Consider the following 71,547-nt stretch of genomic DNA (forward strand, 5'->3'; position numbering starts at 1 on the left):
CCATAGTCAACCTCCACCAATCCTTCGCCCCGAGCCTCAAAAGGTTCAGAGCACACCTCACCCTCTGGTCCGCAGGGCATGAACACGTGAAGAAACAACCCTCCACAACTGGCAGCCATCTCATAGCAATGATCGGATCCTGAACTCCATCAAAGGTAGGGGGCTTCGTGTTATCGAAATCCCAATACTGAAAGCCCCGACTGGCTCCCCCTCCTGCCGCTGCTACAACTGCTGCAGCTGCCGCGACAGCCGTCTCAACAATGGCTACATAGCGCTCATCAAGGTATTCAACCATGGCGGTCTTGATAGACCCAAACATCTCCAGAATCTGACCCCGGACAGATCTCGATCACCTCCTCCCGGATGATCTCACCGACACGATCCACTGACAATGCTGGCCTATCCTGGCTGCCAGCTCCCGATCCTATCTCGAATCCGCTCTCAAGACGTCTCGTAACCACCATTCTGGTAACACACCAGAAAGGTCTCTGATAACCCATATAATGAAAAAGAGCCAATTCCCAACCAAACCCTAGGGGTTGTGACTTCCTTGCTACGCGTATGGGTCCTGTGCTTTCAGTAGTACGGGCCCATACTACCTTCCACACCTACCCATATTTGTCTCAAGTATCATCACAACACCCTAACAATATACATAAACATAGCGAGCGCTTAATCCTCACTCCTAGAGGAATGCTAAATATCTCATAACTGGCCTCCCGGCCTCATACAACCCACCCATCCATGAAACTTCCACCAACCCTGCAGCACGAGTGTATGCTAGCCATACATAACGCTGGACCCCATAGACTTTTGAATATTTGATCCTACCCTAAGCCCTAATCAATAAGAATGGAACATAAGGCCAATTCAAACATTCTCAGGCTATAAGATCTTAATTATATACAGCCGTGATGCATACACAAGTAACTACAGTAATGATGTCAATCTCATATAAGGAAACCCTAGGCTAGCAGGCATCATGTAATCAGGAAATTCTATCATGCAATTCCTGAAGATCCCTAGCCTAGTACTAGCATGTTGTTCTAACATATCACATAATCAAATAACTGTATGGTATTTTGGGGTCTACTTACTGGCTCTGGCTGATCGTACACCCTGCATCCTCCTTTACTTATTTTGAAAACCATTTAAAAATTCATTTTAAAATCCTTTCCTTGATTTGAGACTGGATTCACACGAGTGTTCCTCCAATTCACTCAAACCAAGGCTCTAATACCAACTTGTAACACTCATAAAAATTGCACTGATTTAAAACTTTTTAATTCATTCAAAAGCCATTCAGTTCATACATCTTGTTTTCAAAATAGTTTGAACATCAGAGTATCCCCAGAACCATATCACATAAATCATAAAACGTGCGGAGCGGTACGATCACGCCTTCGCCTTGCCACGATCTCCTGAAGTGCCTGAAACATAACACTACAACTGTAAGCCCGAAAGCTTAGTGAGTTACCCCCAAAATACCAACCACCTATAACCATACACATATCATATCACAATACAGAACAGTCATGCATATCGAGTCTACATTGTGACTGGTCCACCCGCACCGGGCCTTCAGTCCACCTTGTCCACTCTCCGAGTCTAGCCATGTATATCGAGTCTACAGTGTGATTGGTCCGCCCGCAAGACACTAAGAGCTCCAAACAAGCTATAACAAAGGTTTAAGACAAGGATCCTCTCAAACAAACCCAAAGGATGATGCTTTATGCTCTCATAGCTCAAAACTAACCTAGATCCGAAGTTGCAACCTCAGATCTAGCCTCTAAACCCGAAATGGATCTCAAACAAGCTAAGGAACCCCAAATCAACCACCATAGATGAATCTAAAAAGGAAATAGCTTAGGATAAAGGCCTCTTACCTCTGAGATGTGCCCAAACTAATGTAGATTCTAGATCTACACAAGCCCCTTGATGCTAGCCTCTAATTCCTCAAGCTTCTTACACCAAAATCTTCTTCCAAGCTCCAATCTCCTCAATCAATGGTGTTTCACATGAACTAGGGTTTGCTGGAACTCTCAGGAAGGTTAGGGGGCGAAATGAGGACATAAAGTCCTTTAAATAGGGTGCAAACCCTTTAATTTAGGGTTTCTCTTCCCAGCACCGACTCGTCGAGTCCAGCTGCCGACTCGGCGAGTCGGGTCACTTATCACGTGCCCAGCACCCGCTCCGACTCGACGAGTTAAGGCTTCTACTCGCCGAGTCTACTCTTTATTTACACAAGGCACCCCTGAACTCTAGCTTCTGAACCTGGGATGTTACATATCAATATTTGGTGATTATCCTTGCCAAAATAGAAGATAATTGTCAAAATTTAGATAATCATTTGTTTTATTAGATAAAGGTTGATTATTTGTAATTTAGATTTGAATTATCTTGTGAAAATAAAATCAAAGGTCAAATTAGATAATCATAAATTAATTGTTTAATTTTAATTTATTTGCAAATTGATCTTGTGTGTTTTGAATAGTTTCAAAACTTGCCCTCAAGTTTTAGAATTTAAAATTTTGAGTAAAAGTTTAATTTTAAAAGATTTGAATTCTAAACCCAAATGTTTTGATAAAGTTCAAAACTTGTCCTCAAGTTTTGGAATTTAATTTTTGATTAATAGTTTAATTATGTAAATATTTAAATTCTAAAACCCTAGTATTTTTTTTTGAAAAAGTTCAAATTACACCCTTATGGTTTTATTAATTAATTAAGGTGTATAATTAAAAGAGATTTAATAAACCCATAAAGTTTTGGTTTACATTTAAATAAATTAAAAGTGTAATTTATTAAATTAGACCACCTAATATTTAAATAAATTACATCCTTATGGTTTGCATGTACACCATAGGAATGATGTAGAGCTCAAAATCCATTAATCACGTCGTGCTCTTCCTGTACTGTCAAAAAGACCTACAATAGTTAAACTTAAAACCACAAGTATAAAGCTTAGTGAGTTTTGAATATACCACATTCCAAACATAATGTAACAGGTCTGTTTCAACCCAAGTGAATATATTAGCCAAATCATAGTCTTACAATCACTTCCTTCTATGGCCAAATCATGGTATTTCTTGCTATGGGACAAATCATAGTTTTTCATACAAATGTCACAGGCCAAATCGTGATCTTTCATACAACATCCATGAAAGAGTCATAAAGACAACAAGAATCAAACATCCTACATAGTATTGTGAGAAAACTCACATAAACTAAATAGTAGAAACTCAATAGAAACCTCAACAATAGAACAACTAAACCAAGCCACCTAATTCCAAACCAAGATTGGTCTTTAGATAAATACTCTATTCTACCAAAGTTTGACCAAAAAGTCAACGGTTGACGCACTGTGTCGTGGCCAACCCAATGACCACGTCATGGAAACAAGGAGACATAAATAGACCCAGTTGAAACCTGCCACCACGTCGCGACCCACTAGTCATCGCGTCGTGCTTAAACAACTTAGTAGATTAAACACTTATTCCTTAACCTCCAGAGCTCAAAACAGGGGTGTAGTCAATATAGGGCAAGAGTGGGCCTTGGCTCACCCACACAAATTTAAGGTTACATATATATTATGTACAATATATATATTTGTTAAATAAAAGGAATTAGGGTTGTGATATGGTATATTCCATTTAAAACTTGAAATTTATAGAAGAGAATACATTGTTGTCTATGTTAATTAGACTCAGTTTTATATTATTTTAATAATGTAAGGCAACACTGTGTGCAACTTAAAATAAAAAATTCAGTTAAGAATGCATATATAGTTACATTTTGTTATCGTTTGAAGAATTTTGCCACTTGCTCATATTTTGTATATTATTTGGCCTACCCTAAAACAAAATTCTGGCTACGCCACTGGCTCAGAAGCTCAAATCTAATTCTTCTAAGGGTCTTAATGGATAAAGTTTCCAACTTTATCCATTAGGACATCACAATAATCCAATATCTAAAATCCTAGGTCCATAAATGTCCCAAAACTCACTTCTCTTCCAGCATGGACATGGACTAAAGAGAGCTCATGCATGTTCTCTAAACTTGACCAAAATGTCAGATCTGAAATCCATTATGAATCTAAGATCATGAAGTTATTCATACTCCGAAGATCAAACCATTAAAGGGACCAAAACACCATTATGTCATAAATCCAAATATGAAATACAATAAATCTTGGAACTTTAGAAATCTTCAGTTTCTAAGATTCAAGGATCAATCTTGCATGAATGCATCACTCCAAAACCATAAAAATACTCAAAAACAGATGAGAGGGGAGGGGAGATGCTCAAACTATGAAGAATGAGGCTAGGGTTTTCTCCCAAGGGCTCTAGATGTGATGGAGGCTGAGAAAATGACCTAAAACACAGAACAATTCCTTTAAATACTGTGAAAAACCTAAATTTATGGGTTTGGCTGCCCAACCACTACGCCGCGGTGGCTTTCCCACCGTGTCGTAATTACGGGCTTTTGCTGATTCCTTCCAACTTTAAAAGATCATAAGTTCCTTATTTCAAATCCATTTTTGGTGATCTTTATATGCACACGAAGGTATTAACAAGCCCCACAGTTCTATCTGACTACTTTTGACTTAAGGCATACTGAAGTTAATTCATAAACACATGCAAAAGTCTCAAAATATTACTTTTTCCCATATTACCCTTTTTGGCTCGAAAACACAATTTAAGGGCTTAAATAACTTAACCAATTTTATCAACATCTAATAAGATCTAAAATTTTATTCCCTTGAAGCCTAAGACCTTTACTCCATCAAATTACGGTCCGCTATTTCAAAATTAGAAACATCACAAAAGTATATGTTACATGAGCCCTTCACCAAAGCACCTTGTAAACAACTTGATCTTCAAGCTTCACACCAAAAAATGAGACATAAGCCTTCAATGGAGATCACAATCTCAAAATAAGGGAGAGAGGGTTATGGTTTCTTTAGGGTCCATCTAAGGGTGAAGGATGGTGAATGAGCCAACCCTAGAGGCTTAAGTGCCTTTAAATGCCAATTAAACCCTAAAAACATGATGAACCCATCGGCCTGAGCTCACCATGACCATACAGGAGCGCCCCGTGCTCATTGGGCCAAAACGGGCCGAATTCCATTTAAATGTCCAGTCATTTTAAGGACCAAAACAATAATCCAAATAAAAGGTACATACCAGGAAATAGGATGTTACATATTTCTTCCCGAAAGACAACTCATAATACCCAATCTCAAAAACCATTTCTTATACATCGCTTCAAGGGCCTTTGATAACTTTGTCGCAAAAAAACATAATGTAGAAGTAAAGGATCCCCATAACATAAATTTTGGAACATAGTCTCGCAAGCTGGTCTGTCTTTGAGTTTTGCAAGAATAGCGAAACCGAGTTTGGGTTTGCAAATCAGTGTAATTGATGTATCAAAAATCTGGCCGTGCTACAAATATAAAACAAGTTAAAACCGTATTCCGAAACAAAAAACGATGAACATTCTGGACATGTTCTTTGCATTCCGGAGTACTCTTCGTGTTCCGGACAAGTTCATCGCATTCCAGAATGGTTTGTTTGTTTATTTGTTTTTTTTTAATACTAATTTATGACGTATAATACCCTAATATACATAATTAAACTAGTTTTATGTTGTTCCTAATGTAATGTCAACATGTAATGCTACCCCGGAACGAGTTTTGTGCATTCCGGAGATGTTTTTCGTATTTCGGACTAACTTACTAACAATAAAAATCTTTAAATCAAACTACTAAAATTGTGTTACATATCTTAAATCTGAAATGTGCACTAGTGGCCGGAATGAGTAGAGTGCATTTGTAAATTGAGATCTGGAATGTGTTAGAATATAATCCGAAAAATAATTTTCAAAATCGAACTCCTAAATAAACCGTTTTGGTTTGGAATGGACATTCCGGAGTTTTTTGATGTGCAGGTCTAGTTACTTACTCCGAAATGGACTCCAAAATGGCTCATCCCAGAAACAATGATTATTTTACAAAAAAAAATAATAATAATAATAGTAATAATAATAATAATAATAATAAACACACCAAAGACCAAGGAGTGATTAAATTATTGAATTTCCCTAATATAAAAGACAAAAAGAAAGAGGTAATACGGGCACATAAAAACATTTAACAAAACGCGACTAATAATAACCGTCTTAGGGACTAAGAGGGTGTTTGGTTTGTCTTTTTTTAGAGACAAAAGTCTTTTTTGGAAAAGTTACAAAAAGGCAGGATTTCCTAACTTTTCCAAAAAGTCATTTTTCCTTATATATCCAAAATCCAAAAGTAGTTTTTAAATATTTTTACCAAACATCTTTTACCTTTCAACTTTTCCAAAAATGACTTTTGCCTCTTAAAAAAACAAGTCAAACACCCCTAAAACTGATAAATTTCTGAATCATTATTACATCGACGATGTCGAATAATTTCTGAAACTAGAACCACACTTAAAAATGTATACCACAGGGCCAAAACTGTAATTTACTCTATATTCAATAATAGATTCACTCTCTATTTTTTTGGTATGGAGAGTGCAACTTTAATTAAGGGAAAATGTGAACCATCATCAATTCTCTCTCTCCCCGCTCTCTTTCTCTCTCTATATCCAAACAAATACATACAACTTCCTGTAAGTATATATACACATTTAAACGTTTATAATCCCAAGCTTCCACTTTTTTTCTTTCCCAAAACCTCTACGATAAAAGTCGATAAAGCTAACGTTTTTCTACCTGATTCTAGCATTTGCGTACATACCCACATAAATCTATAGACATTCTTATTGTTTTGACAAATTTATTCGTACAAAAGTAATTTGCGTGGGTTTTACTTGATTAAGAAACGCCGGCAAAGACCGGCATGAAGTTCCTGATCATTTTGTTGGTAGCGGCCGCAGCTGCCTCAGCGGTGAACGGCGGTGTCGGTGGGTTTTCATCCAGGGTTCTGACTTTGGAAAGGGCGTTTCCGGCGAACAAGACGGTTGAGCTTGAAGTCCTCATAACACGAGACCGCGTGAGACACGCCCGAATCTTGCAACGCTTCTCCGGCGGCATTGTCGACTTCAACGTCGTCGGCACCTCCGATCCTTACTACGGCGGGTAATTTAGTAATTATAATTTCATCAAAAACCCACAAAATTTTCTGTGTTTTTCTCTCATCTGCTGAATTTTTGTGGTTAATCTTTACAAAATGACTTCAATTCTATAATTTCTACACCCACCAAGTTTCAATTCTTCGTTCATATCTTTTTTTAGAAAATCTCAAGGGTCTGATTTAAATATTCATTATTGTCGGTGACCATGTTCTTTATGTATAAGGTGGTCTTGTTTGTCTGGAATTTCTTTTACAGGGTTATCTTTTTTTTATATTTTCTGGTATGACAATGAGTTTCCATAGATTCTTGGGTGTCTTATAAACTCTGTATTTCCTAATCATACTTTTAAAGAAACTTAAAATAGTATTAGATTATGACAGATATTAAACAACAAAAAATCTGTTACTGATTTATCATCTAATTTGTAGGCTGTATTTTACTAAAGTGAAATTGGGTTCTCCACCACAAGAGTTCAATGTTCAAATCGACACAGGAAGCGACATATTATGGGTTACATGCAATTCATGTAGCGATTGTCCTCAATCAAGTGGATTCGGTGTATGCTTCTTTAAATTCGATCAAATTAAATAAATCCCATATCTAATTTCACAATAAAAATCTTTCCTTTCTTGTTTATTGTTCGTTTTTTAGGTTCCACTAAATTTCTTTGATGCTGGAAGCTCATCAACGGCTTCTACAGTATCATGTTCAGACTCAATTTGCTCTTCTATAGTTCAAACTTCAGATGCTTCATGTTCTGATCAAACTAATGAATGTGGATATAGCTTTCAATATGGAGATGGAAGTGGAACATCTGGTCATTATGTAACCGATTTGTTGTTCTTTGACACAATTGTGGGCCCCTCCATAGTTGCTAACTCTTCAGCTTCCATTACATTCGGGTAAGTTTCTTGTCACTTCTCTACAAGTTTTCTTTCATTACAATATTTATGGTTAAAATGACTGAATTGGTAATGATGTGTGTCTAAATGACCATTTTACCCTTACATTTCAAAAAATCAGGTTTCAGAATATTCATTAATTTTAACTTGAGATAAGTGGAGAGGAAAAAAGAAGTTGTATACATAAGGCGTGTTTCTTTTCTAGACTGAATAAACCGTCTGAATGAGACTAAATGACCATTTTACCCTTACATTCCAAAAAAACATATTTCAAAATATTCATCAATTTTAACATGTGAGAGAAGTGGAGAAGAAAAAAAAAAGTTTTTGCTTTCGTTACAAATGTATGAATTGGTAATGATGTGTGTCTGAATGCGACTAAATGACCATTTTACCCTTACATTCCAAAAACCAAATTTCACAATACTCATCAATTAAGTAAGAAAACTTTTCAAAAAGAAACAACCCCATAATCAAATAATCTTGCTTAATTATGCAAACCATGTTTTTGAGAGAAGTTTATATGTTTTCTAATGATTCTATATGTGCTAAATGGTGTTTGGCAATAGGTGTAGCACCTATCAATCAGGTAGCTTAACTAAACCAGATAAAGCAATCGATGGAATTTTTGGATTTGGGCAAAATGGTCTTTCTATCATGTCACAATTATCTTCAAGAGGAATTACTCCAAAAGTCTTTTCACATTGCTTAAAGGGAGATGGATTGGGTGGTGGAAAGCTTGTTCTTGGTGAGATTTTGGCCCCGACTATGGTTTATAGTCCCCTTGTCCCATCACAGTACGTGTTATTGAAGGGTATTTTAGGAAATATCAAATTTTGCAACTTTTATTTTTGATTATACAATCAGAAAGAAACCACAAGAGAAGCGTAATTGTTAATTTCTTATCTTGTAATCTTATATTATCTTGATATTTCAGGCCTCATTACAATCTTGATCTACAAAGCATTTCGGTCAACGGTCAAATGTTGACCATTGACCCAACTGCTTTTGCCACATCAGATAACCATGGAACCATTGTTGATACAGGAACAACTTTGACTTACCTTGTTGCAGAAGCATTTGACCCTTTTGTCAATTCTGTAAGCTTTGACTTTTTCTTAAAATTTCTCAAATCAAAAAAAGCATTTGATTCTTGTGTTAAGTGTTTGTGTTTGTTTTTTCATCTTGAATTGAAGATAACTGCTGTTGTTTCACAATTAACAACACCTGTCATCTCAAAGGGCACTCAATGTTATTTAGTTACATCAAGGTACCTCCAAAAATGTCTGTTTTATCCTTTTTGACCTTTTGATCTTTTCATTTCATTTCAAGAACATTTAACTCATCTTTTTTTTTTTTTTAACTTATAAACAGCATAAATGGGATTTTTCCGGAAGTTTCCTTAAACTTTGCTGGTGGTGCTTCCATGATTCTTAAACCTGAGAACTACCTTGTACATGGGGATCCTGTTGTGAGTGTTCTTTAATTGTCTCAAAATTTACATTTTTTATAGAGTAAATTACACGAATGGTCCCTATGGTTTAGGGTAATTTGCACGTTTGGTCCCTAACTTATTTTTTTCACTCGGAAGGTCCCTAATGTTTGTTTTTGTTACGCGTTTGGTCCCTAACTTATTTTTTTCACTCGGAAGGTCCCTAATGTTTGTTTTTGTTACGCGTTTGGTCCCTGTCTTACCTAAAAAGACTATTTTGCCCTTGATTTTTTAATTTGTTTAAATAAACACACCCCCAACCCCACCCCCTCACCTTACCTTACCTACCCCACCATTTTTCCCTATTTAAATAATAGTCTTTTTAGGTAAGACAAGGACCAAGCGCGTAACGAAAACAAACAGTAGGGACTTTTCGCGTTAAAAAATAAGTTAGGGACCAAACGTGCAAATTACCCTAAACCATAGGGACCATTCGTGTAACAAAAAGTTTGACTTTTTTCATGTGTGGTTTCATAGGATGGAGGTACACCATGGTGCATTGGCTTTCAGAGAGTCCAGAATGGGGTGTCAATTCTTGGAGGTTAGTAAATGACAATTTTACCCTCAAGACTCCACTTATTGTTTTGACTTCTTGTATAAAGGTTTTAGTTTTCTGTTTATGACTCATTGAATACGTTTTTGCTGCAGATCTTGTTCTTAAAGATAAGATATTTGTGTATGATTTATCAAAGAAACGAATTGGATGGACTGATTATGATTGTAAGCATGATCTTGTTTCTCCCTTTTGTTGTTTTTTTTTCTTTCAGATATTATCGAATCATTTCTTAGTGTCTTCTTGGTATCCTTTTCATCAGGTTCAAGTGATGTAAATGTCTCAATAACTTCAAGTAAAGATGAATTTAGAAATGCAGGAGAGTTGAATGAGAACACTTCATCAAGAACCACAAGTGTTCTTCAAGTTCTACTGTTGTTCCATATACTATCAATGACACTTGGATCTTTACTCTGGTAGAAACCGATAGTTAATTACCATATAAAGTTATTCGACTGTTTTCAATCATTGTGCTTGTTTTTTTTTTCGTTGCAAATTGATCTTTATTCTGGTAGAAACGCAAAAAAGAACATTACATTTTGCAAGATTGATCGGTCTTTAACAAATTGTGAAAATGTAAATGAAAAAAAGATAAGGCTTTTTGGCACTTTTTGTTCATAATTGTTCATTCTTGCAAGATAGAATATTTTTTTTTGTAATTTCTTAAAGAAAATGATTTATTTACAAAGAGAAGTCAAGTACAATGGTTTAAAGAGGTGATGGACACTATGCTGATAATGGAAAGAAAGATGAAAACCATGACCTTGTTTGGAAAGTAAGCTTAGGCTCTTTTAGCTTTGAGTTAAGGAGGCGTAATTGTTTTATGTAGTTTTTAGAATTTGATGTTAAAAGATGTAGTTTCAATATTAGTGTGAAATGTAGCCTTGATGATGCAAAAAATCATGAATTGTCTGTTTTGGTGTGCATGCTAAAGGATTGGTTTGTCTTGTGCTAGATTTGTTTAGCGTTAATGTTTCTTCTTGAAGGATAATTGGACATGTAACCTTTAAGATATTGTTTGAAACTATTGTATAATATCAAAGTTAAATAGCGATTTTTTAGTTAGAGTCGTGTTTTGGACCTGTGTCTTTTCACTATATATGTGTATACAAAAAAGAGACTAAATGTGCATAATAGTCATAGTTTATTACCCTATAAAATCATTATCCTGAAACTTATTTTAAAGAATAGTTTTAAAAGTTATATGCAACCATATAACGATACCATGTTAAGAAAAAACCTTTTTTTCTTTAAACCTTTCGGACATTCAGGGAAATTTTAACGAATTTGAGGAATTTTTTAGGAAAGAAAAGTTGTATATTATTAGAAGATTAACCACAGACCTGATAAATGAACCTGATCATGTGAACTTCGTAAATTTATTGGGTCTTTGTTTCAATTTATTCACGGAATTAGCATCATTTTTTAAATAGCTCGACTTCTGATTGCATCAGATTTCTCATGTTTTCTTTTATGTCTCTCAGATTCTTCCTCTATGGTGATAATTAAGATCAAGGTTTATGTTCATTTGTAGGGCATCAATTGGGTTAGAATTTGCTTGAAAGAATTTCGTTATACCTTAGCAGGCACCTATCATCACTTGGTTTTCCTCGAATTACATAACTTTTAAGGTATATTGTGCCATCAAATCATCACAATTGCTTAAATATAAACAATTTTGATGATATTACACCATTCCCTTTCTACTTGAACTATTACAAATATTGTGTTTCTCATATGTTGAAACTCAATGAGCAATTGCAATAATTACATATTAGATGCTTGATTATCTGCGTATAAACTGTTTGGCAAATTGCCTCAATGAGATGTTGTTTGTTTATTGCACATTTTTCATTGTAACTACCAAGACCCAAATTTTATGGAACTCATAAATAATATATAAATTTTTCTTTGTTACCTCATATCATTAGCTATTTACCTAATTTTTTCACTCGACCTTCTTCCAAAGAGAAGCTGATGAAAATGGTAATTCAGGTGGCATTCATATAAATGTCCCTTTTAATCACTAAGCAGTTTAGAGATAAAATCATTTTATCATATTCAATCATGTAAGTTCTTTCTTTATTTATAACTTTTGTCTATTTTAGGTGTCTACATTAACATATCTCATTTTACATATTGTTATCAATTTTATATATCAGTATTATTCTTTTGTAGGGACAAATATAAAGATAGGGGCAATTACCTCAACCTCATACTATCTCCTTCTCCCTTGTGGCGATTTGCTGATTGTTTAAGTCAAATAGGTATAAAGATTTTGGAATTAATTTTAAATATCATAGCATGCTTCCTTTTTTAGGAAAGTAGTCTGAGGACTTGCTCCATTGTGATGATAATGCTTTCTTGAAGAAGTTGAAATCTGTGACTCTCGGGACTAATATGGATTCCATATTTTGACCTAGGTTATAAACATTCCTCAGAAATTCACAGAAAAAAATTATTTTTTATTTTGTAAATTTGGGCAATCTTGATGTTTGTAACACTTTTTGTTGTTTGCTTTGACTTTGACTAGGTTCATGCTCATTTCAACTTTGGACCTTTGTGTGCATCGACAAATTTCTTGCTGTATATGAATTCCATGTAAGTTTACTATTCATTTTCATCATGGTTTATGATTCAACACCAAGTTATTTAATTTTGTTAGAAATCTTTAAAACCTCAATTCAATGTGCATTGATTATACCGAATATAAATGCAATCTTGTATATGCTATTTAATGAAAAAAAAAAAAGACAAAGCTCGGATGATGCAATTGCTCGCACTAGCATGTTTATCGCTTGCTTCGAATGATGATCTATGTATTCTCTTCGGTTTCAATTTTTTAGTAATGTATTGTAAATATCCACGTTGAATCTATTGATTTCTAATTTACATATGATTTTGATTTTCTCATTTTCATCACCAGGATTTCATTCCATTCTTCATCTAAACCTTACGGTGATATGATGTTTCCCAGTTAAGGAATTTGTAAATCTACTCTATTCCATTACCCTAATTGGTTGATTAGTTCTCCCTTTCATTTTCAGATCAAAAAGATCATGGTGAACCTTCTATCGAAAGTATTTCATTAACTCTTCTTTCCCTATATTAGTTATTGAAAATGATTTTTATATTCACTTGGTATAATAAAGGTTTGCCGGGATCGGGTAACCAATACAAAATGGGAAAATGACTTATGAAGGTAACTAACTATTTCGATTGTCCACATATAGGTAATGTTCTTTTTTTTGTTCTTATTAATGAAACCAACTTGTTATTTATGTTCATATTTAGGTAATATGACCGGCTATTACCTGTTTTTGCCCGTTTTAACCGGTTGCATCAATTTTACTCAGTTAAAGCTAATTACGTGGATTCTTACGTGGCCATTACTCCCCTTTCTCATTTAATTAGGGTTCAATACGTTCAATTTCACCATAATCACCTCCCGATTTTAGATTCGATTCACCAAATTGAAGATTAGAGTTTGGAGTTGAAGTTACGTGTTGAAGTCGACTGTAAGATGGCGTCCCAATCATCTACAGGTAAGTATTTAACTGTAGATGTTCATTATAGTGGAGTATTTGCCCGAAATCCATTGAAATACTTAGACCTCGAAAAGATAACAGTGCGTGATGTCGATTTTGGAGGATTTACGTACAAAGAGTTTCTTTTGTGGCTTAGGAATTTAACCAATGGAAGTTGTGATAATGTGTACTACTATAGTATAAAGGAAACCTTGGGTGAGGGTATTATAAGAATCGACAGTGATGCTGATTATTGGGAGTTTGTTGAAGCTACTTATACTCCTGAAGCTGAGTTGGATGTCTACATTGACCAACAAAATGATCCAATCCTTGATTGGGCTGAAAATGAGGTGTTATCAGATGGTAATTGGTATGACTTGGATGACAACGAAGAAGAGGATGACAATGAAGAAGAGGATCGCAAGGAAGAAGAGGCTGGCAATTAACAACAATTTGAAGTGAGACTTTTACAAGATGCATATGCTGTAGACCTTGGTAAGAAAACATGTGGATGTAGAGGCTGGCAATTAACTGGTTACATGCATATGCTGCAATTTCAAACCTCAATAGAGATCCAGAGGACTATGTATCACCATGGCTGACCACAACAATGTTTTGTAATGCCTACATGTACACCATTAAGCCACTAAATGGTAGTGATATGTGGCCTGATGTGGATTACATCAAGCCATTGCCTCCCAAAAAGAGAAGGATGTCAGGAAGACCATCAACAAAAAGGAAAAGGGATCAGATTGAGAATGAACTAAAGGGCAATAAGCATACAGTCTCAAAAAGGGGAATTGTTATGAGATGCAGCATATGCAGAGAATCAGGGCATAATAAAGCAAAATGTCCTCAAAAACCAATTGGGGAATCATCTAATCCAAAGCCAAAGTCAAAAAATAAAAAAGCCAACAAAAAAGGTATTTCTCCTCCTTTACCTTTTGATTACAATATAACAGCTTCTAATTCTAACATTTGAATTATTTCATAACAGGTAAAGTGAAGGTTGAATTGAATCAAGAAGTTGATGTGGAAAGTGATAGTGACAGTGAAGTTCAAAGGGAGCCTGACAGTGAGGTGGAGTCTTATGAAGTTGATTTTGAAGAGGGTAATCATACATTTGAAGATGTAGACCAACCTGAGGTTGAAGCTGAAGAATAGGTTGAAGTTGGAGGGGTTGAAGAACAGGTTGAAACACTTGTTGAAGTTGAAGTTGAAGAAGGTGAATACCAGGCTGCAGTTGTAGATCAAGTAGAAGTTGAAGCTGAAGGACAGGGTGATGGTCAAAAAGGTGAAGAACTTGAACTTGAAGTTCAAGATCCAGTTGGACAAGATGACCAAGGACAGGCTGCAGTTCAAGATCCATTGGAAGAGGAGCATTTGATGGAAGTACCAGCATTTCAAGTTCTACAGGGAAAGAGAAGAAGGAAACCTTCAGAAAGAATCACAAAAATTCAAATAAGAAAGAAGTGGGAGGGGAAACAGGGGAGTAGTGGTGAAAATCCAATGGAATTGGAATAGAAATTGACAATTGGTTATTTTTTGGCATCATTGACTGGGAATCTTTTGTCTAGTAATATGTGTAACTTTTGGACTTGTGTCTAGTCATATGTGTTACTTTTGGAATCTTGTGTGTACCTTTTGGCAGTAATGCATGTGTAACTGTGTTAAATTCCAATGTTTTGTAAACAATGTTTCCTGGGAATCCAATGTTACATTCCCATGTTAGATTATATTACATCCCAATGTTTCAATGTATACCATTCCAATGTTTAATTATTTTTCATTCTAAAAATGTAACAAAAACATCAGAAGCAAAAACATGTAACAAAAGTTCCATCCATTCATTACATACATAAGCATACACAATAACAGGTGGACTACATCCATTCATTACCAATCAAGTTTCAATCATGAACTACATCATTCAACCCTAATACATCATGAACTACAATCAAATCAACATTTTCATATACAATACAAATAACAAAATCAGTGCCAATTTGTGAGTAAACAACTTCCACTTGACTTTGTCCAATTCCTGTCTATTAACCAAATTGATGTTGTTTTCTTGTTCGATCGTCATCCTACATATGCTGATTTCATTCTCCAAAGTGCAAATTTTCAAGATTAAATTACAGCTTTCTTCTGGTTTCCTCCAGTAAGGCTTTCTTCCATCTGTCCTCCCTTTATCCTCATCCAGCCATTGCCAGAATTTACAGCTTGGACTTTTTCCATTCTTGAAGAAAAATTAAAAAATGTTAAATTAAAGGATGAAGAAGAAGAAAGGGTATTCAACAAGATGAAGAAGAAGAAAGTTGCAACGTATTCAACAATACTGATTACCATCAAGTTTTGACAAACTCTAAATTTTCTTCCAGGGTTGTCAGGGGTTCTTGAAGTCTTCACACGAGATGGTAAGTTGCAATCACATGGATGATCAGCTTGAAATTCATCTTGTCGTTTTGAAGAATAAGATGAGGAAGAAGAAGCCATCGTCGATCTAGGGTTCAAAATCAGGGGTGTAATTGAATGACTTCTTATACTGTAAACGAAGAGAATATATGCACAATGCCACGTAGGTGCAAGGTATTCAAGTCACGTGCCAGATGGCTGCCACATAAGCAAAAACAGGTAATAGCCGGTCATATTACCTAAATATGAACATAAATAACAAGTTGGTTTCATTAATGAGAACAAAAAAAAGAACATTACCTATATGTGGACAATCGAAATAGTTGGTTACCTTCATAAGTCATTTTCCCATACAAAATTATCTCCCACTTTTTGTATTCACCCATTGTGGGAACTATTTTAAAGAAGAAAAAACCTTATGCATAAAGTACATTGGTGTATGAGATGTGTAGGTGTGTGCGTATGTGTCATTGTTGAATACAGTGGTTGTGGTTGCTGCAAAAGCAACAAGATGTATTTTTTTTATGTAATATGTATTCTTTTTCTTTTTTTTTCAGTACGTAACTTGCTATTCTTTTTATTTTATTGTGTTTTGATGGTTTTTATTTCTTTTATGAGTTATTTATTTTGGTGGATTTGTCATTTTATAATGTATAGTAACAGATTGCAAGAATTTTGATTGATGGTGATATTTTCTTGATAGGTTGTGCAAGTCCATGGATAATTGATGAATTTCTTATCAACATGATCATTTTTATGAATATGGAATTGGAAAAAGGTAAGGATGGTAGCAAATTAAGATAAATTTGTTGTTAGGATGATTTAAAGAAGAAATGACATAATGGGTATTTTATGTCAATAAATTAGAAGAGCATTGAGTTCCATGAATTCCATAAAAAGTTGGAAGTATTACTTCAAGAATAAATGGCATAATAGTGATTATTGGATCAAAAGTTTTGGTTCACAAAAACCAAAACCAATAAAAATCAATTTATTTTTTATACATTTGTCAATCTGTCCAACGGACGGGTATGACACTAGTTAACTATGGTTGTTGCCTATCATACAGAGTTTGGAAGAACTAGCAATTGCGTTGTCAGGTTGCCTAATCCGCTCTCCTTAACTATTTCATCAAGCATATAATTTAATCGGAGACAAGTTTGCAGTAACTCGGCCTCACCACCAGCCCTACCATTATTCCCCTTTCACCACTCGAACAACTAAACCGCTTGTCACTCCGTTCACCACCACCACCCCAGCCCTACTTCCCATGCCATCAAAACACCCCATCAACGTTCCCATTCGATGTTTAACACGTGACAAAAGTCAAATCCTATAGGAGCCAAGGTCTATGTTTTAGATGCCCGGAGAAGCATCACCCATGCTATCGCTGCAACCCACCCCCAATCCTTAAGTTGGAACCATATGAACCATATCTAGAAATTAGGCCTGTTGTCCTTCCTAAGCAACATGTCACTACTAAAACCAGTTACTCGCTTCACGATTCCACCTTTTAGTTCATTGCATTATCATCAGATGCATTAGTCTGTCTCTCCTTATTTTCATCTGACTTACCATAATTATTCTTGGTCACTTAGATACCATGCTCCTCATTTCAGACAATACTATGTCTGCAAAGCACCCCTATGTTCTTCATCTCAAACTAATTGGCCAAACTGCTTCCCAAGCTTGTTGATCTCCTGCATATCAAATCCATTGATCAACATGTCATCAATGTATAACAACATGATGATGTTTGAGGATTTGAATTTCTTCAAATAATAGCAATGATCCATCTCACATCCATTGTAACCACTCCTATATATGATGTTATCAAACTTCAAGTACCACTGCCTTAGAGCATTCCTTAAACCATATAGACTAGGTGTGTGTATGTTGAGGTTTGGTTAGTTATAAGTCAAAACCGACCCATAACCATTACAATGGGTTAATCCATTTTGGTAGCTATTGGTTATGGTTAATGATTTTAGTCGGTTAATGGTTAATATTGGTTAACCATTATGATAAAAGAATGATATCAAAACTGAGTGTGGATTGATATAAAAAGTGAAAATAAAAAAGTACGTAGTTACAAAAAGAAAAAAATACAAAAAAGAGACAATCATCCACAAACCAGCATCTTACGTTAAAAAATGAAAAAAAAATCATTAAAAATGCATTTTACATTAAAAAATGCAAAAAGTTAATTCATGCTTCATCCATGACCGAATCATTACATGCCTTTTTCCCTTTGCAATATAACCTGCAAAAGAAAAAGCATTTTAACATATTGTTAAAGGTTAAGTAGCAAAAAGTTATAAACTAAATAACTAATTAAATAGGGAAATTGTTACCATGCTCTAAATTCTCCAAATACACGAGCAACTCTTCTACTTATAGGTCATGAATGGGCATCTCTTGCAAGGATGACAGTGTAACACGTAGTCAATCTTATGTGCATATCAAAGTTTCGGTGGTGTGTGGTGTAAGAGAGCTTCTAAATTTGTCGATAACCCAACCACCGACACTAAACGTCAAATCGCTAGCATCGGTTGAAATTCGCATGCCCAAAACATGTTTTGCAATTTTTAGAGAATACAGGGTATTTACCCTAGTTGAGTTTCCACCAACCTTATACATCAAAATCACCCCCCTTAAATTTATTTTTTTGTTGTATAGACTATATATATATATATATATATATATATATATATATATATATATATATATATATTGTTAATACCTTTTCCCCGGTTATCCAAATATTTTGCATAGCTGTCATCCAAATCAAGATCTACAACACCACTAAACTACGTAGTAGTAGAAGATGAAGAACCACTTGCCTTTTTCTCATTATCTTTGTCCTCAATTTTCTTGTAGTGAGTAAATAACTCTCAAATTTCCTAGCACTCAGTGATTCACTTTATTGACTTTCTCATCATTGCAACCATAATCAACCCCAAACACTTATCAATATAGAACATCTTATTTCGGGGATCTAAGATTAATACAATATGTAACAAAAAATTCATTTTGTCCAGGTTCCCAATACTTATAATATTTGGATTTCATTCACAATGTTATTTTTTTATCATCTATGTTTAATCACATAATTGATATAGTTGCATACTTGATCTAGCATTGTAACACCCCGATTCCCAGGTATAAATTTTACAGCTTTATATTCATATTTAAAGGCCTACTCGACGAGTTGGATGCCCCAACTCGTCGTGTAGAAACAGATATGGTCGCGGGACTTAAAGGACCTACTCGATGAGTTGGAGTTGGAATGTGAAACCCTAATTTCTAGGGTTTTGCACTCTATTTAAAGGCTCATTAGCCACCCTCTGCCTCTCTTATCATCCCCCTCAACCTCAGAAAACCCTAATCGTGTATTACTCCTCATTTTGCGTGTGTAAAAGCTTGGAATGTGGTTTTTGTGAAAGAAACTTGAAGACTCAAGAGCTTGGATCAAGGAGAAGCTTGTAGATCCAGTACCTACTTCGTCTTGGCTTCCATTTGAAGGTAACAAGTCGTTACCTTGATCATTCTAGTGTTATATCTCCTTATTCAAGGGTTTAAGACCATTTTCGGCATATTTGTGGTTCATTTCTGGTATTGAGCATGATCTGAAGTTGTAACTTCATATCTGGACTCCTCTAAGCCCTCATAGTCATAAAGTTATTGAATTTATCAAGCTTTGGCCCTTCTCTTTGGCTTAAACCTCTTCCTTAGCTTGGTTTTGGCATTTAAGGCCTTGCATGCACGTAAAGTTTGCAACTTTACGTGGTAACTATGCCCAAGGAGGCTAGATCTACAATTTGGAGCCTTCGTTTTGCTTAAAAGCGTCTGAATAAGATAAAGACTGAAGGGACTCAACGAGTTGCATGGTCAACTCGACGAGTCGGATGAAGATTGCCCGTTTTTGGTTCTGCATGGACTCGGCGAGTCGGTGAGATGACTCGACGAGTTGGTTAGGGTATTGCCGACATTTTGGACACTGCATGGACTTGACGAGTTGTCTGGAAACTTGGCGAGTCAACTGGGTTTTTCACGATTCCTTGAGTTCGGAAGGAACTCGACGAGTCAGTGGATGTACTCGAGGAGTTGGGTCAACATGGACTGTTGACCTTGACTGTTGACTTTGACTGTGACCAAGGGTTGACCGGTTTGACTTCTGAAGGTACTTTGGTAATTTGGGTATTTATGGAAGTGGATCATTGGTGGTTGAAGGTGTTGGTGTTTGGAGCCGTGATTTGAGAGTTTGATATTTCAGTTCCGATCGACATTGTGAGCTGAGTTGTCCTCACTATACTAACAGGGCGAAGGCACCAATGCCGACCCTTTTCAGATTTGTATCCGGGTTTATTGCATGATGATATGCTTAGTGACCTGTTAGGTCGGTATCATGGTATATAGGATTATGCTATGTTAGTGATTTGTTAAGTCGGTATCCTGGTATATAGGATGATGTTATGATTAGTGGTCTATTAGATCGGTTTGACTGTTTGTATATGCTAGCATTGATATATATATATATATATATATATATATATATATATGTGTGTGTGTGTGTGTGTGTGTGTGTGTGTTGATTGTGTTTGGGGGTGGGTTGAGGCGGACCTACTTTGTGTTGTAGGCCAGCATACCCAGGGCGACCCGGATAAACTCCAGGTCCGAGATGACATATTAGTCAGGCCGAAGGCCCGGAGAACGATCCAGACATGCTGAAGGCCCAGGTGGGCGGACCAGACATGCTGAAGGTTCTGAGAGTGGGCCAGATAGACTGCAGGCCCGGTGAGGGCAACCCAGTGATTTGTAGACTCTATATGCATGCTGTTTATTTGCTATGATATGGTTATGTTCTATGGCGTTGGTATTTTAGGGGAACTCACTAAGTTTCGGGCTTACTGTTTTAGATTTTGTTTCAGGTACTTCGGATGATCGCGGGAAGGCGAAAGCATGATTGTGCACCTTCTCGTATTTTTATGATTTGATTTTTGGGATACTCTGATATGAAACTATTTTGAAAATATTTTGTAATAGATAATGGTTTCTGAATGTCTGAAATTTTTTTAAATTGACTTGAATTTTATGGATGTTACAAGCATCATGATGCTTGAAGGTTGAAGTCATCATCAGAAATTGAAAAATATTAATAAAAAAGATAATTAATTTATTATATCAAGTTGACAATTTAATATCTTAAATACCATTCTAAATGCTTTAATGCACACGTACAAAGAATAAAAATAACACAAGGACTATCACAATTCTTTAATGCACACCTAAAAAGATACCATAATTATTAATTACGCTATCATTATGCTATCATTATGTGTGTCGTTGTTTCTTTGCATATTGATGAATCGGTTATGGATGAATAGTGAAGGAACCATATGCATTTTTTAAGGTAAAATGCATTTTTTTTTCATTTTTTAAAGTAAGATGTTTGTTTGTGGATGATTATTATGCTATTTTGTATTTTTTTGCTTTTGTTAGTAACTTACTTTTTTAATTTCACTTTTTAGTTTTTATAGCAATGGAGTTTGTTTTTTTCTTCACATTTTATATCAATCCACTTGCAATTTTAATATTATTTTTTTTCATCATAATGGTTACTCGATATTAACCATTAACCAAAACATTTAACCGACTAAAACCATTAACCATAGCCATGAATAACCATAAAGAACGACTGCTAAAATACATTAACCAGTTGCAATGGTTATGACTTGACTTTTACCTATAACCGAACCAAACCATCCATACACACCCTATACTTAATATTATTGGAATAAACCATCCATACACACCCTATACTTAATATTATTGGAACACACAATGCTTTTGCTTTTTTATTTGATCACTCAAGATATATTAAGTGATCATTATACTTTCATAAATTGTACATATTACCCTTTCTACTTTAATCATATTTCATTTTTTTCTTTTAACTATAATTTAACTTTTTTTTATATTTACTAATTAATTATTTTAATTAAATATTGGATGACTTCTCATTATAAAATATAAGCTTGATACCATAATATTTTTAATGTTTTTATTTTATTTTGTAACTATAAAATAATATTTTTTGAATTTTATACGTAAAAAAATTAGGCCCAATATAGTTGCATTTATACGTTCATATTAAATATGATTTGTGTTTAAAGTTGGACTAGCTAAATGAATGATTTTTATAAAACATTTATATAAATGAAGATAATTTACCTAAATTTATAAAAAAGAACTTTTTAAATAAAGTTAACTATTGGAGTAATCATTTATTTCGAGGTCTAGACTAGTGGAAACGATGAAGTGACATTTATTTTAAATCGTAACATAGTTTAAACATTGGAATACTCATTATATATATATATATATATATATATATATATATATATATATATATATATATATATATATATATATATATATATATATATATAGAGAGAGAGAGAGAGAGAGAGAGAGAGATGACAGTTCCATTGGGATTTTGAAAAAAAAATGATATCTTGAGATTCAACATTAGTCACATATTTCTCATTTGTCGGTATAACGATCCAGCGTACCAGCGCGGCCAGGGATGGTTCCACTATGGTGCCCATAGTGGCACCGACAACCCCTTATTTTTTCGGATACAGTGTAAAAATTTTAGAATTTTTCGTTTTTTCTATATCTGTGCCACTACGTAAAAGGAAAAATATGCAACCGGCAACACCTACTACGATATATATATATATATATATATATATATATATATATATGTGTGTGTGTGTGTGTGTGTGTAACATCCTGTTTCGGATCGTCTGAGATTAGGGTTTGTGGGCTGCAACCCGGGCATGAGGAAGTCTTGTGGTTGCGACGAGTTGCTGGAAGCGTAGAGCATCTCGACACCTTTCCGAGGATATGAGATTCATTGGAAACGGAGTTATATCGAGGAAGAAATGGAAGTTTGAAGTTATGGCAGGATAAGTCCTTTAATTGAAAAAGGTGGCAGCGAAGTACGCTGGGCGTACGTGTGTATACGCTTAGCGTACTCATGTGCGTGATTTTTAGGCGGAGCCACCTAGTACGCTGGGCGTACCAGTGGGTACGCTAGGTGTACTAGGCACAGAGTGTAAACCCTAACTTTGGATATGTCCCTATATAAAGAATGAGATGGCCTCATTCCTGGCTACCATCCTCAGTCAATAAACCCTCTAAAACCCTAATCCTTCGTTCATGGAGCTTGTGAGTGCATTTGAGAGCCTTAAGTGATATTGGTGTGTTCTTGGAGTAAAGAAGGAGCTTTGGAGAAGAATGAGTGAGAAGTCCAGGCCTTGGATTTGAGCATATCTGAGTTGGAAGCTTCATATAGAGGTATAAAGCTTCAAGCTTTCTCACTCTTTTGTTTTGAGCATCATATTAGAGTATTTTAGGGTTTTGTCCCAAAAGGTGGAGACTTTATGAGATATTGAGCTCCAAAGACTATGATCAACCCCTTTGAGTGTATTTAGTGGTGTTATGTCATAAAAATCCAATCTTGGACGTTAGAATCAAGCCATGCATGAGATAGGAGCTTTTTGAGATAAGGAAGTGAGTGTTTTAGGTGTTTGTGACCTTTTCAGCCATGTAAAGGCTTAAAGTCACTGGCTTTATGGAGTAAGTGCCATTAGGGAGTCCAGATCTGGGATTTGAGGTAATGTCTTAACTGTTTAAGACTAAATAAGTAGAAATAGTGAATCTGGGGAGTACACTGAGCGTAATTCCTGTACGCCCAGCGTACTGCCCCAGTGTCCCCGATGGCCAATATGGATTCGTGAGTACGCTGAGCGTACCAAGAGAGGTACGCCCCACGTAACCTCACTGTGGACTTTTGGGCTAAGTCTCATTTTGGGCCTTGAGTGTTGGGCCTGGAGTTTGGGCTTGTTGCAATAGAGTCTTGGACCATAGGATTATATATATGTGCTTTGGGCCCTTAAGTTGGGCTTGCCATTTAGATTTGAGAGTTGGGCCTCGGGAGAGCCCATTTATTATTGGGCCTTGGTGGGCCCAATGGGTTTTAGGTCATTGATGGGCTGGTTAGTGGACTACCTTTAGACCTAATGAGTGAGAGTTTGGACTTAGTTCCTAATTGGGATAATTGTGGGTTTGGCACAGAGTTAGTGGCCGGTGCGTAGCAGTAACGTTTATAGGGGCTGTTCATCATCCGAGGTGAGTCTTCTCACTATACTTACCATGAGTGGTATCCTTGTGTGACTGAGCTGTCTTATGTGCTTATCTGTGTATTGTGATATTCTGCATTATGTCTTTGTGATTTATGTTGAGTATTATTATTATTATTATTATTATTATTATTATTATGAGCTTATTGAGTTGGGACCGGAGGGTCCACCCGAGTTTTGTGATCGGAGGGTCCCACTGAGACACATTGACCGGAGGGTCTTATCTAAGTATGGACATGAGAGGCTAGTAAGATATATGTGGTATTTTGGGGAACTCACTAAGCTTCGTGTTTACCGTGTTATGTGATATGTGTTTCAGGTTTTTCTCAGGATCGCGGGAAGGCGCCGGCTTGATTGTACACACCAGAGAAAGAGTTATGTTTTGAGGATCCTGGAGTCTTAATTAAACAATTATGGAGTTGCGATTTGTGAATTAAATGAATGAGATTTTTGTGAAATGTGTTATGAGAATTGTGTGATTTAAATGAAAAAAAATTGTTTAAAAATTTACGGTGTTACAATTTGTTATCTTTCTACTCTCTAGGTGATTATTTAGTAAGCGTGATACAACAAATACTTTCGAATTTATTTATTTCTTTTGTCTTATCCAATTATCGCAAAAAAATAGAAGCTATTCAAGCTAGGATTCTATATGTTAAATATAATATTTTTATTTTATTTTTCTTTATTTCTTAGAACTCATATTCATAATATAATTTCTATGAAACCACTTGAGTTGTGGTGACTTGGTAAAACATGTGGAAGATATGATGGATAATCTATTAAATCATATTCAAATCATGACACCACTCAGCCCTTCTGGCCATGGAGGTTCGCCTGCAGTGACTCCAGGGCATGAGACAAAGCCCCATGTTTACAGCGGGGAATTAGTCGGTGCGCGAAAGCTGGCCCAGAAACCCTCGTTAAGGAAGTTCAATTTCCAAAAAAATATATAATTTTTATGATTTAATTATTTTATTAATCTCTTTTAACATTAGTTTTTCTAGTTAAATTTAATTTGTTTCATACATTTTTATGAATATTCATTTATAAATATGTGAATACATCTTTTATTTAACTATCTATTAAAATATATGAACATAAAATGAAATTAAAATTTCTAAATAAAGTATATTGGATTATTGTCGTGTTCAACACAGAGCGTTTGAGAGTTTCTAGCTTCTAGCGTTTGACAAAACGCTCCGTTTTGAACAGAAAGCCTTGTTTGACACTACAAGCTTCTAGCGTTTGATTTAAACAAAACGCTTCAAATCAAAATGCTACTTCATGTAGCGTTTAACAAAACGCTACAAGCTATAAGCTACCAGCTACCCGCTATCAGCTAATTTTGTCGAACGTGCCCTATATAATCATGTTTTGAAAATTTGATATCGGTCTTTTAGTTTTAATGTTTGTGTTTTCTGATTTTATTAAAATATATGTTATTTTTTTAGACAAATAAGTTTCTAACCATTAATTTAAACTTGAGTGCATATAATTATTCAATACTTTTGTTTAATTTGTTTTAAACTATGGTCAATATACAAAGAAACATTGATAAGTAAGGTAGTGTTTGTTTTTTGTCTGCAAATTTGCGTGGCCTCTTCTGTCTGCGCAGCGCAGACCACGCGCAGACATTAGCCTTCGCAGACCGTTTGTTTTTTTTGAAGACTGCAGACCTAAAAATGTATGCGCGCCCTCTTCTTGGCGTAGATGTGAAACATAATCTTCTAACATCTTCAGACATCTTCTAGCCTAAAAAAACATATATATCTTTATTTTTAAATTTTTTTTAATTTATATTTTTTCCAACTTTATTAATGATAAACAATTTGAAATTTTTTTTACAAAACTTAAAAAAAAAGTTCGACGATACAAACATGATATTTTTGACAAATTTATAAATAAAGATTTATTACAATAATAGTCGTTGAAGTTGTTTATATAAATATGAAAAAAAATCATAATATATTCTTATATTTTTTTGCCAAATTTTGTAAAACATTATTTAATACAATATCGTCAATTTATCGAGAAAATATTTATGGTACGTTTTTAATGGATTTAATTGAAAAAATCGAAGTTTATTTCCATCCATTTATGTATCAAATTCTTTGATCACTAATTATAATGTTTAGTTATAACTTTGCAACCAAAATTATTGGTTTTTATCAAATATATACGTTAATTCATACCATTTTTATTTTTATTTTTTATACAATAATACATAAAAGTTGATCTAAATTCGTTAATTATTTATAACAAAATCATAAAAATATTAAAAAATCACTTTGAAGTTTAAAAAAATCAGTTTATTTAGATTTCATTTTATTTTAGTAGCCCGCAGATGTTAAAAAAACAAACAATCATCTTTTTTCAGACTGCAGACATTTGGTTAGGGATGGCAAAAAAGCCCGAACCCGATGGGGAAACCCGAAACCCGATCATTTCGGATCGGGTAACGGGTCGTTATCGGGTTTGGGGCAGGGAGTGGGTTATCCTCGCCCCGCCCCGCCCCGCCCCGATTATATATATATATATATATATATATATATATATATATATATATATATATATATATATATATATATATATATATATACTTAAATCATTTTTTTTATGTTTTGACGTATTAGACTAAACTTAAATCAAATAATCTTTTTAGTTATTAACAATCTAGTTTGAATGATCATTTTTTATGTTTTGACGCATTACACTAAACTTAAATCAAATAATTTTTAATATAACGTCCAAATTATTTTATTAAAGTGATGCATCATATTTTTAATTTAAAAGGGAAGCTAGAACATGTATATTTTATAAGACATCGGGGTACCTTTTAACGAAATAAAGATTTCGTTATAAATTGTTGTAAACCCGATAAGATACCCGAAACCCAATGGAAAAACCCGAAACCCGATGGAGCGCCCCGATAAGAAACCCGAAAAATATCGGGGCAGGTTTGGGAAACGATGCCCCGCCCCGAACCCGACCCGTTGCCATTCCTACATTTGGTCAATCTCTTTTACTGCAGAGGTCTACAGATGTGGTCCGCATACTGCAGACATTTTGCCTCAGAAAAAACAAACAGCACCTAAAAGAACAAGAAGCTCAAAATCATAATCTAAATTATTATTTACTAATCAAATAAATATCTTGATTTTTAGTATCATTGATTAGATTGTGGGCCTCGTTTAGCCCATTAATTACTTAGGCTAGCCCACAGTTCATGACAAACTTTATATTTAATAAGTTCGTGAAACATAAAGAAAACACCGGCGGCTAGTCGTCTTTCAACAGCCATCTCACGTGTCAACATCTTATTGGCTCCACCATCACCCACATGTCCCCTTTACAAAATCCAAGAACCCTCGGTGTCCATTCGGTGTGTCGAAAGTCGAAACCATCAGCTTTTTCTTCCCCCGCCTCCGACTTCGTCTCCACTGCCAACACCACCGCATTCCGCCACCGGAAACCTAACCAAAGCTCAAATGGAAGCCTTGTGTTTCACTCCTTACGTGAAAATCCCCACCAATGGCGTCATATTGCAAAATGTCAACACGACCAGGAGAAGGAGACCTTCCGTCTCCGCCACCATGTCCAAATCAAAGGCGGATATCGATTTGTTAACAACGGAGGCGAGGTCAACGACTGCGGTGTTGCGGACCAGAGAACAACCACCGCCGGTGCTTCGAGTGTCTCCGTCTTCATTGCAGTACGAGTCCGGCTATTTGGGCGCTGTACCGGACCATAAGGTGGAGGAAGGTAATGGTGCTTTGAGTGAAATGGAGTATTTGACGAATATTTTGTCGTCGAATCGAGTTTACGACGTTGCAATTGAATCTCCGTTATCGCTCGCCCCTAAGCTTTCCGAACGATTAGGTGTCAACATCTGGCTTAAACGAGAAGATCTTCAACCTGTAAGCACACATCTAAACACGATTTCGCATATATTTCAATTCAAATTAGTCATAATAAACTTTCACAAACATCAATATGTTCTTATTTATGCTATTCATCTCTGTTCATATTGAAAGTTTCTAGTTGAAAGTTTCTAGTTTCGCATACTGAATGATGATTTGTGCTTCAGGTCTTCTCATTCAAGCTTCGTGGAGCATATAACATGATGGCAAAACTCCCAAAAGAACAATTATCACAAGGAGTCATCTGTTCATCAGCAGGAAATCATGCTCAAGGTGTTGCATTAGCAGCCAAAACACTAGGCTGTGATGCAGTGATTGTAATGCCAGTAACCACACCTCGAATCAAGGTTCCATTTTCTTCTCTGTTTTCTTTCTTCATATTGTTTTCACCTTCTAATCCCTACTGATTCCACCATTGTTGAATGATCCATTTAGTGGGAATCTGTCAAAAGATTAGGTGCAACAGTTGTTCTTGAAGGCGATTCATACGATGAAGCACAAGCATACGCAAAAAAAAGAGGCGAAAATGAAAAAAGAACCTTCATCCCTCCTTTTGATCATCCAGATATCATAATGGGCCAAGGAACTGTTGGAATGGAGATCGTGAGACAAATGCAAGGTCCAATTCACGCCATTTTTGTCCCTGTAGGTGGTGGTGGTTTAATTGCAGGTATAGCCGCCTATGTGAAAAGAGTTTCACCAGAGGTAAAACCAAAACCCTAAAAATCTTTTACGATGATATTATAATGAAAGAGATTCTCATTCTGTGAAATCTTTTTACATAGGTTCGCATCATTGGTGTAGAGCCAGCTGATGCAAATGCAATGGCGTTATCATTACACCATGGTCAACGCATAATTCTTGACCAAGTTGGAGGTTTTGCAGATGGTGTTGCTGTTAAAGAAGTTGGTCTAGAAACTTTTCGTTTATGCAGAGAGTTAATTGATGGAGTTGTTCTTGTCACCCGTGATGCCATTTGTGCATCCATAAAAGTCGGTATCATGTTTTGATACCACAATTAGAAGTCTGAGATCTTTTTATTGTTTTTTTGATTTTTTTTTTTTAATTTGTGATGTAGGATATGTTTGAGGAGAAAAGGAGTATTCTAGAACCAGCAGGGGCTCTAGCACTTGCTGGAGCTGAAGCATATTGCAAATATTATAACCTTAAAGATATTAATGTTGTAGCAATAACAAGTGGGGCCAACATGAATTTTGATAGATTAAGGTTGGTGACAGAGCTTGCAAATGTTGGTAGGCAACGGGAGGCTGTTCTTGCAACTTTCCTTCCGGAAGAACCCGGAAGCTTTAAACAGTTTTGTGAACTGGTAATTAATTAAATAACTAAATAACTAAATAACGAATTAACGAAATAACGAAATATCATTTCGTTTTTTTTTTTATTATTATTATTTAAAAAAAATTGTGGTGACAGATAGGGTCGATGAATATTACTGAGTTCAAGTATCGATATGATTCTGGAGAGAAACAAGCTTTAGTTCTATACAGGTTAAAGATCATTTTTTTTTTTAATTTGAGAAAAATTTAAATTTATATTTTGACATATTTTGTTTTTGTGATTGTTATATAGTGTTGGGCTACATACAAAGTTTGAGCTTCAAGCAATGGTGGAGAGAATGGAATCATATGAATTAAAAACTATGGAATTTACAAATAATGACATGGTTAAGGATCATTTACGCCATCTGGTAATACCTAATAATAGCAACATACTTTATTTTTTATCTGATTGAGTTTTATAAATAAAAAAAGACTAAAATACCCTTGATTTCCAGATGGGTGGGAGAACGAATGTTGAAAATGAGCTACTTTGTCGGTTTGTTTTTCCGGAGAGGCCAGGGGCATTGATGAAATTTTTGCATGGGTTTAGTCCACGATGGAATATTAGCTTGTTTCATTACCGAGCACAGGTTTGTTAAAATATATATTTTTATTCCGATTTTGCCCTTTTGAGTTTTGATGTTGGTGTGGTGAATGGTGATTCTGTGATTCTAATGTTTTTTTTTTATTTAATATGTGAAAAGGGAGAAATGGGGGCGAATGTTTTGGTTGGAATTCAAGTTTGTTCAAGTGAATTAAATGAGTTTCGGGGTGTTGCAAATGAGCTTGGATATGAGTATGAAATTGAGACGGATAATGAAGCATTCCAGCTTTTAATGCGTTGAAGGTTGACCAAAAGTCAACTGTTTTTTCAGTGGTAGGTTCGATACAATCTGACGATTTTACTAAAAACATTTTGTTGTTGTTGTTTGTAGATATTTTAGGTTTTTATTTATGTGGTGTTTGTGTTATTTTTATGATGTTTATTGTCTTTGAATAAGGTATTAGTGATGGCTTAAGTTTGATTTTCATTTGTAATGTGTTAACTTTTTATCGTAATCTCTATAAATTTATCGTTATTAGTGGAATTTCAGTTAATATGTGTTGGCTTGCATGTTCAAAAATATTTTATTTTTGGATTTGACATGTTTTTTTTATAAGGTTGAATCATAATTGGTCGATTACAACACTGAATTTGAAATAAACTAAAATTACTCTTTATATATTTTATATGGATGGATGATGAACTAAATCTACAAAGCCATAAAGATATGTTTTTCATGAGGAACCGAAGGATATACATTCATAATCGAAAGAAATACAGTTCGAGTTGATTAAGAACAAAAATGGTAGGTTGAGGTTGAAATAACAAGTATAATTATGTTATCTGTAACACCTATATTTATGATTAGAATTTTCGTCTTTTGAATGAAAGTATTTAAAAAAAACAAATAAATAATTAATTAAGTGAATGAATAATAATCTTAATTAAAAATTAAGAATAAAAAATTATGATTTTTATTACTTAATAATTAAGAAGTGCCTAATTTTAGAAATGGGAATAATCGGGATAAAAATGAAAAATTAAGCTTACTCCTTATTTAACTTATTTAACTAGATAGAGAAGGACTTATAATGTAAATAAATAACTACTAGTCAAATTCCAAGTCTTTTGGTGGTCAAATAATGAAAGGTTAAGAAGGGTTAAAGGAACAAAGTCAAGATATTTCACTTTTAGGGAGGTGTTGGTATTGTTTTTAGAATGAGTTTTAACTTTTAACTTTTTCAAAAAGTCAAAAGATGTTAGGATAATAAAAAAGTTTTTTTGAAAATGATTTTTTGCATTGACGAAATGGAGGGGTTTCAAAAAGTCACAAAAAGCTGACTTTTTGTGACCTTGCATGTAAAGTTTACACCAAAAGTAATTTTGGTAATCCAAACACATTTTAAATAGCTTCTTTTGCAAAAAGTCCTACAAAAAGGACTTTTGATGTTCAAAAGTAATCCCAAACACCCCTTTAATTTCCCTTTTTCATTTTACTTGAAGCGATTCGAGAGAGAGAGAGAGAGAGAGAGAGAGAGAGAGAGAGAGAATGGAGTTTTTGATGATGGAAGCATAATTAAAACGAGTTTGAAGTGTAATTTGAAGATTAGTTGTTTAACTCATCATTGGAGGCTTTTAAGAGATAAGTCTCAAGTTATATTCTCCATTTTATGAGCCTAGGGTTTGAGTTATTCTAAAATTCGAGATTCTACGATAAATTGTGGATTGCTATATGTTCCTAAGGTGCAAATATTATGTATGTTCTAATCTAGCAACAATGTTCTTTGTTATTGTTTGATTTGACGACATGAAGAATTTGCAGTTCACAAACCCTAGAATAAAAATGAAAAATTAAGCTTAATCTAAAGAAGTGATAACTTATCTAGTTAGTATTATGTGTTTGAATTCAAATTTAACTAGATTAATCATAACTCAAGTATAACAATCTTATTTGATCTTGATTGAAGTGTTAAATCAATGTTAGAGTTTCATGATCTAGAGTGAGGAATTTGAACCTAGATTTGCAACTGATTATGTTTAAGTAGTTTCAAATCCCACTATATATCAATGATCTAGTTTAAATTCATCATTTGAATATATAAAATGAAATCTAGATGAGGCTGATGGAAATGCCACTTGCAAGAAATTATGAGCATTTTAATAAACAATGATTTTAATGATTTGAATCTCTGATATTAGCTTGTAAAATTATTGATCAATAATGGAATTGAGTGTTAAGTAGATGTTCAAACATGTTGTTAAGGTCTTAACATGAATGGAACTCATTTAGTAGCAACCTAGATGAATCCATAAGATTAAATAGAGTTTATGACTTGATTTGAGAGTTTGATGTCTTCATGTGTGTGTAACATCCTTAAAAATACGGTCCGGAAATTTCATTTTAAATCATTAATAAAAGGCATAGTTATCAACCATTTCATTCATAAACAAAAGTGTTACATCCAATCAGAGTATAATCCTAAAACATATTCTTTTTATATCAGAGTAAAACATCCCAGGCTAAACAAATATGGTGTGTGTCATGCGATCACCCCGAGCTCCTCCCTCCGCTACCGGAAGTACCTGAAACCAAAACTGAAAACCGTAAGCACGAAGCTTAGTGAGTTCCCCAATCTACCACATACCACATACTGGGCCCCGCCCGCTACATCGGGACTTGCCCGACATCGGACTAACTCCGGCATCGGGCCCCGCCCCGGCATCAGGCCCCGCCTGGCATCGAGCCCCGCTCGGTATACATATATGTTTCTCTTAGGCCCCACCTGTCTCTGGTCCTCGCCCGCTAAACACATACAAACATATAACATAACACATAACCAATAGCTAGACATACTCTACTATACTCATGTTCCAAGGCCTCGCCTAACTTGGGCCTCGCCCCTATCCTGTTACTGATGAGTCATGGAACCCCGTCCACGCTCCTGCTAGTAGTGATATATGGGCCCCCGCCCACACTCACCTCCCTCCTAACTCTGGCCTCGCCCCTGCTCTGCTACTAATGAGATACGGAACCCCGTCCATACTCGGATAGTGATGAGATACGGGACCTCGCCCACACTCACCTCCCTACCAGGCACATACAAGTATCACACAGTCAACAAGTATAACTAGCATACTAACATTCCTCGGGCCTCGCCTGCCATCGGATCGTAATCCGGAACCTATATCATAATAATTCCTAAGGCTAACCCCCGGGTCTTCCTACTATACACAAACATAATGGGTCGGCATTGTGGCTGTAGACCCATGCACACAGTGAGGAGACTCACCTCGCACTGCTGAACCCTGCTGATACTCCTCTGGCTGCTGACTGGCAATTCCCGAACTGCTGACCCTTCGGCTTCCCTACTACCAATACCAAACATCACTTAGTCCAATACAATAACCCTTCCGGGGTAAAATGACCATTCTACCCCTAACCCAACTTGGTCCATATCTAAGGCCCAACACTATGTAAGCTTCCCAAGCCTACTAGTGGCCCACTAATGGCCCAATTTGCTAAATTGGGACCAATCCCTCTATTGGGCCTTACTCTAAGCCCAACTATTTCCTTGGCCCATATTATCTGGCTACTGATGGCCCAATAAGGCCCAAGAACCCAAAGCACAGCCCAAACCGAGGCCCAATAACACATGGCCCATACAGACAGATTACGCGGGGCATACATCTGCGTACGCTATGCGTACAGGCGTAATGGTGAGTACACTGGGCATACCTGCACGTACGCTCAATGTAATCCTCCTGTTAAGTCCTTTTTCCATTAAGTGCTTATTCCTCCACTCCAGAGGCTACAAACTCAGATCCAGGTCCTTTTTCATGGCTTAATCCATAAAGTCACTGACTTGGTGACTTAACTTGCCCCAAACAAGTCCAAACTCCAAAAAGATAATCTACTTCCATAAAGAGGGCTATATCTCATGCATGAACCCATTAAGACACTCAAGATGGAAACTTTACTGCTTATGGAACCCTTTTAGCTCTGAGGGTGGCAACCCTAAGCTCACAAACGAGATTTCATCATAAAGGTCCATTCTTGGGACCAGAATAACTCCAAAACTACACTACACTAGATCTAAACATTCTTAAGTAAAGTTATGAACTTTATACCTCAAAAGTGTTCCAAATGCTGATGGTATTCCAGATCTATGAGCTCCAACTCCCCAAGTTCTTCCTTGCCAACTTCTCCTTTTGCTATTCCAAGCTTACACCACCAAAATGAGCTTCCCAAGGTCAAGACCTCACAAGAATGAAGGGATGAGACGTTTTAGGATTTTTTGAGGTTGGGGGACGGATAAGGAGGCTAGGGTTTGGGCCATTATGTTCCTTATATAGTGGCATGCCCTAAAATTAGGGTTTTGAGACTCTGAGCGTACGCTGGGCGTACGCCTCTCCGCATCGCGACCAATCCTCCTTATACGCTGGGTGTAACCCAGCTTATGCTGGGCGTACCCAGCCAAACACGTGCATGCATCCCTTGCATGCATGGGACTCACTTGCCAAGTATTTCCTTCAGGGACCATTTATGTCAATAACTTCAAAGTGCTATAACTCCTTCATTCTAAGTCCGTTTCCGACGAACTTTATATCCACGAAAAGGTGGTGAGAAACCCTACGCTTCTAGCAACACGTCCCGGCCCGAACCTCCTCGCCTAAAACTCAAAGCCCATAAAAGACCGAAACGCCCCTAACCTCGAGCTTTGAAATCCATAAACGAATACTTTCAAAACAGGGCGTTACAGTGTGCTTCGTCGACCTCTTGAAGCATTAAGTAATCTTAAGGACTAGACTATGAAGGAAATAAGTTAGGTTAATATAATAATCAAAGATGATAGGTCTTAATGCATTCATAAGGTTCATTAGGAAGGCTTGTGGAAGGTTTGGAAGCAAACAACCCAACGTACATTAACTTAAAGTATCAAAACTCACGTTTTACACCTTGTTGGGCATTACATCCCATGACTATGTAAATATTCAAGGCTTATCTTACACAAATTGTGTAACCCTCTAACAATAAAGAAAAAATCAGACTTTTTCTTGGCTGATCCGTTGGAACTCAAACCACTTCCAAAACTTCTCAAATGAATTATCTATCTAGCTTATCTAGGGTAAAGGCCTTTACCAACTTGGAACCGATTCCCACATTTTTATCACTTGTCAAGTGGCTTCGGTTTTGTAGGCTTTCACATGAATGTGGTGTGACTTACTTGTTCTGATTTTTGTAGATGTAGAGGACATGGTAACTTGGATTGATACATTCTAGTTATCGAATATAAAATGTATGGTGTTAAAGGCTATTATTATGACAATGTGGTTTTGGATTTGCACTCATTCTCTTGGTTTGTGTATAGGAATAAGAAGCTCAATGTTAGTTCTAGTTGGTTCTCTTGGTTTGTTTATAGGAATAAGAAGCTCCATGTTAGTTCTAGTTGGGTGTCGTGGTTACAAAGCCCTATTATGTCTAATCTTTTGTAACCTTTTTTTTTCATTAGCTTTTGTTAATGTGTTAATATAATCTTTCAGTTGTTTAAATTTTTTTTGTGATTTTCATATGATGAATTGTAATATTTGTTGTGTTTGCTAAAATACAAACTTTGTCATAATATGTTTATCAACTTTATTCGTAGATGAAAACTTCATTACACGTTGGTGATATACCCGGTGCCTCTACATCATCGATATGTTTCCTCCGTCACACCCCTCCGATGAATGAGAAAAAAAAATGTGTTAATCATTCTAAAACGCAAGTGTTTAATATTTGTCCTATGTTTGAAAAAAAAAGTGTAATTTTGAACTTTTTAGGTGTTGAATTTTTAAATACCTGAAAGTCTATTCTTCTTGGTCATTTTAGTAAATAACTCATACTAAGATTATCAAATTATCATTCAAAAAGAATTTAATATAATGATATTCAAAAACATTAAAACATACGGAAGTTAATTTTTCTAAACTCTAATAAATGTTTGCAAATAAGTTTCGTTTCCAAACTATTCAGTCTAATACACAGCCCCAAAAATAACATATTGAATGACTTAAATAAATAAGAGATCTATCGTAATCGTCTACCCATAACTTTAGCAACAAGCCAGGAAAATCAAGAAAAACTTATGAAAATATCATATAAAATTTTGAAAACAATAAAGAAACGATGCATGTTGGGCATGACTAATGCCTATCTCTTAACTAAACAACAAACATACAAAATACAACCTTGTCCTTAACGACTGAATAAAAAGGCCAAAATATCAATTATTAAGTTTGAACAAACATACTTAATTACTTATATATTTGACTAGCAAGTAGCAATCATATCATTTAATACAATATTATACCGTGTCAACATATTAAAGTTGAAATTACTCATCTCATGAAACAACCCAATAACATCACATATTAGTTTCAACTTAAACCCTCAAACTTTGAATGTTTCTACACTATTATAAAGCACCAAGCGTCACAATAATTTGACAAACTTTGAACAAACATACTTAAGCTTTTTATTTGATTTTAAACTTTTTTATTTATTCAAATTGTTTATGTATTAGAGATCCATGGGACCAAAAGACTTGAAATAGAACCCTACCACAACACTGTCCTATAACATTCACATGTTTTTTTTAATTAAAACTATGGCACCTTATTGTTTAATCTCACATACAACAATTACCTTGTTCTTTTCGGTGTTTCGACATATCACCATTATATCTTTCGTTTTAGTCCGTTGGCATTCTTTGGGGGATAATCAAATATTTTTCAAATAACGTCATCATTTTGCAGATAACTTGCAATTTCACGGATGTCATCCGCAAAATTGATGTTTATTTTGAAGATTGAATTAATTTTTTACTATGTCATGAAAGGTGATTGATACAATTAGACATTTTTTTAAAATATACCTATGAAATTAGTATATAAGAAATTCTGTAAGAATAAAGCAATGTTATAAAATTATTGTTTAAAAAGGGCTGCTAGCTCAGCGGTATCAGGTGGTATCCTCCCTCCTTGAAGTCGGGGGTTCAAGTCCCGTCCTAAACATAGGTAGAATTATGTGTTAGTTTAGGAGTAGATTATATATATTTATATTTGCCAATTAATAAAATAATATTTGAAAACATTAATTATAGAAACAGAGATTGAATGTATTAAATATATAAACCAACCCACCTTATCCCCTACTAACATTTATAGTATTTGATATGTAGGGATCTTTTAAGCAAATATCAAAGTCAGCTAACTTTTATATGCATGGATAGTATGCAGAGAAACACAGTTTATAATATTTTTATTATTACATTTTATCTCGTTTGTTTTATCGGATGTCTTCTACGAAAGGAGTCTCTAACTAATGATCGAGACATGCGACCATCCTACCTCTTCTAATCCCATTTGTATGAGACCAGAGTATTGTTGTTGTTGTTGGTGAAATCAATTAAATAAACAAGAGATGTGTCCTAATCGCTTACCCATAACTTCTATAACAAGTCAGCAAAATTAAGAAATTTTTTTGGTGAAGATATCATATAAATATCTGAAAACAATAAAGAATATGCATGTTGGGCACCAAAATGGTATTATTTGACTAGCGATCATATCATTTTAATACAATATTATTCCGTGTCAACAAATTAAAGTTGAAAATTAACAAAGTTTCATGTAACAACTACCAAGGAATTGGCATCACTCATGAAACAATCTAATAGCCTTAAAATATTAGTTTTAAGTTAAACCCTCAAACTTTGAATTTATTATAAAGTACCAAGTGTCACAATAAATTTGACAATTTTTATTGAAGATTGTTTTATAATAAATGCAAACATTTTTGTAAATACCTAAAATATAATATTATCTCCCATTGACAATCACAAATTTTGTTACTTATTAGTCAATAGTAGGGATGAGCATTTGATATTGTGGATTCGGACTAGAAGAAGAAGGGAAAAAAAAAACCCGAAATTGGAACCGAATCAGAATTGGAACTAGGGTATTCAGTTCGATTTTCGGTTCTTCATTTCTCACTAAATCGGTTTCCGGTTTCTTTGGTTCTCGGTCTGCTTTAGTCCGGATCCGAACCGATGTTCATCCCAAATTATTAGTAACACCAATGTTAAGGAAAATTTGCATTTTGCCAACAAGTTTTCAAAGTTTTCCACAATGGTAATAGAAACATCTTTCATATACAGGTCCTGAAACAATTTCTTTTAATGTAATTATGACCGACTATCTCAAATTTGGACTGTTTTAACATAAATAAGATTTTTTTTTGTACAAATCAAACCTAATATCAATATCCAACATTTTTCTTGGAGATAGAAACAAAAAAAATGAGTTTAAATTCTTCAATAGGACATCAACATTAAACATAATGAAAATAAATAAATAAATAAACTTTCAACCATTGTTTTAAGTTGTTTTTTGATAGACGCTGATTGAATCAATTGTTGTTTGATAGTTGCTCAGTGAATCAAACTCACTTTTCAAAATGAATCTATTGATTACAATTTCTTAAATAAAAAATATTCCATTGAAAACTTGGAAATAATCCATGGAGAGAACCAATTTATGCAGTGTCATCAAAAAAACACAATGAATTTACAAGTAAATAAATGTTTAAATTCAATACCATTTCGTTTAAGTTTGATCAAATAACAAAAATTTTATCAAATCCCATTTGACACTCATAAATTCCCACTAAAAATGACATTGACACGTGACACTAAAATCCCCTAGGCACTCGTATAAAATCACCAATCATGCTACAAAATACACTTTTAATTCATATACATCATACACAAACCTTTAACTTGTTGGATAAACTTTACATCAATAATTTATAAGTGAATCACATAGATCATCCCCTTGACTTACTATCCATCAAGTAACCCTATCTAGAAATTTAAAAATAAAAAAATAAAGAAATACATTACAAATCATATTCATGAAATATGCACAAAAAAAATGTATATATAGAGAGGCTTACCTAAGTAATGCACACACTATTTAAGTGATTTATGAAAGTTCAAATCCTGCATTGGAATTAATGGCATATAGTAGCTTTGTTCTTAATGTGCTTGATCTTTTGTAAGTTGGAAGCTGCATATTATTAAATTAAATTAAAAATATTATCATCACCTTAATAAAAGAAAAATATTTAAAAAAAAAAAAAAAAAAAAAAAAAAAAAAAAAAAACCTTGAGAGTATTATAGCATGTTGAAGCTGATGGAAGACGATCAACATCTTGTCCTCCAAACGATGCCCAAAGTGGTAAATCACATGCAACCTATAATATATTAATTAAGATCATTCTCTTATTAAAAATAAAAGTTTATATTCATAATTAATTATAAATTTAAAAGAAAAAGAAAAATACCTTGTGGATTGTAAAACTTGGCTGCAAGTGTTTAAACCCAAGCAATGGAGCCCGAGAACAACTTGTCACAAATTTCATTAACAGACACCTTTCTTTTGCCTCAAATTCTCTTATTACCTGACCCAAGTAAAAATGTCATTAATAACACAAAATAGCAACATACTTTTTACTCTTGCAAATTAAAAACGTTTAAAACTACAGGGACCAGAAATGTAAATTATGCATACCTCCCAAAAGAGCTTAACTGTCCGACTTCCTTCAGTGTAACCACCAGTGTACCGTGTGTTATTTCTCAAATCATCAACATCAATGTCATGGTTTCCACCAGAAAGAAGCTTTTTTTTTTAAAAAAAAACTTTAGTTGATTTAATTAAAAAATTAAGATAAATCAATTTAAGCAATACTTAATACCTGATTAAATTCACTGGCATTAAACAATTTCAACCAAGATGGGGATATAAGATCTGTTAATCCTCTATAAAACGCATTTGAAAGTGGCAATACCTGTAAATAATTAGTGGCATCAAATATCTTATAGTGAAATTTGGGGGGAATGAAAGGGTAAAAAGGTCATTTTCAGAGATATGATTATATTTATACCTGTCGGTTAAGTTTATAATCCGCCATAGCATATATATACTGCAACTTATTATCATTTGTGATAATGACATCTTTACCCCCAGCTTTCAGCTCTACAACATGTCGTTTTCCAGGTAACTCTTCAGTAACTGTAAAATCTAGACACAGATCCTTCACATCGCCATCATAATGCTGCAATAATATATCAAGAACAAGAAGAATGACTTACAATAACTTATTTACGATTTTACCCCTGGATTTTTTTTTCTTTTTAAAATATATGCTTTACCTTAACATACATAAGATTCTTGTAAAGTTCAGGATCCAATGCTGACAGCTCATCAATAAAGCTGTAACGACCTAAAAGCTTTTGTACAAAAACATGGGAGAAAGAATAATCTAGTAATATTCCTTCATAAAGTGCTTTTCCAACAACTCTTCCAACAAATTCAATCATCTGTATGCCATTATCCATGGATCTTGCAACTGAATTTGGAATTAGAAGTCTGTCTGAAGTTGATGTCTGGCTGAATAATCCATAACTTTAACAAAAAAAAATATAATGATTTAATAAACTTTGTTAAGGTTTATAAAAAAATTCCATGTCAGCAAACTTACTCGGGAGCAAAGGCAGCTTTTGCTATGTCTGTTAGAAACTCTTTTGATAAACCACCATAATCTAATCCAGCTTCAGGTAGACCACATTCACTAACAAATGACACGTGTATGCTTGACTTTAATCTTGACCCCAGTGAATTCAATTGTTGGAATCCATCTTCAACAATATGACTACGCCTGATTACTACCTCAACAGCTTGTGGGCCAGGTCCTATGATTTCACCAGCCATTCTTCTAGAAACTTTATCCATTCCAATCAGTTCTCTAAACATCTCAACTCTGATATTCAACCAATCAAACAAACAAACAAAACTTCTTAATCTTATTCATATGATCATATCAACTTCAAATTACTCAATTACTTGATTTTACCTTTCTTCAAATGGAAAAACATGTGGGGTTGTGGTGATAACAGAGTGCATACTTGAAATGGGGAATGAATCATCTGATCTTAGATTGGTTGATAGAAGAACTTCATGAGTTCTTGCAGCAACTGCAATTGGTGGACGATTTTTTTTAGCTGGAGAAAGCCAAAGTTCATGGGGACAAAACTCGTGTCTACAATCTCTTTCATATAACAAATGTAGACATCGAACAGAAGCATCCATTAATGGATGATTATTCCATGTAATGTTATAAGACAATGCATTATACACTAATGTATTCAGCATTGATGCGATTCTTCTCTGTTGCTCTAGTGTAAATGGAACCTACAAAAAACACCAAATTCATAAATACAAAGTAACATAAGAGAAGGGTATATTAGTAATTTAGTATTGGGATTACCTGTTTTTCATAGAACTCTATGTCATCAAGAACAAGCAACAGGTGTGCATAAACAGCAGAGAAAAGATGGACTAAATGAGAAGAATCAGTTGTTAAGCCTTCTGGACCTTTTCTAAAAGGCTCAATATCCCATACATCAGAAGAGTCATCAATTTGAGAACCAATGTTGTTAACAGACTCTGTATTGTCTATATCTCCTTGGGATTTTCCAGTTATTTTGTTTAATACATTGGCCCATTTAGTGCTTCCATTTTTAGCTAATCCTTTTTTCTTTTTCTTGGAGATTCTATTTCTATCCCTTGAATCTTCAGTAATGTTAAAGTTAGCATCAGGGGTGGATTTTGATTTAGGGAAGAAGGAGTTTTCGAGTGATTCCCAGAGATTTGAAAGAAATCCAGGGGTGAATGAGAGCATATTGAGGATAGGCATTGACCCTACAACTGGATTGAGGATTGTGAATATTCTTAGCATTGAAGAGTAATAATATGCAACGTCTGTCAATTCATATGAATTATTTTCCAAAGTCAATAACTTCATTAGATGCCATTGTTGACAAACAGGGTTGAGTAAATCTTTGTATGACATGTTGGATTGGAGTGACTGATTCTGATTCTGATTCTGATTCTGATTCCATTCAGCTCCCTCGAACCAAGTCAATAAATTTTCAGCAAGAATGATGACAACATGAAGGTAAGATGAAAAGTCTAGATCTTGAGTGAATCTTCCAGAATCTTTGGAATTGTTGTCTACACCTGTTGCAAGAGAAATAATGTTTGCAAGTGTCCAACCAACAGGTGGCAACACATTTGGAGTTGAACTCTGTTCCAAATTATTCAACTTTGAAATCTCATCTAAAACTCTCTCTTTTGATATCTGCCATCACCTGCCAAAGGTTGATCAGCTTCTCATGCTTTATGTATTAAATATTAAAGCAGTATTATTGATGAAGAAAAAGTTGTGCTAAAGTATGTAAGTTTACAAGGATTACCAATATTTGCATGAAGCAAGGTGACAAGATGGATTTATGCTTTATAGCAGATAAGAGTACAGCTGGCAGACGTTGAGTAAACCAAGGAATTGTGAGCAGAAGCACACAATATTGCTCAACAGCAAATTGCAAATCTTGGAGACCATTTTCATTCATATTCATGTTGCCATTATTGAAGGGTCTCAGTGCTAAAGTGATTGCACTTGCAGTAATCAAGAATCTGTCATCTGTATGTGTATGTGTATGTCCAGTAGTTGAAGAAAGAGGAACTTCCAATCTACTAATGTATCTTCTGATGGAAATGTAAAGCCGACTTTTCTCACTGCACATGTATGATACTAGATCTTTCACTGATGTATCTGCTTCTTGAAGAGTGACATCATCAAGAGTTTTCCATCCTTTCAGATCAGTCAAGCTAACAACAAACCGCATTGCCATAGATGTAAGAACTATGTATTGGTGTCCCTCTTGATATGAGTAATCACATTCTGAAAGAATGAGTAGACATAAGGAAATCAACTTCTTTGCTTGATATGTCCATGTTCTTCTCTCTTCAATGTTAGATGTGGCAAGGGAGCAGAAGTTTCTCTGTGGATCTTTAAAATGAAAGCTTGAATTAAGGATTTGTAAATCAGTTCAAAAGTATTTAAAATCATAGAAATGATATAAACTGGTAGACACAAAAAGTGTGCTATAATGCGTTTAAGAATCTGATATTTAAGTAGAGAAAAAGCATAGCATACCACTGGAATTTATGCTCTCCAAAAGAATTTTGAAGCAGATCTGCATACATTCTACATCTCTATCTTCAAACCTTTGACGCCCAGTTGCTAAAGTTGTAATGAAGAAAAGAAAAGGTTTCAATAGGTTGTTGGAAATCCAAGCTCTGATCATAGGAACTGGATGACTATTAAGCATCTCCTGCCACTCTTCTCGAAGATGTGCAGCTGCCATCTTTGTTGAAGCATAGCGTCTCCAAACCCTCTACACAAGATTTGACAAGTCATTCATTGTTTTAGTTCTTGGGGTATAATGTAGAAGCCATCAGATTGTTCTCAAAAGTTAAAAATTCAATTCATTTCAAGTAGTAAAGTAGCAAGTTCAATCCTCAAAGACAGCATGTAGCTCTTATTTTGGAAGGAAGTATAAAAACCTGAATAAAAAGTGAAGCTGCGGAAGCTCGACGCATGTAATTGCGAAATTCCCTCTCTTGCGTAACCTTTTCGAGTAAGGCATCCCTAGTGATCTCTTTCGCACTCGAACCACGCAGCGACACCTAAACCCAACCCAAACAGCGTTCAGAGAGTAATTCTAAGATGTTCAATCCACTCAACCACCAACTAATTCATCAATTAAGCCAAATTATGATACAAAATCACACAGGAAATTCTTATAATGATTTTAAATTGAAATAAACACATGGTAACATCGCCCTAGGTATTAAATTATCATGAATTGTGGTCAAACAAATTCGGGAATTGCACATATCAGAAAACCTGCTGTTTACGAAGTCCGTCCATGGGGATACAGAGCGGAAGATCGAGTGAATTAGAAGTCGAATCAACAACGTAAGTGAGACCAAACTAGCGTCGTCGACTCCAATGATCGATCATGGAATGAGTACAACTGCTTTTTTTTTGCGTAAAAGCACAGGTAGATCGCTGTATGTTTGGCAACTCAGTTGGGGGCAAATCTATATTTATCTCATTATAAACTGGAGGCATCATTATAAATATAGGCATCCAAATAAGAACAAAACAATTTAAATGTTTTGTGTTACTTTAAGTTTTTTTTTATGGCTACATTATTTATATAAATATAATAAATAATAAAATAATTTTGAGCTGTCAAATTAGCAAAAATCATAATTTTAAGTTTTTAGTATAATGTTTTTGAGATGTCATAATATTTTTGTTTTTAACATGTAAAATTTTGTTATAAATAACTATTTTTTTATCTAAAAAATAGTTTCTTTTAGCCCAAAAAAGAACTTTTAGAGCAAAAAAAGACAATCCAAAATCATCGGGGGCGGGGGGAAACAAGGACGGGGGTAATCCAGGAATTCAGGGGCGGGGCGGGAAGGTTGGAGATTTCGGGGACGGGGTGGGGGCGGGGGAACGGATGAATTTCGGGGGCATGGGATGTAACCCTCGTCCCGTTTGCATATATATATATATATATATATATATATATATATATATATATATATATATATATATATATAAGAATGAGATAAGCTTAGCTTTGTTATCTTATATTACTATATTATTATACAAACCTTACTATTTCTAAAAATAGATTTAAGACGTTCAAACTATTAAGCTTATGATACAAATAACAAAGCTAATCTTATCTCATTCTTTAATTTCCGTTTCATTAAAAGATTAAAAAAAATGCAAAAATAGAAATTGTCCACTTTCCCCACGTGCTATAATCAATTTATGCTTTACAGTCCGGTCAAAGAACTGAATCCGTCAAAAGTCAAAATTGAAATCCGTTATCTTCTCCTGAACTCGCCTGTTACCATCATCAACCCATAATCTCCACCCTTATGGCAGGCGCTCTTCTCCTTTAGTGATATAATTTCCATTTCTTTTTCTATGAAATAGATTTTCTTCTTCTCTCAGTAAAAAAACCATAACACCACTCACCACCACCGTTTATCCCTGCCACCACCGAACCACCAATGTACAAATGGACCACCTGCTACTCTATCTCGACTAAAAAGAGGTAAAACACCCCGATTACTCTTTCTATCTCTCTTTATTTGTGTGTGTTTCCAAAAACTATTTGATTTCGGATTTCACGAATCGAGAAGTGGCTTATTTTCCCAATGATTGTTCTTTACGATTTGGTTATCTGAAACGGCCTCCGACCTCCTGTTTGTGACTTCTTCATCTGTGTAACAACCTCCACATGGTAAAAGTTATCAAAACCACCTCCTACTATTCTTTCTTGCTGTATATCTATTTTTGTTTTTGAAAGATTTATGTTTTTTGGGTTTTTGAAGAATCATGAAGGCTAAAAAGAGGTTATATTTAGAAATTATGTTTTCAAAGGTCAGATTCTGCTTCAACATTTTCAAAGATTTATGTTTGTTTTGCTTCATTTTGTATTTTAATTTGTCAGTACATGTTAATTTTTGTTTAATCAATGTCCAGGTTTGCATTCTTGACCATGACTCATAATCTGAGGTAAAACCACTTCCATTGGCTAATGTTTTCGATTTTTCATGTTTTCTTTTATTGAAGATTGAAAATGAACGAAACCCCAGATTGATGTTCTTGGTGCCTGGAAATGAACGGAACCACAAACTAATTGGAAAGATTAACCTAATTTCCTGTTTTTATACATGTATTTACCTAAATTTTGCAACTGTGTTTACAAAATTTAAATAAAAATGGATTTTTTTTGGTGATTTCAGTCACTCGGAAGAAGACATAAGGACCTACAACTAAATATCACTCACTAGGTAAAGCTTAAATCCCTTCTCCCACACCAAGAGCTTGGAAGGTGGGCAAGTGGTATTTTTTGTGTAAATATGGGCTATTTTCTAGGGAATTTGCTCATAGGTGCGATAAAGGAAATAAGGGAAAAATCAATTAAAGAGGCTATTGTGCTGTTTGTTAAGGTATATTTACCATTTTACTTTAAAAAAAAGTCGGTTAAATACTTAAATCTCATATTTCTGAAAGTGGGACAAAAAGCTCTCATTTTTGTTCTGACTTTCATATAATAGAGTAATTACAAATATTTTGAAATAATGATTTTGAACAAATTGGTAAATAAGTTTATCTGCGTCTAAAACAAACAAAAAAAGTGACCCCTTAAAATAGACCTTTGAAGAAACCTACCCTCTTGGCCACATGTAATCAACTATCATGTTTCACATCTTTTGTAAATACATTGAAATTATTTTGGTTCCATCTAGCATTATCTGCTCAAGTTTTGTTGTGGGTGTTGACCTTCTAGAAAGAAAATCGGTTTTCAAGTACAACTTTGTAAAATATAAACATAATTTTCATTTGTTTATGCCAAATTATACAATGATGTTTTATATTGTTTTCAATTTTATGTAGAGGTGTGGTCGGTCTGTGAAACTATTGAGGGAATGAAGGCTTAGGATGATGCTAGATGGTGATGGGGAACAGAAGGAAAAACTCTGCAAGGAAGGCACACTTCAACTCTAGCAATGAAGATTTCAAAAAAAAAAAAGCTACACCCTATTGGTAAATTCCTTCATTAATTTTGAATTTCTTTCAGTTTGGATTTTGTGGTTTTCGAATTTCAAATGGTCAACTTGGCTCTTTATTCTATTGCTTATCTCATTTCATTTCATCCAACCAAAAATATAAAATTGTTGTTTTTATTTGTATTGTGAAAGTATAGTGTTCATTTGTGTTTCAGTAATACAGTTTTAAGAAATAGAAAGACATTATCATTACAATACCAAGTTCAAGTAGTGGCTTCATTTGTGTTGCAGTAATGCAGTTTTGATGTTATACAGTCAATGTTATATGATGTCTCTTCAACCATTTCTTTGCTCATAAATAATAAAGAGGGACCTCATTATGATTCTCAACTCTAAAAGGTACGTTACATAATAAAATATATTGCTTTTGACTTTTGAGGATATCATATAAATTTTCAGATTTCTTGAAAGATTAGTGAGTACACATGATGTAAGTGATAAATTTTATAGGGGTTGTTGGAGGGGGCGGGGGCAGGTGAATTTTGTCTAAATCTTTAGGTATATAAATATGTATACTTATGAGGTGCTTGTGTTGGTTGAATATGTGTGATACATATATAGGTAGGCATATGTGAATATTTTCCATATTAGCAGCAATGGTCCCTGTGTTTATGTATGTTTGTTGTGTTTTAGCTAAAAATGATTTTGTGTCTTGCGTGTAATGTATGTTTGCTTAGAAGTTTAAAAAAATTAGCTTAACATATGTTGATGTTTCTAGAATTTAGCAATAAATAGTCGTGTACTTTAATATATTTGTTTATTCACAGTATCATATTTTCATTATTTCCCAAGGTTGATTACAAAAACGCCAAATACATTTATGTTTCTTGCTATGTAGTAAGTAGTCTTGGCAATTCACCCTAAAACAACCAAAAAGTTTGGTGCTTTTATTTTTCACTTAAAATAGTTAGCAACAAAGGAAGTAAGATGCTATGATAAAACAAATGGTGTGTTAACTTTATACAAGTACCGAAGAGTATTAGCTTGCACGACATTAATAAAAGCCCAAGCTTAAACATTTGGCATATGTAGTTGTGGGAAAATGTTCATATTTGATTTAGTTTTATTTACCAAACGTGATTATTATATAATTGTGGATGATTTAAATGAGATTTTGTGTTCATAACGTGGATGCTCATAAAGTAAGTATTGCATCATTATCACCGATTATACTCTTATTTTAGTTATCGATATAATTTTTTTATAAATGATTTGTCAAGAAACAGTTGATAAAAAGGTATGTGTGTGTTCTTATTTGTTTTTTTTAAACAGTCTAATAGAAAACATATGTATCTATATAAGTTACAAATCTTCCAAAGGCAAACCAAGATTCGTTAAAAGTTGGATTTCAAATGTATTCCATAAAGGCTTTTGACATAAAAGTGTTTATATTTGTCAAGTTTTGACCTTTTTGTCCCTACGATGATTTTTGTGTGTTAATGCCAAATATTTGGGAAGATTTGTTCAAAATTACCCTTCAACCATGTTTAATATTCTACAACATGGCCCACCACACAAGAAGCAACTACCACCCTGTTGGCTGGTTACTTACATAGGCAGTTTTCCTCCGCCATCGGGCCACAACAAACTGCCACCGTTTTCGGATCTGCCACAACATACATCTGGAATAGTCTTCCCTCCACCATCGACATACCTCGGTGGTGCGATTGTCGTGTAGATCCAGATCATTCTCAAAACTCTCATAAGAAAACAAAAAACTAGATGAACAAGAGGGGGTTTGAAAAAAGGAGAAGTCGGTGGTGGTGGTCGCCACATGTATGCATAATTTGAATGTTGTGAGGGCGTATTGGGAAGATATTGATGTGGAGGCTGCATTTGGGTGTTAAACGGAGCAGCTGAGGTCGCTTGATCTCTTTAGTTTGCCACAAGTCATCAATCACGAGTTTATTTTCAAACCATGTGATTTCACACTACTCATTGGAAAAAAGATTCATAAATCATGTGTGCTTACTCATTTATAAACAATTCTAACTCTTTATGTTTTTCTTAGTGATTTCGTATTTGTTACCATAACTCTTATTGATAATTGTTTTGATGTAGTAAACTATTTGCGGAAAAGAACTAATCGTCTTAAGAAACTAATTTCTAAAAAAAACTATATTCACCCGTCGCTTGACGCGGGTAAACGGCTAGTATATATATATATATATATATATATATATATATATATATATATATATATATATATATATATATCACATCACATAAAACAATGCATACAAATAAGGCTTATAGTGAACATTTCAGTGTGCCTATAAGCACAAAGTCATCATCCCAAAGATCTATTGAACTTCCAGCCATCACCAGCTCATATTCAACACCTCAATATGCTAATAGGCACAAGGTCATCATCCCAAAGACCTATTGAACTTCCAACTACCATTCTAATGGGCCTGAAGGCTTATATCCAACTTCCCCTAGGATCTAAACACATAACAAGCAAATAGACTAACCAGCTTAAACATATAATTGTACCCAGACAGTAATTATCCAACCTACAACACCAGACATATAATGGTACACATAGTATAGTGAGAGAAATCACCTAAATTATAGAGTTGAACCAATACGCACCTGCGTACTCGAACGTATCAGCAATGCAAACCACCTTGATTACAATCAAAGGTCAAACCTAAGTCTATAGCTTAATTTTACAAAGTTTGACCAAAAGTTAAACTGATCAAAGGTCAACGGTTAATGGCCAGACGTGTTGGTGGTTGTCGAGGCCAACAAAATACATACCATTAATATTGTACACAAAAAGTAGCGTACAATGGTAAATGGATCGTATCCACAGAGATTGGTTCAATTTTATAACTCTATGAAAATCTCTTTGTAAAAATACTTGTAAAATGACAATAAAAGTAAAGATGGGGGGGGGGGGTTGGTCTTTTGAGATGTTTAAAAGAAAATTAGAGTTAAACTAAGATTTAAATAGACAATTCCACAAAAGCAAGAGTTGAATGTAAAATCAATGAGGGAAAGATGGTTGACTTTGGTTTTCATCACATGGAAAATTAGTTGATTATCATTATACAACATGGTGCTAGACTTGTAATTTCATTTTAATTTGACTATAGCAACCCAAGAAGCTTGATGTCACCTAGACTTTTATTATTTAGTAAAATAGCTAGAGAAGCTCATAACATATTTCCTTAGTTAAAGTGACAATTTCCATTAAACATTTAATTAGTAAAAATTAACTAGCATTAAGGACTAAAAAGTCACCAAATCCAAGAGGAGTCAAATGTTTTCGCTACCATGTTGGAGAAAGTGTTTTTATGATTGTGTGAAGTGAAAACTAACACAAAAATCATTTGTTGCTTGCTAATTTGAGGGTCTATTACTTAATCATGAAATTAGCCAACTAATTACCAAACATACATCTAAACTCATGAATAAAGACATGTAGATGGTAAGATGTTCAAATGCAAAACACTTTCATAAAAATCACCACAAGTTCACGATAGTATTCAAATAAATAAACATCCATGGGTTTCACCAAAATCAACCAATATTAGTTTAGCCTAGCATGGCTAAACTCATGATTACAAAATAAAAGTTAAAAGTACCCAACATGTAGTAAGAATCAAGAGCAAAAAGATGATGTTTTGTTGTTCTTCAAGTGCTCCGAGACCTCCCAAATCTGTAACACCCCCTTTCCAGATCGGATCGACTTTGGGCTTTAAGGAGTCAAAGGCCTAGTTTTTGGGAAAATCAGGGCTCACGACGTGACCATTGAAGGGTCACGACGTGAGGAGTGATCAATGAAGATTTTGAATTAACTGAGCTCACAACGTGAGGTGCGCTGCAGCCCAAGCCCACGATCTTTTAGGGTTTCCATCATATTTAAACCCCATAAACTTCATTTTAGAGTTCCAAATCAGCCTCCGTCGTCCCTAATGTCACACCCCCAAATCGGAGTGGCGGAAACGTCCGAGGGTGGATGACTTCATGTTTAAGTATCACAACACATGCATCATAGTAATCAAAGTACAACAACCATTGTATTAAAGAAATAATAGTTTTACATGTGTGTTCAATCATTGTATATTGATACCAAAATAGATATAACAAAACAAAAGACGTAACTCTATACTACTCCGTCTTCAAAAGCTTGGGAAATGTAACTGTTTATTGGTTCCCTGAGAATACAAGTATTTGAAAAAGAGAGTATCAACATTTAAGTTGAGTGAGTGCATAAGTATTTATGTTTAGAAGTTTGCTGTTTGTTTCTTGAAATAGTAATCATGTTTATTGTTTCCAGAAAATCCAATATTTTCTAATATAACTGAAAAGTAGTTTTAATACCATAAAACCGTAAAAAGAATGTTTTCTATATTGTTTATGTTTTCCAAGTTCTGTAATTGTACTCTTTGAAAACCTTGTAAAAGTGAGAATGCCTGACTCCACCAACTGTAAACTGTAATGTAATACTGTAAATCGTATTATTGTAAAAACTAGTACTTTGTATTCGTACTCTTTGGTTTAATTAATTATATACTAATCGTAATTGTTCATATCTTTTTAGTGAGTTATTATAACCATACTATGACTAGATGACCTGATACGACGCTTTGTAGGCGTCAGAACTGTTAACGACATTTGTCACTCATAGGCATGCCTGCCCAATTGTAGCTAACAGTCTGAGTGTGTGACATCCCCATTTTTCACGGCCAGAAAAGACCGATTTTGTTTATGCTTTATAAAAATCAGAGTACCTCTTTTAATAAAAATGTTGCGAAATTTGTTCCCAGAAAAACATGATAAATACGTTATCAAAGCATTTCCGAAAAAATGTATTTTTATCCATTTTAAAACATTTGGGATGTAATCGTCAATACAGAAACATAAGCATAAACAGAACTTACATTCATTTACACTAGTGATCTACATCTCTTTTTAATCCCTCAGTGTAAAGTAGCTTCATATCGACACCTGTGATACAAATAAGCTTGAGTGGGTCAGGTTGGGAAACCTGGTGAGTACATAGGGTTTTCAACCCACAATAATTTAATTATTATCTTTAAACATCAAACAATCAACCCAATTACCCATCCCCATTATCTTCCTTACTCTTAAGGATCTACCCTAAGAATCATCTATCCTGCATTCGTTCATTTCGAAGCCCATTGCTTCCAGGGTTTATATGATAGACACTAAGTCCATAGCTTCCAATGCTTGTTTGTAAAGCACTAATTCCATAGCTGCTAAAGTTCATTCATCGGGTACTAAATCCATAGCTACTGGTGTTCAGCTAATAGGTACTAAATCCATAGCTACCAACGTTTATTTAACAGGTACTAAGTCCATAGCTACCAATGTTTATTCTATAGGCACTAAGTCCATAGCTGCCGATGTTATTTGTTAGGCACTAAGTCTATAGCTGCCAATGTTCACTCATATAATCTTTCATCTCTCATCATTCATCTACCCATGTTTTACCCAACATATTCGTAGATATAAAATACATATACATTTTAAATTATTTAAAACATGTATAAAATCGTTCATCCAACATAGAAAGAAAGTATTCAAATAATATGCACACATACCACGTAATTTATATAAAATACTTCATATCTATATGTAAGATGAAAGTAACTATGCACTCACCTACAATGGTGGTGACTCGGTACTCGGACAACACTTCGTTTACTTTATAACGAATTTCTGTTGACAAAACCTAGTATCATTTCTACTAGAGTTTAGTCTAATGTTCAATGAGACTAATTAATAGTCTAACTATTATTACTATTATATAAGCATTAAACAATACTCTTCACCCACTATGTACAGACAGGGGCCAGACATGAAACACCCGAGGGCAGGATCATTTTGGCATATAGCACTTCTAAAATCCAACAACCCAGGCGGCCCTTCAAACCGGATTCCCCGTACCGCGAGTGGTTAAAAAGATATTATAACGACACTTATATAACCCGTAATAATAGCTCAAATAATTACTATAAGGTCCTAATAACGTTACTATATTTAAATAAAAGCTATATTAAAAATTAGGTAGGCTTATCTTATCTACGAGGGGGTTTGGCTAGAAGCCGCGCTCTGCAGGGCAGAACTTCCGAGCCGAAAGCTCTTCTTTTCGGAGCCGTCGAGCGCTCCGGGGATTTCTTCTAGCGCCCGGGGAGTTTTGGGAGGTTTAGAGAGAGAGTAGAGAGAGAAGGGTGGAGGTGTGAAGAAATGAGGGTGGAAGGGGTTGTATTTATAGGGTGAAATATGGCTGAAATTAGTGCCACATGTCACCATCTAGTGGCAAGCCTTGGGGAGAAAGCAATGACCAAGATTGTGCCACGCCACCCCTTTTGCAGCAGCACCCTGCTGACTTCTAAACCCCGTAACTTTCGCATATGAGCTCCCTTTTCGACGTTCTTTATATCCACGCGTAGGTAAAAATAAGATCTACAACTTTCATTTTGACTCCGTCGGCTAATTCTCGGCCGATCTTAAATTTAACAGTACAAGGAGATTATACTGTTAAATGTCCGCGTAAAATTCATAACTTTTACATACGGACTCCGCTTTCGTCTGTCTTTTTACCGTTGAGTTCCTATTAATGAGATATTCAATTCTCATTTAGGTCGCGTAGGCCAAAAACCGCTCGATCTAAAATTCAAGTTTCGGGCCGTGCACTGCTATGCCAAATCTTAGAAAATTCATAACTTCCTCATACGAAGTCAGATTTGGGCGTTCTTTTTTTGTATGTTCTCGGTTTAACGTATACTACAACTTTTTCTTATATTTCTAAGGCTAAAAAGTCCTCCATCGTAAATTCACTATTTACGTCTCCCGATGCCATGCCGGTTTTGCCGAAAAACTTCGACGGGCCATAACTTCTTCGTTATAACTCGGATTTCTGCGTTCTTTATATGTACGGAACCCTTGTAGCATATAATACCATTTGGTTAAGATTACTCCTTCTAAATAATATTCCATCAAAACTCATTTTTGATGCTTATTGTCTCTAAATTGACTAGCCCGAATATGCGGGCGTTACAGAGTGCGAGATTGTCAATCCCGTATAGATCTATACACATTTGTCTCGCTCTTTGTCTGGAGATTCTGGTTATAATATCAGGACTTTAACTGTATTGCCTAAATGAATAAGCAACTAAACATTGTCTCACAAAAAGCATATTGACGATTATGTAGATAGCAAATGATGAAAAGTCATTTTGAAGTAAATGAACAGATAATATGATCTTTCTCTAGTATTTTTGAATGTAAAGTATTTGTACAAGAGTAATCCGTTAAACTTTGTATAACTGATTCATGAAAATAGTTTGAGAGTTCCATAAATTATACCTATTATAATTTATATGTGTGTTCTGCTTGATATGTAATATTCATGAAAGTATCCCCTTTGCTCGACATGTTACAAAGGGAATATGAATCTGATTGAAATAACTTTTATATTCATATATATATATATATATATATATATATATATATATATATATATATATATATATATAATTAAAATTGAAACGACATTCAGACAAATAATTTTACCCTGAGCCCACATCCAAACAAGGAAAAGGGAATTAAAGCCAATTATTAGTCCTAAACCCTTTAAATTATATATATATATATATATATATATATATATATATATATATATATATATATATATATATATATATATATATGTATGATTCTTGGCAAAATATAAGTTAAAAAGAGTTTATAAAACATTTAAAGTCATTTTAAAATTTTTAGAAATCATTTTATTGTAAACACAATATTCTTGTGTTAGACTTGTATCCCCTCCCCCTAAAACAGTGAAAAATAGTAAAAATGCAGGAGTATGAACTCACCTTTTGTGAGTTTTCGGTTGTAGATACGGTGTAGTAGAGCTCAATCCACAAGTTAAAACTCGTGATAAAGACTGAATCCTAATTTATATTAATATAAAATTAAGTATAAATTAGATAATCTAAGGAAGTTTAAAGTGTTAAACAACACTTAATTATTGTAAAAAAGACTTACAATAATCCTTAGAACAATTTTTCGTGTTCTTCGTGTAACGCCCCGATTTTCAGGTATTGTGTAAATAAGATTTTTGGGTTAAGCTCTACTCGACGAGTTGGTTGACCTACTCGTCGAGTAGCAGCGGGGTGGGATCGCGTGTTAAGTGACCTACTCGACGAGTCCATATTGGGACTCGGCGAGTAGGAGCTGGCAGATGAAACCCTAAATCCCGGGGTTTGCACCCTTATTTAAAGGAACCTCAGCCTCCTTTGGCCTCTTTACAGTCTTTGAGAGCCCCTTAAAACGTGTGTGTGTGCCCATTGTGTGTTTAAAGCTTGAAGAGAGGATCTTTGGAGGGAGAAGGCTTAGAGGAGAAGGAGATTGGAGCAAGTAGAGTGTGGAAATCAACTCTTATCTCAATTATCATCTTCTGGAGGTAACCAAATCACCTTTTCCTTGTGAATCTCTTCTATTGGTTGAGTTTTAGGGTTTTTGGTGAGACATTAAGTTGGAAAGATGAGCTATGGGCTAGATCTGAGATTGTAACTTCAGATCTGGACCCTCCTTGGATTCTATAAGCATAAAGTTACAGTCTTGGTCATGATTGAGGTCCCTTTTGAGCATAAAGTTCCATTAAGAACTTAAAATAGGCATTTAGAGCCTTTATAGCCATGCATTCACGTAAAGTTTGCAACTTTACGTGATAAGCATGCCCTAGAAGCCTGGATCTGTGATTTGGAGCCGCTGCATGGCTCAAAACAAGTCTGTATGGAAAAGGGACTGAATGGACTCGGCGAGTCGCAAGGTTGACTCGGCGAGTCACATGAAGATGGATGTGGACTCGACGAGTTGGATGAACAACTCGGCGAGTCCGATGAAGATTACCATAAGACTCGACGAGTTGAAGAACAACTCGGCGAGTCAGATGAGTTTTCCCTAGGATATGTATGCGTGTGTATCCGTCGAGTTGCAAGGAGGGAATTCGACGGGTGGCCTTAAAGTTTGAACGAGAGTCGAAGGAACTCGACGAGTCACCCCGATGACTCGGCGAGTGGGATGTGCTTCGAGGAACTCGGCGAGTAGCCGAGGGTACTCGACGAGTTGGGGGTCAACATGGACTGTTGACCTTGACTGAGGACTTTGACTTTGACCAGGGGTTGACTGGTGGGTTATGGAGTACCTTATAAAGTTAAGGACTTATGAGTCTATTGTACTATGGTCATAGGTGGTGGGGCCTGTGTCAAGTGATCCGAGAGTTGGAGTTTACCTTTCGAGTCGACATCTGCGAGGTGAGTTATCCTCACTATATTGATAGGGTCTACGGCACCAAGGCCGGCCCTTTAGTTGTATTGTTATGGTATGCTACATATGGATTTGATATGCTAGATCGGAATCAGGGTAGACAGTATGTTATGCTTTTATGATCCGTAAGGATTGGTATGTTAGTGACCTGCTAGGTCGGTACTCTAGTTACGAGAGGATTCTATGGTTGATGATCAGTGTGACAGATATGTTTGATGTTTGTATATGTCAGTATGTGATAGTATGCGAACATGGTTATTTATTTGTTGGTTGGGTTGAGGCGGTCCTGCTTTGTGCTGAAGGCCAACATATCCTATGAGCGGTCCGGGGAGGCTGCAGGCCCACGAGGCGGACCAGTCATGCCGAAGGCTCGGGATAGATTCAGATAGACTGTAGGCCCAGTAGGGCGGTCCAGTCAGGCGGATGGCCCAGTATGCATGTTGATTGATTGATTGGTTGACTGATTGTTACTGACATAGTATTGTCAGTGTAGTATTGGTATTTTGGGGGTAGCTCACTAAGCCCTCGGGCTAACAGTTTTCAGTTTATTGTTTCAGGTACTTCAGGAGATCGTGGCAAGGCGAAGGCGTAACCGTACCGCTCCTCATCCTTATGTTATGATCTGTTTATGGGACACTCTGATGGATATTGATTTGAAAACATTTTTGTAAACAATACTATTTGACTTTCATTTATGGGAAGAAGTTTAAATTTGGCGTAAAATTTTTGGATGTTACAAGTTGGTATCAGAGCCTTGGTTTGAGTGAATTGGAGGAACACTCGTGTGAATCCAGTCTCAAATCAAGGGATTTTCAGAAGGAAAGTTTTAAAAATGGTTTTCAAAATAAAGGATGGAGGATGCAGAGGGTTCGATCAGCCGGAGCCTGTAAGTAAACCCCAAAATACCATACAGTTATTTGATATTCTGATATGTTAGAACAGCATGCTAATGCTAGGCTAGGGATCTCCAGGAATCGCATGATAGATTTGCCTGATTATATGATACCTATTAGCCTAGGGTTTCTTGTATATGGAATTGACATCATAACTGTAGATGTTTAGTATATGCATCACGACTGTGTATAGTCAAGATCTTATAGCCTGAGAATGTCTGATTCGACCTTAGGGTAGGATTGGATATTCGAAAGTCTATCGGGTCCAGCGTTATGTGCGGCTAGCATACACTAGCGCTGCAGGGGCTGATGGAAGTTCCATGGAGGTGTGAGTTGTGCAAAGCTGTGGGATCAGTTGTGAGATAGGCGATGTCCCCTAGTAGTGAGGGTTGAGCGCACATTATGTTGAGTATAGTATTAGGGCGTTGTGGTGATACTTGGGACAAATATGGGTAGGTGTGGAAGGTAGTATGGGCCCGTACTACTGGAAGCACAGGACCCATACGCGTAGCAAGGAAGTCACAACCCCTAGGATTTGTGGGTTTTGGTCTCCCGATACTATGTTGTTTATCTGATGTCTTGAATGTACCTTTCAGTATGGTGGTGACGAGACGTTTTGCTGCTGGGTCTGGATCGGGATCCGGATCAGGGTCAGGATCGCGGAACGGAGGGCCAGAGGTGCCGGTAGCACCTGAGCCCGTGGTGCAGATGGGGACTGAGGAGCTGGATTCCAGGATCCGGGAGATTCTACACGGTGAGGTCGATGCGGCTTTCCGAGCGCAGCTACCAGAGATGTTTGGGTCGATCAAGACCGCGATAGTCGAGTACTTTGATGAGCGATATGCAGCTCTGGCAGAGACAGCAGCCGCTGCAGCCACTTCGGCTGTAACTGCGGCAGGAGTTAGAGGAGGAGCCGGCAGGGCCTTCCAGTACCGGGACTTCGATAATACGAAGCCCCCGACATTTGATGGTACTCAGGATGCGATCAGAGCTATGCGGTGGTTGTCTGACGTGGAGGGCTGTTTCTTCACGTGCTCATGTCCTGCTGACCAGAAGGTCAGGTGTGCTCTGAACCTGCTTAGGCTCAGGGCAAAGGACTGGTGGAGATTGACGACAGGTTCATATTCTGATGATCCGCGGGCTGCTCTTACTTGGGAGCAGTTCCGGGATATGTTTCGCACCCGCTATGTTCCGCGCGTGGAATGGGAGCGGATTGCTCAAGAGTTTTTGACATTGAGACAGGATGGGGAGTCTGTGATGGAGATTACCCGGATGTTCACTGAGAGGGCTATGTTTTGCCCGGAGTTTGCGTCGGAGCAGTCCCAGATGACTCGTTATCTGAGTATGCTCAAGATGGATATACGACAGTTTGTGGCTACACAGCGTTGTGAGACCCTCCTGGATCTACAGGAAGACGCGAGGCGGCGTGAGTTGGAGATAGAGCTGCAGCTGAAGGAGCAGCATCAGGCACCGACACAGTCTCAGCCGGCGCCTAAGCGGTCTAAGACCGCTGATGCACGGTCTGGGGGTCAGCAGAGCCGCACTTGTGGAAAGTGTGGCAGGGTTCATTCGGGAGTTTGTAGAGCAGGAGGCGGGTGCCACAAATGTGGCAAGGAGGGGCACTATGCCAGGGACTGCCGTCAGTCCGCCCCTCCAGCAGATATGAGGAGTTGTTACCATTGTCATCAGGTTGGTCACGTGAAGACCAACTGTCCGCAGCTCGCCACCAAGTCGGCGCAGGGTCCCGTGCCAGCTACTGTGAGGATTGGAGATGGGAGGCCAGTCAGGGTGGAGCCTCCGAAGGCTCAGGGTCGCGCCTTCCAGCTCACGGTCGAGGAGGCCAAGGCAGCACCAGATGTGGTTGCTGGTACGTTTCTATTTTCTGTCTCAGTTATTGTATTGGTGTTATGATTATTGATTGTACCTGTGGTTAGGTATGTTTTTAGTGAATTGTTTGCCCGCTTTGGTATTATTTGACTCGGGGGCGAGTCGGTCGTTTGTATCTCGGACCTTCTCTGGAGGGTTCAGCGTGCCGATAGATTATCTTGAGTGTCCGTTGCGAGTTTCGATCGCCAACGAGCACGGGGTTTCTGCTTCCTCGGTCTACCGGGGATGCATGTTGGAGATTTTCGGGGTGTCCTTCCCAATAGATTTGATTCCTATCCCCATGGGGGATGTATGCGTGATTGTAGGGATGGATTGGCTTAGTCGTTTCGGCGCCATGATCGACTGTGAGGGACAGCGGGTGGTGGTTCGAGCCCCAAGTGGGGGAGAACTGGTAGTATATGGTGAGGGCACCAGGTTGGGATTAGGGTTTTGTTCGGCAGCCAGGGCTCGACAGTATATACAGCACGGGTGTGCCGGTTATTTGGCGTATGTGGTACATACGCGGACTAGGGATCAGCCCTCGGTTTCGGAGGTCCCAGTAGTTAGAGAGTTTGTTGACGTGTTTCCGGAGGAGTTGCCCGGAGTGCCTCCGGAGAGGCAGGTCGAGTTTAGGATTGATCTAGTGCCGGGTGCGGCCCCTATCGCTAAGGCGCCGTACCGACTGGCACCGCCAGAGATGCAGGAGTTGTCATCTCAGTTGCAGGAGCTGCTGGGTAAACAGTTTATTCGTCCGAGTAGTTCACCCTGGGGAGCACCGATCCTTTTCGTCAGGAAGAAGGACGGTTCGCACAGGATGTGCATTGACTATAGGGAGCTGAACAAGTTAACGGTGAAGAACCGTTATCCGCTTCCAAGGATAGACGATCTTTTCGATCAGCTGCAGGGTGCATCTTGGTTTTCCAAGATTGATTTGAGATCAGGATACCACCAGGTAAGGGTGAGGGAGGAAGACGTGGAGAAGACCGCGTTTCGGACTCGTTATGGTCATTACGAGTTCGTGGTGATGCCGTTTGGGCTCACCAACGTGCCATCAGTGTTCATGGATCTGATGAACCGAGTCTGTAGACCGATGCTCGATCGCTCGGTAATTGTGTTCATAGATGATATCTTGGTATATTCTAAGACCCGAGAGCAGCACGAGGAGCACCTCAGGGAGCTGCTGGAGGTACTGCGACGAGAACGGCTGTATGCCAAGTTCTCGAAGTGCAAGTTTTGGTTGCGAGAGGTTCAGTTCCTCGGACATCTCGTTAACCAGGAGGGGATTTTGGTCGATCCGGCCAAGGTGGAGGCGGTTATGCAGTGGGAGACTCCGAGATCTCCCTCAGACATCAGGAGTTTCTTGGGCTTAGCAGGGTATTATCGGAGATTCATTCGTGATTTCTCCAAGATTGTCGTACCCCTCACTCGTCTAACGAGGAAGGGGGAGGATTTCCGGTGGGGCCCGGAGCAGCAGAGGGCGTTTGAGACCCTCTGGCAGTGCTTATGCGAGGCGCCGGTGTTGACACTCCCCGAGGGAGTGGAGGATTTTGTGGTATTTTGTGATGCGTCCATCACAGGCTTAGGGGCAGTCCTCATGCAGAGGGGGCGAGTGATAGCTTATGCATCGCGGCAGCTAAAGCCGCATGAGACGAGATACCCCACGCACGATCTTGAGTTGGGAGCGGTGGTCTTCGCTCTCAAGATTTGGAGGCACTATCTGTACGGAGTCCGTTGTACCATATACACGGATCACAAGAGTTTGAGACACATTATGGATCAGCCAAACCTGAATATGAGGCAGCGCAGGTGGCTGGATGTAGTCAAGGACTACGATTGTGAGATCCTTTACCATCCTGGTAAAGCGAACGTGGTTGCGGATGCTCTGAGCCGCAAGTCAGCTGGGTCCTCGACCCCAGCCAGGTGTATGAGGATAGCGGTGGATTCCCCGCTAGTGGGTTTGCTTAGGGATGCTCAGATTGAGGGTATGAGACCGGAAAACTGGAAGTTGGAGAAGATTAAGGGCGAAAGCGCCCGGTTTGTTCAGGATAGCCGCAGATTGTTGACCCGTTACGGTCGGGTTTGGGTTCCAATGTCCGGAGGGGTCCGACAGACAGTGATGGAGGAGGCTCATAAGTCTCGTTTTTCTATTCACCCGGGAGCCACCAAGATGTACCGTGATTTGAGTTCGAGTTATTGGTGGCCTGGCATGAAGCGAGATATCGCTTGGTTTGTTGAGAGGTGCTTGACCTGTAGGATGGTCAAGGCCGAGCACCAGAGGCCGCATGGTAAGCTGCAGCCTCTGGAGATTCCCATGTGGAAATGGGAACGTATCGCGATGGATTTCATCACGAAGTTGCCAAGGACGGCAAAGGGGTTCAATGCCACATGGGTCATCGTGGATTGATTGACCAAGAGTGCTCATTTCCTAGCCATACGGGAGAGTTCGTCGGCAGAGAAGTTGGCCGACATGTACGTCCGCGAGATTTTCTCTCGCCATGGGGTTACAGTTTCCATTATTTCCGATCGGAATGTCCGATTTACTTCCTGTTTTTGGCAAAAGTTCCACGAGGAACTGGGTACGAGACTGCATTTTAGTACGGCGTTCCATCCGCAAACTGATGGGCAGAGTGAGCGGACCATCCAGACCCTCGAGGATATGTTGAGGGCGTGCGTCATTGATTTCGGTGGGAGTTGGGATTCCCACCTACCGCTTGTAGAGTTCGCCTACAACAACAACTATCATTCCAGTATTGGCGCCCCACCTTTCGAGCTGTTGTATGGGCGGAAGTGTAGGACCCCAGTCTACTGGGGCGAGGTTGGGCACAGGGTGATGGGTCGGACAGAGGTAGTTCTGCAAACTACCGAGATGATACAGCAGATTAGACAGCGACTGCAGACCGCTCAGAGTCGGCAGAAAAGTTATGCCGACCGACGCCGATCTGAGCTGGAATTTCAGGTGGGTGACATGGTTCTCCTGAAGGTCTCACCCTGGAAAGGAGTGATCCGCTTTAGGAAGAGGGGAAAATTAGGTCCCCGTTACATTGTGCCGTTCAGGGTTGTTGCCAGGGTTGGCAGGGTGGCTTATAGGCTAGAGCTTCCGGAGGAGCTTAGCCGGATCCACAGCACATTTCATGTTTCGCAATTGCGTAGATGCATTATGGACCAGGAGGCAGTGGTATCATTGGATGACATTCAGGTCGATAAGCGCTTGAACTATGTGGAGAGGCCTGTGGCTATTTTGGAAAAGAAGAAGAAAATTCTACGGAACAAGGAAATACCTTTAGTAAAGGTACATTGGGAACATCGAAGGGGATCCGAGTGGACATGGGAGCCAGAGGCGGAGATGTGCGAGCATTACCCGACATTGTTTATTCCAACGGACTTCGAGGACGAAGTATAGTTCAAGTGGGGGAGAGTTGTAACGCCTCGATTTCCAGGTATTGTGTAAATAAGATTTTTGGGTTAAGCTCTACTCGACGAGTTGGTTGACCTACTCGTCGAGTAGCAGCGGAGTGGGATCGCGTGTTAAGTGACCTACTCGACGAGTCCATATTGGGACTCGGCGAGTAGGAGCTTGCAGATGAAACCCTAAATCCCAGGGTTTGCACCCCTATTTAAAGGAACCTCAGCCTCCTTTGGCCTCTTTACAGTCTTTGAGAGCCCCTTAAAACCCTAATAAGTGTGTGTGTGTGCCCATTGTGTGTTTGAAGCTTGAAGAGAGGATCTTTGGAGGGAGAAGGCTTAGAGGAGAAGGAGATTGGAGCAAGTAGAGTGTGGAAATCAACTCTTATCTCAATTATCATCTTCTGGAGGTAACCAAATCACCTTTTCCTTGTGAATCTCTTCTATTGGTTGAGTTTTAGGGTTTTTGGTGAGACATTAAGTTGGAAAGATGAGCTATGGGTTAGATATGAGATTGTAACTTCAGATCTGGACCCTCCTTGGATTCTATAAGCATAAAGTTATAGTCTTGGTCATGATTGAGGTCCCTTTTGAGCATAAAGTTCCATTAAGAAATTAAAATAGGCATTTAGAGCCTTTATAGCCATGCATGCACGTAAAGTTTGCAACTTTACGTGATAAGCATGCCCTAGAAGCCTGGATCTGTGATTTGGAGCCGCTACATGGCTCAAAACAAGTATGTATGGAAAAGGGACTGAATGGACTCGGCGAGTCGCAAGGTTGACTCGGCGAGTCACATGAAGATGGCTGTGGAATCGACGAGTTGGATGAACAACTCGGCGAGTCCGATGAAGATTACCATAAGACTCGACGAGTTGAAGAACAACTCGGCGAGTCGGATGAGTTTTCCCTAGGATATGTATGCGTGTGTATCCGTCGAGTTGCAAGGAGGGAATTCGACGGGTGGCCTTAAAGTTTGAACGAGAGTCGAAGGAACTCGACGAGTCACCCCGATGACTCGGCGAGTGGGATGTGCTTCGAGGAACTCGGCGAGTAGCCGAGGGTACTCGACGAGTTGGGGGTCAACATGGAATGTTGACCTTGACTGAGGACTTTGACTTTGACCAGGGGTTGACTGGTGGGTTATGGAGTACCTTATAAAGTTAAGGACTTATGAGTCTATTGTACTATGGTCATAGGTGGTGGGGCCTGTGTCAAGTGATCCGAGAGTTGGAGTTTACCTTTCGAGTCGACATCTGAGATGTGAGTTATCCTCACTATATCGATAGGGTCTACGGCACCAAGGCCGGCCCTTTAGTTGTATTGTTATGGTATGCTACATATGGATTTGATCTGCTAGATCAGAATCCGGGTAGACAGTATGTTATGCTTTTATGATCCGTAAGGATTGGTATGTTAGTGACCTGCTAGGTCGGTACTCTAGTTACAAGAGGATTCTATGGTTGATGATCAGTGTGACAGATATGTTTGATGTTTGTATATGTCAGTATGTGATAGTATGCGAACATGGTTATTTATTTGTTGGTTGGGTTGAGGCGGTCCTGCTTTGTGCTGAAGGCCAACATACCCTATGAGCGGTCCGGGGAGGCTTCAGGCCCACGAGGCGGACCAGTCATGCCGAAGGCTCGGGATAGATTCAGATAGACTGTAGGCCCAGTAGGGCGGTCCAGTCAGGACGATGGCCCAGTATGCATTTGATTGATTGATTGGTTGACTGATTGTTACTGACATGGTATTGTCAGTGTAGTATTGTTATTTTGGGGGTAGCTCACTAAGCCCTCGGGCTTACAGTTTTCAGTTTATTGTTTCAGGTACTTCAGGAGATCGTGGCAAGGCGAAGGCGTGACCGTACCGCTCCTCATCCTTATGTTATGATCTGTTTATGGGACACTCTGATGGATATTGATTTGAAAACATTTTTGTAAACAATACTATTTGACTTTCATTTATGGGAAGAAGTTTAAATTTTGCGTAAATTTTTTGGATGTTACACTTCGCGTTCTTCATGTTCTTCGTGTGTTCTTGATGAAAACTAGAGATTTTATGAGTTTTCGGCCCAATACTAGAAGATTGAAAGGTGTTTTTCTAATGGAAACAAGATCAAGGAATGATACTTGCAAGATTCTATGAAGAAACAAGTGATTTTCGTGTGTTTTTAAGAGGAGAGGGGAGGCTTCGCATGTTATTGAGGAGAGAGGAGGGAGTTTTCGGTTGAAGTTAAGAGAAAATATTGAGATTTCGGTTGATATATGAAGAAATGAGCTTTATTTTCAGTTGTAAGTATATGTAAGGAAGAATAAAGCAAGTCGGCTTAAGGGTTCTCGGCCGAGAACAAATATCGAGGCTTCGGTTTTCAGCTGTGAACTCAAACCGAGGAGCGGAGAACCCTTCCCGAGAAGATAAGGCTTCTAGAAGGAGTCTCGCACGTTTGCGGTCCAAACGGTTTGCAGCCGAAAGCCGTTTGTGGTGCGAGTGCGAGGTTGGTATTTCCTTTATGCGAGGGGTTTGCGGTATGCGAAGGTTTTCGTTTGGAAACCGTTTTCGGTCCGAAGCTTTAATCTATCCGAGGGTTTTCGGTTAAGGCGAGAATCCTTGGTTCTTTGGGGTGTTTCAACTTCAAATTCTACAACACTTCTACCAAGTGTTAAAATGTATCAAATATATTAATTTAATTTTATTAAATTAACAAATCAATAGGTTTGAATTTAATTTGATATGTTTGACTTTTGTTGACTTTTGCAAAGTAGAAAATAACGGGTTGTTACACCTAAACTCAGTAAAACCCTAACCCTAGCCTCTCATTGTGTTTCTTGAGCTTTTGGTGGAATTTTGGAGGTTTAAAGAAGAAGAGATCACCATGGAAGCATATTTGCAGCTTGGAAGCTTCATTTGCAACTTTTAGCTACACTTCTAGACCAATGTGAGTAATCAAGATCCAAGCTTTATGTTTTCTTGTTGCTAGATCTAAGGTTTTATGCATATTTATCCAAGATCTTAAGAGTTGGAGTGTTGGGACTCCATAAATTTTGCAACTTTATAGGTCCTTAGGGTCCCTAGATGCTTATATGTCATGGATCTGAAGTTTGAACGGTGTTGGAGTTCATGCATGATAAATTATCCTCCTTTTCTCCATGAATGACCTAGTTTGAGCTCATGTCTTGTATTGGACATACAATATCTTAAAGCATCGATTTTTATGACCATAGGAGTGTTAGGAAGCCTCCTGGAAAGGATGGATTAGTGGCTTAACAGATTAAGAGGTTTTTGGACCAAAATGACGTAGAGACTGATCTCACGATGCGAGGAAGATGCATGCACGACGTGAGGGTTGCAAGACTCGATTATCTTGTCCTCTTGTGGCTCACGATGTGGGGCATAGATGGTCACGTCGTGAGGGCTTGCTGACCGTTGACCGTTGACTTTTGGTCAAGTTTGACTGTGGGTCAAACTTGAAGATTTTGGGTTATTGGTTGAGATTCTATCTGGTTCTGATGTTAGTGGATCCGCGGGAGCAATCAGTGTAGCAGGGAACAGATCGTGGTATTCTCGGGTTTCTTTATTTCAAGTGAGTTTCGTCTCATTGTACCGTTGGTCGAAGGCACCAATGTCGGCCCACCAGTTTTCGGTTATTTGTTGGTAGAGGGATGTCTTAGGGACTGTATATAGTCACGTAGGATAGACTGAGGACTCTTGATCTAGGCCCTCTTACATGTTCCTTGTTTGGTTGTGGTTCTAGGGTGGGATCACCTATCCGGGTGGCTATGTCACCTCTAATTATATGCAGTCAGTCATTTCTTAGTTTGTTGCCACTTAGTATGTTGCTATGTTGTAGTGATCTGTTAGATCTGTATTCTGGTACTGAGTATATTGTTATGATGTAGCGATCCATTAGATCCCTATCTTGGTATATAAGATGTTGATATGCTATAGTGCACTGTTGGATCGGTATGTTACCTGTACTTACTGGTTATCATCTGGTAGAGTGCCTTAGGGACTGTCTGTGGTTATGTAGGATAGTCTGATAACTCTTGGTTTATGCTCTCTTGCATGTTCCTTGTTTGGTTGTGACTCTAGAGTAAGATCATCTGTTCGGGTGGCTATTTCACCTCTGGCTACTTATGGTTACGCATTTCATGTAAAATTTTAAATGTTTTGTTTGAATACATTTTATAAGGTTTTTTTGACGTTTTTTGTTTATATTTTATTGATTTTATGGCTTCTGTAATTTTAAAAACGACTAAAATGTCTAAACAACCAAAACAAGATTTTAATATTCTTTTCTTCTAGGGACTTGAACCCTCGTTTTCTCCGTGAAAGAGAGAGGTCGTAACCACTGGACCATAGGGGCACCAATGGACCATAGGGGCCCAAAAAATATTTTGTCAACGTCGTACTTCTGGCAATTATTTATTATTTATTTGTTTATTTATCTTTATTTTTTTATTTTAAAATTTTTTATACAAAATTTTGTTCGTTTATCTGAAACCGAGTTTTGAATACCGGATTATCTAAATTCGTAACCTTTTTACAACTTAGAAATTTTTTTAAAGCTTTTACGACTTTGGAATATTTATAACTTTTGGATGTTTTGTTCCTTTTGTAAAAAATAATACAAAAATTATATTTAACATGAAAAAAATGCAAAGTACAAAGCTTGAACGTTATACAAAATTTAAAATAAACTTGAAAAAAAAAGAAAAAAAATATAAATAATATCTTCTTGTTGAATCGACGAAAAAATAAAAGATATTATAACTAATTTGGAAAACTATGTAATATAAGTATTAAGTAATTAAAAATAATAAAAAAAAAGTATATATTAATTTGGTTTGACTAATTTAGTTTGGTGTACAGGTGGTGGAGAAATCACCACCTTCTGTAACGAGACTAAATTACCACAACCTCTACTATTGAAAAAAAATACCCCATCAAACTGAGGAATCCATTCGAACCAAAAATTCAAACAAGAAATCAAAACCATAAATTTAAATCAAAAAGTAAAACCAGAATCAATCTATTAAAACAAAAAACTCAATCCATTCAAACCAGAAATCAATAGAGTCGCAAGTGTTGGAGATGAACATACACATAACAATCTAAAAATCATTCACCCCATTGCCCTTACATTCACCCTCGACCCTTACCCACTTTGTGGCTACTTCACCTCTGAAAAACTACCACCATCTCATTCGTCTTCTCCGACATGTCCTGCCCCCTAAAAAAACTAGATACAATTGTTGTCACAAAAAATCAAGATACACCTTGTTAAAAAAATCCAAATGCAATTCATAAACAAGGATTAAAATTGACCAGCGTTTTATTCATAACTTTGGACAAGGAACCTTTCTAAAGCATATGGGTAGAGAGTATGGTTCCAAATTAAGATAACGTCCCGATGCTAGCGATGCTTCAGCCGCCAAAACCCTAGCTGACGCTCATTTTCTTCTTGTCGGTCACCACCTAATTTTAACTTTGTACATTTTTTCGGCAACTAGACCTTAGCGTCTGTGCACTTTTCTGACGAGAGGGTTGCATATTTGGACGTAAAATGGGTCGTCGAAGGTTGTTGATGGCAGAAAAAGGAAAGAGATGATGTCTAGAGAGTTTTCGACGAGTATAAAGAGAGAAACAACAAAGAAAAGAAGAAATGACATCATACTCTCACCGATGATATAATAAAAAATAAAGATATAAGGTTTGATGGTTATAATATAACTTTCAAGGGTCATATATATATATATATATATATATATATATATATATATATATATATATATATATATACTTTGATAAATTAATTAAAAAAAAAGAAAAAAAAACAATATAGTCTTTTTAGGTCTAGACCGAATACCTAACAAAATACATTTTAGAATTTCAATAATTTTGAAGGTTAAAAACATACTAAAAACCAGGTGTTACAAAATGGTCTCATACTCTCAACGACGATGTAGTAAAAAATTAAAGATATAAGGTTTGGTGGTTAAAGTTATAATATAACTTTAAAGGGTTGTATATTTTTCCTTTTTTGATAAATAAACAATAAACAATAAATTAATTAACAAAACAATATAATCTTTTTAGTCTAGTAACGACCAAAGACCTAACAAAATATTTTCTAAGGAACTTCCCCATTTAAATAAATGAAAAAAATTAAACACCATAACATGCAAATTGCCCAAGTCACAGGGACCATTTGTGTAAAAAAAGAAAAGAAAATGCTTATGTCACCCAACACGAGACTTATCATATTCGTCAAACACACCGACCCACAATTTGATCACATCCATAACCAATGATATTTACTAGATATATCTTCTGCAGTTGCCACTTCATTTGGTATGCATCCACGTGTCCCCTCCATGCTACGTGTCAAGCAGCTATAGCTTACATCATCAGTAAGTTTCTATCGCTTAGCCAGGCCTTCCTATAAATACATTCACGTTCTACTCACGAACCACAAATTTCATCACCCAGCAATCATTTTATCCAACTTACATTAAAATTTCGTTTGCATTTTACAGCAGATAATCCAATGGCATCACATCAAGAAGTTAGGAGCAAGGAACAGAAGGCGGAGACCGCTGCAAGGGCTGCCGCCGACGAGCTAAGGGACGTCAATCGTCAGAGACAGGTTGGTGGCGGCGGCGGCGATGCTGTAGTGGTTGAACGCCGTGAACAGATACAAGCTGATGAAGGTCGACCTGGTATTGTTAGCAGTATAATTCAAACCGTCACCGATACCTTAGGCCAGGCTAGGGATGCTGTCACCGGGAAAACCCATGACGCGACGGAGAAGGCATCGGAGATTAGTGGAGGGGCTGCTGAGAGAGGGAGGAGGACTGGCGAGGAAACAAAAGAGAAGGCTGGAGAATACAAAGACTATGCAGCACAGAGAACAAAGGAATCTGCAAATGCTACAACAGAGAAGGCAAAAAAAGGAAAGGATGCAACAATGGAGAAGGGAAGACAGGCCGCTGAGAAGACGGGAGAGTACAAAAACTATGCGGCAGAGAAGACGAGGGAAGCCAAGGATACAACGGTGGACAAGGCCGGAGAGTATAAGGACTATGCAGCGCAGAAAGCTAAGGAAGCTGCGGATGCTACAGCAGAGAAGGCGAAAGAAGGTAAGGATGTAACAATGGAGAAGGCCGGAGAATACAAGGATTATGCGGCGGAGAAGGGAAGACAAGTCGCCGATAAGGGAGGAGAATACAAAGACTACGCAGCACAGAAGACGAGGGAAGCTATGGATACAACAATGGACAAAGCTGGAGAGTATAAGGACTATGCAGCGCAGAAGGCAAAGGAAGCCAAAGACACGACAATGGAGAAGACAGGAGAGTACAAGGATTACGCAGCGCAGAAGGGGAGGGAAGCGTCTAACAAGGGCGTAGAATACAAAGACTACACTGCACAGAAAACGAAGGAGACGGCGGACGTCACGGCGGAGAAGGCAAAAGAAGCTAAAGATACGACTATGGAGAAACTAGGAGAGTACAAGGACTATACTGCACAGAAAACAAAGGAGGCTGCCGATTACACTGCAGATAAAGCTATAGCCGCTAAAGATTACACATTGGACAAGGCGGTGGCAGCGAAGGATTACACAGTCGATAAGGCGGTTGCTGCCAAAGATTACGCCGCGGAGAAGGCAAAAGCAGCCAAGGATACGACGGTGGATAAAATGGGGGAGTATAAAGATTATGCTGCTCAAAAAGCAGCTGAAGCCAAGGATTACACCGTCGATACGGCGGTGGCCACTAAGGATTACACCGTGGACAGGGCGGCGGCCACCAAAGATTACACCCTCGACAAGGCGGCTGCCACCCGAGACTACACGGCGGAGAAGGCGAAAGCAGCCAAGGATGCGACGGTGGATAAAGTGGGGGAGTACAAAGATTATGCTGCTCAAAAAGCTGCTGAAGCCAAGGATTACACCGTCGATACGGCGGCTGCCACCAAGGATTACACCGTCGACAAGGCGGCGGCAACCAAGGACTACACCGTCAACAAGGCGGCGGCTACTCGAGACTACACGGCGGAGAAGGCAACAGAAGGGAAGAATGTAACTGTGGGGAAGGCGACGGAGTTGAAAGACGCCGCCGCTGATGCTGCCAGGAAAGCCATGGATTTATTGACCGGAAAGAGAGAGGAGACCAAGGAGAAGTTTTCTGAAACCGGTCACGCCACAAAGGTCAGTCGGATGTGATAAAATCAAATCATTTTTTCGTTTTTTTTCTTATGTATTAAACACGTATTAAACTGAATTGATTATAAACACGTATTAAACTGAATTGATAATGTATTATATAATACTAAACATTATTAAAATGAAGCCCGTGGAGAAGTGATATTTATGATTTATTTGGGTAGTAGGAAATGTTTGATGATCAAACTAAGGAGGATGCAAGGAAGCGAATGGAGTCGATGAACCTGAAAGAGCATGGTGGAGATGATACGGTGGAGGTGATGGAGGTGGAAGTGGAGGATATCTCGCCGTTGGGAACAGGGTTGCTGGCAGCGATGGACGTGGAGGACACCCCATTGGGTACGAGGGGGGGAGGTACTCGCGCAAGTCCGGTGACGGATGCAAGGAGATGAGCCACGGCGGCGATAGGTTTAGAGGTCGCGCGAATATAGGTTTAGAGGTCGTGGACTGTGAATTTGCATGAACTGATGTGTTGATTTTGCGTTTTGTAGTTAATGGTTGTCTATGAAAGAAGTTATATAAATTAAGTATTGTGTGGGATAACTATTTGTATTATTATCGAAAGCCAAATTTTGATTTTGATCTTGATCCGGTTATAGCATTAAGTTTAAGTTTTGTTATTTTGATTTAGCAATTACAAATTGGGTCGAGGTAAAAACGTAAGATAAATCAATTACTTTCTGCAACTGTCCTACTTAAGTGAAACTTTTGTCAACAATTATTCAAGTATTATGATATCGATACACATAACTATTGTATTTTGGTCCATATTTGATTTTAGTTGTATTTTATTTTGATCAATAAAAAGGATCTATTTATTTCTTTCTCTATTTCTCTAAAGATACTATTGAATCTTATTTTTGGGTTAAAAGGTGACGTGATTTCTTGTTACTCTATACTATCATATATATGTAATTTCTGAAACGTGTGATTTTCTAAAGTAACTTTTTATTTAGAGTAAAATAACTTCTTATTTATCATATGTTAGGTGTGTTAACTATTTAAATCAATAAACTAAAAATTATTTTAAAAAATAAAGATGTTTTATGAAATTTTTATCTTTATTTATTTTATTAATTAATAAAAGACTTAAAATGTTAAGTATTTTATTAATTAATAAAAGACTTCTAAAAATGTAAGTGTCCTTGCACCGTCTCCTGCAACATACTCTATTTTTCCCACCCATTAACTATCCTCAACATTCACTTCCTA

The 71,547-nt window shown here is 36.9% G+C and overlaps 5 protein-coding genes and 1 long non-coding RNA gene across 8 annotated transcripts; 5 read left to right on the forward strand and 1 right to left on the reverse strand.

The window, feature by feature from the left end:
- Positions 1–6,586: 6,586 nt before the first annotated feature.
- On the forward strand, positions 6,587–11,127 carry LOC145119309 (aspartic proteinase 36-like). 2 transcript variants are annotated; one of them, XM_079054946.1, is made up of 10 exons: positions 6,587–7,119; positions 7,544–7,673; positions 7,767–8,017; positions 8,587–8,765; positions 9,065–9,117; positions 9,214–9,287; positions 9,392–9,488; positions 9,987–10,050; positions 10,158–10,229; positions 10,325–11,127. In XM_079054946.1, the coding sequence occupies exons 1-10, from the start codon at positions 6,881–6,883 to the stop codon at positions 10,480–10,482; spliced, it is 1,317 nt and encodes a 438-aa protein (XP_078911072.1). In that variant the 5' UTR covers positions 6,587–6,880; the 3' UTR covers positions 10,483–11,127. The 2 variants fall into 2 exon arrangements, with proteins under 2 accessions (XP_078911072.1, XP_078911071.1); XM_079054945.1 differs by having other exon boundaries at positions 6,591–7,119; positions 8,587–8,814; positions 8,955–9,117.
- A 131-nt stretch (positions 11,128–11,258) lies between these two features.
- Positions 11,259–15,325, forward strand: LOC145119310 (uncharacterized). Its single transcript, XM_079054947.1, has 7 exons — positions 11,259–11,693; positions 12,241–12,485; positions 12,596–12,663; positions 12,989–13,264; positions 13,357–13,607; positions 13,747–14,512; positions 14,587–15,325. Exons 6-7 carry the CDS (start codon positions 14,200–14,202, stop codon positions 14,751–14,753), a joined length of 480 nt encoding a protein of 159 aa, XP_078911073.1. The 5' UTR covers positions 11,259–11,693; positions 12,241–12,485; positions 12,596–12,663; positions 12,989–13,264; positions 13,357–13,607; positions 13,747–14,199; the 3' UTR covers positions 14,754–15,325.
- A 12,253-nt stretch (positions 15,326–27,578) lies between these two features.
- On the forward strand, positions 27,579–30,568 carry LOC145119822 (threonine dehydratase 1 biosynthetic, chloroplastic-like). Its single transcript, XM_079055569.1, has 9 exons — positions 27,579–28,137; positions 28,308–28,487; positions 28,576–28,845; positions 28,926–29,132; positions 29,219–29,467; positions 29,575–29,648; positions 29,731–29,848; positions 29,936–30,070; positions 30,185–30,568. Exons 1-9 carry the CDS (start codon positions 27,709–27,711, stop codon positions 30,323–30,325), a joined length of 1,803 nt encoding a protein of 600 aa, XP_078911695.1. The 5' UTR covers positions 27,579–27,708; the 3' UTR covers positions 30,326–30,568.
- Positions 30,569–38,638: 8,070 nt separating this feature from the next.
- On the reverse strand, positions 38,639–44,078 carry UPL7 (ubiquitin-protein ligase 7). The gene is made up of 15 exons (XM_079055462.1): positions 43,877–44,078; positions 43,534–43,656; positions 43,124–43,364; positions 42,381–42,976; positions 41,393–42,265; positions 40,979–41,316; positions 40,607–40,885; positions 40,278–40,530; positions 40,010–40,180; positions 39,821–39,913; positions 39,637–39,744; positions 39,410–39,526; positions 39,230–39,319; positions 39,020–39,132; positions 38,639–38,927 (listed from the first exon to the last, which is right to left on the reverse strand). The coding sequence occupies exons 1-14, from the start codon at positions 43,898–43,900 to the stop codon at positions 39,049–39,051; spliced, it is 3,390 nt and encodes a 1,129-aa protein (XP_078911588.1). The 5' UTR covers positions 43,901–44,078; the 3' UTR covers positions 38,639–38,927; positions 39,020–39,048.
- A 951-nt stretch (positions 44,079–45,029) lies between these two features.
- LOC145118879 (uncharacterized) lies at positions 45,030–45,678 on the forward strand. The gene is made up of 3 exons (XR_013713529.1): positions 45,030–45,299; positions 45,391–45,439; positions 45,542–45,678. It is a non-coding gene; the product is annotated as an uncharacterized LOC145118879 (long non-coding RNA).
- A 22,923-nt stretch (positions 45,679–68,601) lies between these two features.
- LOC145120305 (uncharacterized) lies at positions 68,602–70,917 on the forward strand. Of its 2 annotated transcripts, none has more exons than XM_079056131.1 (2): positions 68,602–70,320; positions 70,503–70,917. In XM_079056131.1, exons 1-2 carry the CDS (start codon positions 68,659–68,661, stop codon positions 70,725–70,727), a joined length of 1,887 nt encoding a protein of 628 aa, XP_078912257.1. In that variant the 5' UTR covers positions 68,602–68,658; the 3' UTR covers positions 70,728–70,917. The 2 variants fall into 2 exon arrangements, with proteins under 2 accessions (XP_078912257.1, XP_078912258.1); XM_079056132.1 differs by having other exon boundaries at positions 70,500–70,579.
- The last annotated feature ends 630 nt before the right edge of the window (positions 70,918–71,547 follow it).

Source organism: Lactuca virosa, chromosome 6, assembly GCF_052849685.1.
Source record: "Lactuca virosa cultivar CGN04683 chromosome 6, Lactuca_virosa_CGN04683_v6, whole genome shotgun sequence".
Classification (NCBI taxonomy): Eukaryota; Viridiplantae; Streptophyta; class Magnoliopsida; order Asterales; family Asteraceae; genus Lactuca; species Lactuca virosa.

What these genes read in the sequence shown, in the direction of transcription:
- LOC145119309 (XM_079054945.1), top strand. Translation starts at nt 6,881, where the DNA reads ATGAAGTTCCTGATCATTTTGTTGGTAGCGGCCGCAGCTGCCTCAGCG. An exon ending in TCAGCTTCCATTACATTCGG is followed by an intron (nt 8,018 to 8,586) that starts GTAAGTTTCTTG and finishes GTTTGGCAATAG; the next exon opens with GTGTAGCACCTATCAATCAG. An exon ending in TGGGGTGTCAATTCTTGGAG is followed by an intron (nt 10,051 to 10,157) that starts GTTAGTAAATGA and finishes TTTTTGCTGCAG; the next exon opens with ATCTTGTTCTTAAAGATAAG.
- LOC145119310 (XM_079054947.1), top strand. Translation starts at nt 14,200, where the DNA reads ATGTTTTGTAATGCCTACATGTACACCATTAAGCCACTAAATGGTAGT. An exon ending in TAAAAAAGCCAACAAAAAAG is followed by an intron (nt 14,513 to 14,586) that starts GTATTTCTCCTC and finishes ATTTCATAACAG; the next exon opens with GTAAAGTGAAGGTTGAATTG.
- LOC145119822 (XM_079055569.1), top strand. Translation starts at nt 27,709, where the DNA reads ATGGAAGCCTTGTGTTTCACTCCTTACGTGAAAATCCCCACCAATGGC. An exon ending in TGAAAAGAGTTTCACCAGAG is followed by an intron (nt 28,846 to 28,925) that starts GTAAAACCAAAA and finishes CTTTTTACATAG; the next exon opens with GTTCGCATCATTGGTGTAGA. An exon ending in CCATTTGTGCATCCATAAAA is followed by an intron (nt 29,133 to 29,218) that starts GTCGGTATCATG and finishes TTTGTGATGTAG; the next exon opens with GATATGTTTGAGGAGAAAAG.
- UPL7 (XM_079055462.1), bottom strand. Translation starts at nt 43,900, where the DNA reads ATGGACGGACTTCGTAAACAGCAG. An exon ending in TAGAGTTCTATGAAAAACAG is followed by an intron (nt 41,317 to 41,392) that starts GTAATCCCAATA and finishes TGTTTTTTGTAG; the next exon opens with GTTCCATTTACACTAGAGCA. An exon ending in CAGTTAAGCTCTTTTGGGAG is followed by an intron (nt 39,527 to 39,636) that starts GTATGCATAATT and finishes TACTTGGGTCAG; the next exon opens with GTAATAAGAGAATTTGAGGC.
- LOC145120305 (XM_079056131.1), top strand. Translation starts at nt 68,659, where the DNA reads ATGGCATCACATCAAGAAGTTAGGAGCAAGGAACAGAAGGCGGAGACC. An exon ending in AAACCGGTCACGCCACAAAG is followed by an intron (nt 70,321 to 70,502) that starts GTCAGTCGGATG and finishes TTTGGGTAGTAG; the next exon opens with GAAATGTTTGATGATCAAAC.